Source organism: Benincasa hispida, chromosome 10, assembly GCF_027475165.1.
Source record: "Benincasa hispida cultivar pf3 chromosome 10, pf3_genome.v1.1, whole genome shotgun sequence".
Taxonomy (NCBI): Eukaryota; Viridiplantae; Streptophyta; class Magnoliopsida; order Cucurbitales; family Cucurbitaceae; genus Benincasa; species Benincasa hispida.
In genome coordinates this window covers 61,902,689-61,974,777 of record NC_143487.1, presented here as the reverse complement: position 1 = coordinate 61,974,777, position 72,089 = coordinate 61,902,689, and the positions used below count along the sequence as shown (strand labels likewise).

Sequence of the window (72,089 nt, the reverse complement as noted above, 5' to 3'; positions counted from 1 at the left end):
GTCCACCTTATAGATGTTACAAATGTTGTAAAGTGTTAAAAACGAAGTGGTCTTGATTCGTTCATGTGGAGACATGAGGAGTGGAGCCATCCTATGCAAAAAATTTGTATAAGATTGGACCAAGAAATATGTCATTTTTACTTTATAATAATATTTACTATTTAAGACTGACTATTTCAAAGCGATGACCTACACAATTTAACCTTAAATATGAGCTAACTATGAACTCCTATTTATTCAGGATTATCCTTAGAGTTGCATATATCTACAGTGAGGGGAGTGTAACTACTGGGCTTTAATGGAGTGACCTGGTACTTAACGAATGATGGTTAATTAAGTTAAGGATTTTAGTCAGTTAATCTCGGATCGTTGGAACCCATGATCTATAGGACCATTAGGTCTTCTACTAGCTCACAAATAGAATAAATCTTAGAATAGCATGATGAGTAAATTTGAAACGTTCAAATTCACATTAAGGGAATTAGTAATTATATGCAATATAATTACACATTTAATTATCAAATTAAATGAATTTGGAGAATCAAATAATATTTAAATTGATTTAAATATTAATTACATGAATAAGCTTTCATGGTTGTGGAATTGGTGTTTAATTAATTTGATACTTAATGTTAGATTAATAAAACTAATAAAATTGTTTAATGAAATATTAATTTTAATTAAAAAATTAATTCATTGAATTAATTTTTGTAAAATTAATAAAACTGAAGTTTAATAAAAAAAAAATGTAAATCTGAAGTTTGGTTTTAATTTTGAAAAGAATTTCAAATTAAAACAAGACAATGGATTTTGAAAAAATCCAGTAAAAGTGGGTTTTTCGCACTTCATGAACACCTAGCTTCCACTCCAAATCCACCTAAATTGGTGAAGTATGTGGTGCTTCATTTGATGAAAGCTCACAGCATGCTGAAGGCGAATAAAACTCAGAAGATTGAGCTGAGAAATAGGCACGCAAAAGCTGAGATTTCTGAATTTCAGAGATTGAAGAAGTTCTTCAAGTTTCTACAAAAAGTTCTTTTTTAAGGAACCAGTGAAGGTCCTTGAGCGAAAGTATGGGATCGGACCAAATACTCAAAATTTACAGAACATAAATTTTACAACAAAAACAAATAGATTATGCATTTAAAAGATTATTACAGCATGTAAAAAACAGAGATTACAAAAAAGTAAAATGGTTTAAGAAACCTTACCCTTGAAGAAACAATTCTTCACGAAATTCCTTCTTTGAATCTTATCACAATTAGTCTTGAACCCTCTAACTGTCTACTAGGACACCAACATGAATGATTCCTCTATATTCTCTGGATGAGAATCCAAGAGTTTTGTAGGCTCTGACTATTTTGGAAGAAAGGGTTTTGAGAGTGTTGAGAAGAAGGGATGAAAATCCAATTTTCTCACAACTTTTCTCTCACTCTTTGTCACTTGTGAAAAAATTACAATAGGGAAGATCAAGAACAACTTGTTTTCTACCCTACTAGCACATTATAAAGAGAAAAGAGAGGAAGGGAGTTACAACCCCCTCCCAGAAGAATTTTTAAAATAAATTAAATTAAATTTATTTATTTTCATAAATCAATTTAATATATATATATATTTATATCGTAACTACCTTATCATATATATATATAGTAAGCTATATGTTATGTCAAATATAACACATAATATATAGATTCTATATTGTATCAACTACAATATAACCTATAGTTTCTATTCTCTCAATAATGGCATTTAATATAAATCTCATTTATATTAAATTTAATTATATGAATCTATATAATTAATATTTAAATCATATTCAAATATTTATTTTCTCTCATATAAACTTTATATTACAATGTATCATATACATTATAGTAATTATATCATATATAATTAGATTAAATTAACTATATCACATATAATTAATTCCCTCAATTAATCTAAACAATTCAAATTAATACAAAAATTGATTCTCATTAATTCCATTTGAACTAGGAGGGGACCTCATGGACCTGTTAGCTTGAAGCTCCAATTGTACGTGAATAATTAATTAAACTCCTTTAATTAAATTATTCTCCATCCGTTAACTGTCGAGCACTCCACTAATGACAGACAACTACATTCTTTGCAGTATAGGTATATTTCTGTGTCAATTGGATATAACCAATCAACATTACGATGATCCTTCATAAATTGCTCGTAAGTACAAATGAACCAAAATTACTATTTTTTCCCTATAGTTACATCTAACTCCTTAAGTACCACCGATCCCTCTAATGAACAATAAATCATAGTCCAACTATGATCAAACCTTTCTCGGGCCAGGAGAGGGTGTGGTGCCACATTGTTCAAATCCCGGAATCATCCCTTAAGAGAGTAATTTATCTACATGCCTTAACATTGGGGAATGAGTGGATTCCTTCTTGTGTAGCTATGTTCCCAGCTCCCCAATAAGATGAATCTCCAAAATGGTAGGCTTATTGAGTCTGTGATCTGGTCACTCTCACCCATACAAATCAAAGGATCGCATTCATAGGTAGGAGTTCACAACTCACTCAAGATTCAGGTGATATTATCTATGGTTATCCTGGTGAAATGAAGTCTCTATTATGAACAGCGTTATATAATGAGACTAAACATTTCATAGTCTGGTCTTATACAAACTCCTTTGTATAGAATATGCCCGCTCACATGTCTCCAAAGGAATAATCAGGAACAGATCATTTGTAGAACTCTACAATAATTGTAACATCTACAAAGTAGGCCATACTTATAGTATGACCAGGATAAAGTATCTAGCCTTATCCATCTACTATAAACCATTTAGGTTATCACTTAAGCATGATCTACCAGTATGTCTCTACATACATGTTTAAGCTATAAAGATAACCTTGGATGTTAATTTATTGGTTTGTGGTTAATGCAACTAATTTTGAAATAAAACATCACATATTTTATTACATAAATAAAATGTTTGTACATTACAATTACAAACAATAGGACCCTATGAGACTTAAGCTCGAAGAAGAAACCACCTCTTGCGATGCTCCGAAATTTGTAAAGTCCTTTTGAAAGTTAAGCTTGCAATCCCTAAGTCTTAGAAATATTTTAGGAAGAGACTTGAATAAGACTTAAGGAAATTCTGGCATATAGAATTTGAACGAAGTACTCTTGAGAAATCTAGGAAAAGAACTTTGCGGTTGACTTGATAAAGAAATCTTTAGCTTATGCTTGAGGACAAGCATTGTTTAAATTTGGGGGTGTGATAACAAGCAGAAATGCACGTTATCATAGTGCTAAGTTCTTAAACAATGTTGGATTGCGTTGATGAAATATGATAAATTGTGTCCATTAAGCATAAAATCTACAATATTGCGGTCGCATGTGTCCAACGCATTAGAACAGTTGATCTTTATATTTTTGTGCAGAATATGCATTAACGCAATGCAAAGATTGCGATCATAGAAATTCATTGGTCGAGCGCAACTTCACCGCAAGGCTTTGCATTGATCATGCTCGCGCACATTCACTTGAGAAGGAATGCCGCAACTTGGTCCGCGCAACAAGATGGGTGCATCCTGGTGAAAGGATAATTAAGATCGATGGGACAGAAAGCTGATGACAGTCGGATCCAAATTAAGTTAACAGCCGATAACGGTCACAAAATACATTCAACTTTATCGGTGACAATTATTCGGCACATCAGTCAGGAATTAAAGTTGTCCCATCTGAACAACCAGGAGAGAGAAGCCACCTTTCACCATGGAAGCTCTATAAATACCAAGTGCATTCTTCAGAGAAGAGGTTAAGCAGTCGGTTAATTCACCACTTTACAAGTTCACACCTCTGTCCACAGTTTTCTTTCATTTTAAGGCGGACGCGAGGAATAAAGTGTGCCGGTAGATCGTTCCGATAAGCTTGGGAAAACACTGGAAGCTCCAAGACGAGAGAGGGTCAACGCCTGTGGAAGTGGGAACATCTTTAGTTCAGAATAGAGATTCAGTGTAAAAAGCTTCGGTCAGCAAGGAATTGCTACCAGGCTCTATACCTTTACTTTCCACTGTCATTTTGTATTCAACTTATTTATAATAATGAAATTTCTTTCTCTATATTTGTTCATTCTCTGTTGTTCACGCATGAGTAGCTAAATTAGTTGAATGGGTTAAGAAGCAATTAGCTAGCATAACGAGGGAATCTTCATTCTTGCGATTGTCTTGTCTATAAATACTTCATTCGTCTATTAGAGATACTCGGAAGGGTAGTCTAAGGACATGATCTAGACTTGGAAAGGTCAAGTCAGAATCTAGGTTTAGAAGAACCAGATTAGAACGCATAAACGAGAGATAGGCACTTAGGAATGAGCACTATTTGTTATCAACACATCGCATGCATCTTAGCGATAAGATATGATTGTATGCGGTCACCTTGCTTTCATTATTTTGCATCAAACTTATAGGACAAGAGTAGAGACTTAGGGATAAGCTCTATGGACATTTTGCATTTAACACATGCGTCCTAGACTTAGGAGCATCGCATTTACATTGGGAAATGACTTGCTGTGCATAGTTGTAACATGATCGCATAGTCTGACGCATTCCCGAGTAACGCTAGCTAAAGATCTTCTCAACCAATTCATCACATACTCATTGCATCAATCAACACAACTATCTTTCTTAAATCTGCGGCCTTTATTTACTTCTTTTTCATCAACGCAACAACACACCCAACACTTTATTTATTTAACTGGTTACCGCAAAGTCTTCATAAAAATCACCAATGCAACTATTTTCACAAGTCCTTGTGTTCGACCCTGGACTTACCAGAAAACTTAGAGAAATTTACACTTGAATTCTACTGGGGAAACTTGAGTGCACAACTCAATTCCATTAATGCATATCATCCATATTTTCATTTAATAAAATAATGCATCAACTACTGACTGCAGTTAAGAATTGGCTAGCGACCTAATTCCAAATGAAATATTTGGGAGAGGCTCAGTTTGTTCTGGGTATACAGATCTTTCGGGATCGTAAGAACAAAGTGCTAACGCTATCTCAGGCATCGTACATTGACAAAATGTTGCTAAGTACACGATGCGGACTCCAAAAGGGGCTTACTACTGTTCAGGCATGGAGTTACTTTGTCTAAGGACATGTGTCCTAAGACGCCTCAAGAAGTTGAGGAGATGAGACAGGTCCCACATGCATCTTCCATTGGCAGTTTAATGTATGCGAGGCTTTGTATTAGGCCAGACATCTACTATATTGTGGGAATAGTCAGTAAGTATCAGTTTAACCCAGGCCAGGGTCACTAGACCACTAGGAATTTGATCCTTACTGGATACACGGGTTCTGACTTTCAGACTGATAAGAACTCTCAAAATTCCACTTCAGGGTCAGATTTTACTCTTAACAGAACTGCAGTAGTGTGGTGAAGCACTAAGCAGAGGTGCATCACCAACTCCACGATGAAGGCCATGTACGTAGCAGCTTATGCTTATGAAGTTGCTAAGGAGACCATTTGGCTCAGTAAGTTCCCAACAGAGATAGAAGTAGTTCCAGACATGTAAACCCATCACCCTCTATTGTGACAATAGTGGTGTTGTGGCGAACTCCAAAAAGCCCAGGAGTCACAGGCTTGGCAAACATATATAGCGGAAGTATCATCTGATCCGCGAGATAGTGCATCGAGGGGATGTAATAGTCACGAAGAACACTTTGGAGCACAACGTTGCTAACCCGTTTACAAAGGCTCTCACAGCTACAGTGTTTGAAGGTCACCTTCAGAGCATGGGTCTACAAGACCGTCCGTGGCTGGACTAGGGCAAGTAAGAGATTTTATTGTGCTGGTCTTTAGTGCCCTAGTTTATTGTTTTATACTAGTTTTTGTATACCCCACTCACTTTAGGACAAGTGGGAGATTGTTGGGGATGATACCCTAAACTCTCATGTCTTGTAGTTTATAAACACAGTTTTTTGAACGAACACTTGTGATGTATAATATATACTTTCTTCACTACTTATCTTTGAACATTGGATGTTTTATTTGCTTTACCACAAACCAATAAACTAATATCTCTGGTTGTCATTATGTAACTTAAGCATGTATGTGTTGACATACAAGTGGATCATGTCTTAAGTGATAACCAAAATGGTCCATGGTATATGGATATAGGAGGGTAACCTTATCCTGGTAATGCTACGGATGCGGCCGGCTTTATAGAATAGTTACAACTGTTGTAACATGCTACGATGGTCTGATCCTGATAATTCATGTGGGGACATACGAGCGGGAGCATTCTATACAAAGAGTTTATATAAGACTTGACCATGAAGTGTTAACGTCTCATTATATAACGCCGTTCATGATAGAGACTTCACTTCACTAGGATGACTATAGGTAACATGACCTCAATCCTGAGTGAGTTGGGAACTCTTGCTTTTGAGGGTGGTCCTTTGATTTGCATGGATGTGAGTGGCCTAATCGCCGACTCAAAACTACCACTTTGGGGATTCGTCTGATTTAGAAGCTGGGAACTCAACTACACAAGATGGAATTCACTTCCTCCCTGAAGTAGGGATAAGTAGATAGATTACTCCTTTAAGGGTTGATCCCGAGCTTGAACGATGTGGCGTCACACACCTTCTCATGGCCCGAGAGGTGTCCATGCATATTAGAACTATATTGTATTGTTCACTAGAGAGATCAGTGTTACTTAAGGAGTTGGATGAAACTCCAGGGGCAAAACGGTAAATTGGCCCATCGTACTTACGATCATCTGTGAAGGGTTGTAGTACTGTTGATTGGTTATATCCGATGGACACAGAAATATATCTATGGTAGGAAGAGTTCAGTTGTTGGTCTTTAGTGGAATGCCTGGAAGTTAACGGATGGTGGATCTCGTCGCTCAGAGTTTAGTCAGCTATTCATGTACCGTTGGATTTTCGAGCCATAAATCCATAAGGTCCCCTTGGTAGCTCAATGGATTCAAGTTGAGAATCAGCTTTTGGGTCAGTTTGAAATTTCAACTTGACAAGAGAGAGTTCAATAATATATGATATGATTGAACTGGTTAATTATATATGATATGATTGACTTTATGTATGAGATACATTATTTTGGAGGAAAAATGATATAAATATGACTTATTATCTAGTGGAGGAGAAAACACTATGGTTTATATGTGATATTAAACTATAGGTTAATGAATATAATATGATTATATTTATAAATTTTAATTGGACAATTATGGGATAATTGGGTCGTCGTTTTCTCCGTAATCGTGTGATAGTATAAGAATTCCTTCAGTATCGTCAGGAACTTGTTGGTTTTCTTCTTCTAGTATTTCTTCTCTACGCCTCCTTCGGATTCTCCTCTCCTCTTGGTTAACATTCGTAATAAAAACGAAATCTGGACTCCTACAGGAGCGGGTCATAAACCAAAAGCAACCAGTAACACACACTTTCTTTTTCTTCTTTTTATTTGGAATTCAAAATTTTTCCTAGGCTGATTGCCAAGTCTCCCCGGCAACGGTGCCAATTTGTTCGAACGTCTGTTGCAGACCCCGAACAAGGGAAGTTTTTATTTCACCTACTCGACGCTTATACCACAAACATGTTGGGATTGGTGTCCTAATTCTCCTGGAGTCTCGTTGTTTGTAATGATACACATTGTTGATGAATAAAATAAATGTTATTTCATTCTGGCATTTACTCATATCCAATAAACAAAGCTCTATGGTTATCTTATGTAAACTTAAGCATGTATATGTGATATACAAGTAGATTGTGCCTTAAGTGATAACCTAAATACGTCTGTAGTATAATGATTAAGATGGGATACCTGATCCTGGTGACACTTCGGATACGGCCCGCTTTGTAGAGGTTTGCAAGTATTGTAAACTACTAAAGATGGTAGATCCTGATCATTCATGTGGAGACGTGCGAGCAGGGGTGTCTTATACAAAGAGTTTGTATAAGACCGAACTACGAGATGACTAGACTCTGTATATAACGTCGTTGATACTAGAGAATTACATCTCACCAAAATGACCATAAGTGACATGACCTCAATCCTGAGTGTTTTGGGAACTCCTGCCTTTGAGGGCGGTCCTTCGATTAGTAAAGGTGAGGGTGGCCAGATTGCCAACTCAACATGCCTACCTTTTTGGGCACTTGTCTGATCTGGGAGCGGGAAACTCAATCCACAAGATGGAATTCACTTCTTTTCTGAAGCAGGGATAAGTAGAGAGATTGCTCCCTTAAGGGCTGATTTCAGAGCTTGAACATAGTGGCCACAGCTTTTCTTTGTAAGAAATAACTTAGTCATAGTAAAACTATGACTTATGTTCATTAGAGAGATCAGTGGTACTTAAGGAGTTAAATGTACCTACAGGGGCATACGGGTTATTGGTCGAGCTGTACTTATGAGCGATCTATGAAGGGTTATCACACTGCTGATTAGTTAAGATGAACACATAATATATATGTGGTAAGGAGAGTTCAGTTGTCGGTCTTTAATGGAGTGCCTGGACGTTAATGGATGGTGGATCCCATGACTAAAGAGTTTAATCATTATTCACGTACCGTTGAAGTTTCGAGCTACATGTCCATAAGGTCCCCTTGGTAGCTATATGGATTCAGTTGAAGATCAGTTCTTGGTGTTGATTTGAAATGTTCAAATTGACAAGAGGTAATTCGATTATATATGATATGATCGGTATGATGTATGAGATACATCTAGTGGAGGATTAATGTAATTGAGATTTACATTAAGTGTCATGGAATAGAAAAAGAGCTATGGTTTATATATTTCATGAGATGAAATATTAAAACTATAGGTTATAAATATAGTATTATAAGTTGGTTATCATTTATATTTATAATAATATTAATTATTGGTCATTAATTCTTTTTCTCTAATAACCAATTGAGTGGGAGGTTATTGGTGGTTTCATGGTAACCATGAGATAAAAGGAAAATTGTTTTCCTAATTTTAGTAATGCTAAAATTTTGATAATTTGAGATTTTCTCACTCGGAAACTAATCTCACAGAAGTTGTCAAGTAAATAGGATTTACTAAGTGACAACTTGGAGCAAGCTAAATGATCATGTAGTGTTTGTAGGAAACAGACACGCAGCGATGAGCTAAATGATCGTTTAGCTATTGGTAGACGATCGATTAGCTTTTGCTAAACGATTAGGCATCGACCTATACGATAGATTCAGCCTTCTCCTACTTGCTCAATTGTTTACACGATTGTTGTATCCTTTGTCTTCTACCTTAAACCACATTCACATAAAGCCCACCCTTTAGATTCTCACACTGAGAATACCAAGGTCGCCTTCTTGGTGGTGTCATACTCAACTCGACGTCGAGGTTCTATGGAGGTTGTTCGTGTTGTTCGGGTGTTCGTGACCAAGGAAATCACTGAGTTTAAGTGCACGGTGTTTGTGCTATGTAGCGGTCGTGTTGGACGAGCGTTCGAGTGTTGCTGTATTCGAGGGTTCTTGATCAAGGAGCTTGGCGATGAGTCCACAAATGTGTGTAGCATTTCTCCTTGATTATTTGTATTATCATGCTATAATTTCTGTAATGATTGTATAATTATATGTTACTATTTATGACTGTAATTGTAAAGTTCATATATGATTGTAATTTGGAATGATCTTTCTGCTGCTCATGGAAATCCTCGTGCACGATTTCCTTCAATTGGTATTAGAGTCAGGTTGTTTTGTTATTCCAAATTACAAGTTTATTTTGAACATTGTCTTGGTGGGTCTCTGCATCTGTGTTTAATTGTTGAGTGCATTTTTGGATAGAGTTGATGCATATTTCGAGTTTAATTGCCTTTAGTTAAAGTTTTCTTCAATTGAAAAGTGTTAATTTGTAAAGTCCCCTGTGTATTTGGGCATAATTAACTTGCAGTCGAGTCTGTAATTCAAAGAGTTTGAGTTAGTCAAGTCATTTGTGATGAAGTTTCGAAGCATGGAGATGCAGTTCTTAACGAAGAAGAAGACCAAGCATTGGTTGTATCGTGTAGCCTAAGGTAAACGATCGTTAGGATTTATCTAAGCGATCGTATGGATTTTTATATACGATCGTTTAGCTAATACTAAGGGATGGGGTAAATCGTTTACTCTATCATGTAACGTTGGTTGCCCGATCGCGTAGGCACTAGAGGTAGACGATCGTAGTGGGAGCATGTGATGCTCATCATTTAGTAAAAGTCGTATGCTAGACGTTCGTGTAGTTAGCAAGCCTCATCGCTTAGTTACTACCTACACGATCGCGTGTATACGTACGGAGGTGCAAGCTAAGCGAACGTTTAGGCGATGGTGCTTTGTTGCATTGTAGTCGTTTAGCGATCGCGTACCTCAGGCTTCATCACTTAGTAAAACGTACACAATGGTGTAGTATTTTCTAAACGATCATTTAGCTTTGGGAGCGTTGGTAAGCGATAGAGCAAAGCATTTGTTTTATCGTGTAGATGATCACGTGGAGTTTAGTACACGATGGTTGGAGACACGTTGCTTCGCCTGAGCGGTTCAAGACCTGGTTCGCCTATTTGAACCGGAGACTCCTTAGTTTTGTAATACTTAGCTTTATTTTTTTGTTTTTTAGGCAATTTTACTTGGTCATCAACATTGGTTTTTTATACATGTGATGTATGGTGCTTATATGCCAAAGCATTTAACATATAGTTTAAAAATCACCTTAGGTTGTACAATTATTCATGCATCATGTATTATAAATGTTATAATCGAGCATGAAGAAATTACTTGAAAGCATGCACATGCATCATGAAATATAAGAGTTATATTTTGCATGCAGTGAGCATTATCATTCATCATCCTTTTATTATAAATGTTATAGTCTAAGGGTGAATGGAAACATGTTGTGCTTGTTACATTGTTGTTTTGTATAAATGTTACATAAAATAAGTAGCAATGAATGAACAGTGCATTGAGGATGACACTTAGGCTGTTTATAAGCGCTATGAATGCCTTGCATGTGTTAGCTTAGCATTGTGGTTATGGTTCTATTTATAAGTGTTATAAAGGAAATTAGACCTAAAATCAATAAGAAAGAGTTGCATGAGGACTTAGGGTGAACTCACGTTTTTTTAAAGGGTTTTAAAATTGGATTGAGATAGACCTAAGTTCAAGTGTTCTAAAGAGTTAAGTAACCTAGATTAGTCTTTTAAAATCGGTTTCATAGGATTAAATTGGTTGGAATAAAAGATTAAATTTGTTTTAAATCTATCTATAAGGGACCTTTTGTCTAAGGCAGCTTCTGGCTAGGCTGGGGTTCTTAAGTTAACGGAAACGTGACACCCCTACCTGGGAACCTACTTGGAAAGGTGAATTAAATAGATTTTCAACAAGTATGAGACGATTTGGTCAAGGACTCCATTAAAGAGTTTAATGGATGATGATCAAAAGTTGTTTAACTATCCAAGGTAAATGTTACTCTTGGACAAACCTAAAAGTCACTTAGTTAGAATCCTTAGCCATGTTTTTTCTAAGTAAGCTAAACCCTAGGTTATAAAATACTCAGTGGGAGGAAGGGATATGTCTATGATTCCACTCACGTTAATCCCTGAATGTTCACACCGTGAGATTCATGCTTGGCCTCGTGGTGCCCTGGGAGCATCCCCCTTCGGATGGTGTTTGCATGAGTCAATATCAACGTGAACGGAGAGAGTGTTTACAGTAAGTGGGGGAAGAGTGTGTGTCAACACGTTCTATGGTCTCTGTCATTGGTTCACACCGTGAGATCATTCTGTACTCCCTCGTGGCTCCCTGGGAGCGTCCCCCTTCAGATGGGTTTTGTGTAGTTGGTCATGATCACGGTGAACTCCAGAAATGGATAGGGTTGCTTTAGGTTTTACTCCAATCTGATTTTTTTCCCTTCGGATTGGCTTTTTGGGGTGGACCTCTAGGGCTTAAAATGGTGGGTCACTTACAAGAGATTGTTAAATAAGTTAATAATCTCTTGGCCAAATCAATTATGGTTAGTCGTTATAGGAGCAAGAGTTGTTCTAGTATTAATGACTGGTTGAGAACTTCTTAATTCAGAGGAGGGATAATTGACCTCCCTTCGACGACTTCTGTCCTAAACCTTTGAAGCATCATTGCGAAACTAGATGTCACACGGGGTTCATATTAGTTTTGCTAAAACCTTATTGGATGTTGTTTTTTTCTACAATGGGTATTTCTTCAAACCTAACGTAGGTCAATGTGTTTTCATTTTCAGCAACTCATTAGTATTTCCATCTAGTGTTTTTAATATGACCGACTAATTATAGTGGAAAGAATCGTGTGAAACGTATTTTGTGGCAAACGACCTTGTATTTGTCATGGTTGAGGAGTGTCCTCAAGTCCCGACCCTTGATGTACCGCGAAATGTTCGCAATGCATATGAGGTGTGGATGAAGGCTAATTCATTAGCCAGACTTCACATTTTGGCTAGCATACTTGACGTTTTGGCTAAAAGGGTTGAGAACATGGTCATTGCACGCGAGATCATAGACTCACTGCAAGATTCGTTTGAACTGGTGGATCTCATACAGAGAGTTCCATGAGCGGGCTTAGATCGCTCCGATTTCACAGTGGCCAAAACATAAACAATATACATTCCATACTAACAGTTATGCATATAAACTCATCAATGACATGCTCAAAATACAATAAAACATAGGGAAAAGAGGTTCATACTAAAGGAAGACTGTTTTCGTATATGTGAATCCAAAGCAACGGAAAAACTTCCCATCGATCTACCAGCACCCGGCGAGTCTGTCGACTATTACTGCATAATCCAACGTACACAAACAAGTTCGCGGGGACAACACCACCACAAGAGAAACTCGGGTATCCTCGGCGTCAAAAACCCAAAGAGTGGGCTCTGGTGAGTTTGGTAGAAGACGGAGGAGAAGACGTCGTGTAAAGGATAAGCACGCAAGAGAAGAACTCCACTATCGTATAGCGAAGATGCTTATCGTATAGTAGAGCTACATGATTTTTTTAGGAAAAATTGAACGATCGTTTAGGAAAGAGGTATACAATCGTTTGGAGAACGCGTGAACTAGACGATCGTTTAGATGAATGAGCTTCTATCGTATAGGCTCTCGTGATTGCTCTTTCATGGATTCTTTTTGGACACGGGGCGATTAAAATGCACAACTGAATTATATCATCAAATGAAAACGATTTCAAAACTTTAACCCACCTGTTACTATAACCTTCGTGGCCCCATCTTCCCACGTCTGAACGTGGATTAATTGGTTAATTATTAAATAATTATTTAATTAATTTAATTAATAAATATAATCATATTATATTTATATCCTATAGTTTGATATCATATATCTACTATAGTATTTTTCCTCTACTTGATATAAATCATATTTATATCTAAATTCCTCCAAAATAATGTATCTCATACATTTAGCCAATTATATCATATATAATTAACTAGTCCAATGATATCATATATAATTGAACTTCCTCTTGTCAATTTCAACATTTCAAATTAATTCAAACACTGGTTCTCGACTTTATCCAAGCTACCTAAGTGACCTAATGGACCTATGGCTCGAAGCTCCAACGGTACGTGAATAGCTGACTAAACTCTTTAGCTACGAGATTCACCATCCGTTAACTATCAGTGATTTCACTAAAGACCAACAGCTGAACTCTTCATACCACATATTTCCGTGTCCATTGGATATAACCAATCATGAGTACAATGATCCTTCAAAGATGCTCATAAGTACAGCTGGGTCAATTTACCATTTTGCCTCTGTAGTTACGTCTCCCTCCTTAAGTACCACTGATTCCTCTAATGAACAATACAACATAGTCCAACTATGTGTGAACACCTCTCGGGCCAAAAGAAGGTGTGTGGCGCCACATTGTTCAAGCTCTGGAATCAGCCCTTAAGGGAGGCATCTATCTACTTACCCCTACCTCGAGGAAGGAGTGAATTCCATCTTGTGTAGTTAAGTTCCCAGCTCCCAAATCAGACGAATCCTTAAAATGATAGGTTTGAATCGGTGACTTGGCCACTCACACCTATACAAATCAAAGGACCGCCCTCAATGTCAGGCATTCCCAACTCACTCAGGATTGAGGTCATGTTACTTATGGTCATTCTAGTGAAGTGAAGTCTCTATCATGAATGGTGTTATATAACAAGACATTAACACTTCGTGATCAGGTCTTATACAAACTCTTTGTATAGGACGCCCCCGCTCGCATGTCCCCAACACGAATGATTAGGATTAGATCATCTGTGGCAAGTCACAACACTTGTGACTATTCCATAAAGCGGGCCGCGTCCGTAACATTACTAGGATAAGGTTTCCCTATTACATCCATATACTACATACCATTTTGATTATTACTCAAAACATGATCCACTTATATGTCACCACATACATGCTTGAATACATACAGATAACCAGAGATTTTATGTCTATTCGTTTGTGGTAAAGGAAATAAAAGAAATAACCGAGCAAAACAACAAGATGTGAAGTAAATATCATATATTAACAATCACAGGTGTTCGTATATACTGTTTAAAAACTACAAGACACGAGACTTCAGGGCATCAACCCTAACATGAACGTCAGTTCTTACTTTTCGAGCATAAAGGGATGGATGATAAAACTAGTAGTGTCACTTGTTCTGACACTAATCCCAGTACTCTCCCAAAGAGGAAACAAGACATTATATCTGATCTATTGGTCTTGGAGACGTGTTTGGTAGAGAATGATGATTCTGCCTAGATCCTTGATTCGGGTGCTACCAATCATGTCAGTTTCTCTTATCAAGGATTTAATTCCTGACAAACGTTTTCATTGGGAAAGATGACTCTACGAGTCGGTACTGGTGAGGTTGTTTCAGTTGTTGCTGTGGGCAGGCTGAAATTATTTGTTGACAAGAAACGTTACCTATTATTGGATAATGTTCTTGTAGTTCCTCATATTAAGAGGAACATAATCTCGGTTTCTTGTCTCATTGAACAAAGTTATACCATCTCCTTTTCTGAGAGTAAAGTATTTATTTTCAAAAATGGAATGGAGATTGGTTATGGTTCAATGGAAAGTAACTTATATGTTCTAAGGTCGTTAGTCATAAAAGCCTTGTTTAACACTGAAATGTTCAATATGGCAGCAACAGCTAAAAGACCAAAGGTTTCTCCTAAGGAAAATGCCCATCTTTGGCATCTAAGGTTAGGTTACATTAACCTCAATAGGATTGAGAATTATGTAAAAAGTGGACTTCTAAAGAGTTTAGAAGAAAACTCCTTCCCGATATATGAATCATGCCTCAAAGGCAAGATGACCAAATGACCTTTTACTGGAAAAGGTTACAGAGCCAAGGAAACCTTAGAGCTTGTACATTCAGACCTCTATGGTCCGATGAATGTTAGAGCTCGGATAGGTATGAATATTTCAACTCTTTCATAGATGATTATTCAAGATTCAGGTATCTCTACCTAATGTAACGTAATTCTGAAGCCTTGGACAAGTTCAAGGAGTATAAGGTTGAAGTTGAAAACTTGTTAGGTAAGAAGATAAAAACACTACAATCTGATAGTGGTGGAGAGTATATGGACCTCCAATTTCAGAACTATATGATAGAACATGGGATTGTGTCCCAACTCTCGGCCTCTAGTACATCTCAGCAGAATGGTGTATCAGAAAGGAGAAACAGAACTTTGTTGGACATGGTTCGGTCTATGATGAGTTATGCTCACCTTCCAGAATCGTTTTGAGGTTTTATAGTGGAGACTGCATGTTATATCCTAAACAACATTCCCTCAAAGAGTGTTTCTAAAACACCTTTTAAGTTATGAAGATGTCATAAAGGTAGTTTACGCCACTTTAGGATTTAGGGTTGTCCGGCACATGTGCTAGTGACTAACCCAAAGAAGTTGGAACCGCGTTCAAAGGTTTGCCTCTTTGTAGACTACCCTAAGGAAATAAGAGGTGGTTACTTCTATGATCCGAGTGACAACAAAGTATTTGTTTCTACAAATGCTATCTTCTTGGAAGAAGACCACATGAGGGATCATAAGTTATGAAGTAAGCTCATTTTGCGTGAGATCTCTAATGAGACTGAGACTGCTGAGGGTTCAACAAGAGTAGATCAATAAGAGCTCGACGTAGTGGGAGGGTTATGAACCCATCGGATCGTTACATGGGTTTGACTGAAGCTGAAAACATCATTATGAATGATAGGGTCGAGGATCCATTGTCTTTTAAGAAAGCAATGGAGGATGTTGACAAAGATGAATGGGTTAAAGCCATGAACCAGGAAATGGAGGCTATGTACTTCAATAACATCCACGAGCTTGTTGATCCACCTGATGGGGTAAGACCTATTGGGTGGAAGTGGATCTATAAGCGAAAGAGAGGTGTAGATGGAAAGGTGCAAACCTTTGAGGCTAGACTCGTAGCAAAGGGTTATACCCAGGTCGAAGGAGTTGACTATGAGGAAACTTTCTCACCTGTTTTCATGCTTAAATCTATTCGAATTCTCCTGTCCATAGCCACATTTTATGATTATGAAATATGGCAAATGGACGTCAAGACTGCCTTTCTTAATGGTAATCTTGAGAAGACAATCTATATGACTCAACCAGAGGGATTCATAGTTCCAGATCAAGAGCAAAGAGTTTACAAGCTTAATAGGTCTATTTCTGGGCTGAAACAATCATCTAGATTTTGGAACATCAGATTTGACACTGTTGTCAAGTCGTTTGGATTTGATCAGAACGTTGATGAGCCTTGTGTATACAAGAAGATCATCAACAACTCATTAGCTTTCCTGGTACTGTATGTGGATGATATCCTACTCATTAGGAATGATGTAAGGTATCTGTCTGGCATTAAGAAATGGCTAGTTGTCTAGTTCCAAATGAAATATTTGGATGAGTCACGGTATGTTCTAGGGATCTAGATCACTCGGGGTCATAAGAACAAACGATTAGCGTTGTCTCAAGCATCGTACATTAATCAAATGTTGATCAGGTATAGGATACAGGATTCCAAGAGGGGTTTATTACCCTTCAGGCATGGAATCATTTTGTCTAAGGAACAATGTTCTAAGACACATCAAGAGCTTGAAGAGATGAGATGGATTCCCTATGCTTCAGCTGTAGAAAGCTTAATGTATGCAATGTTGTATACCAGACGTGACATTTACTATACAATAGGGATTGTCAGTCGGTATCAGTCCAATCCAGGATTTGATCACTGGACGACGGTCAAGACGATCCTAAAGTTTCTTCAGAGAATGAGGGACTGCATGCTCATGTATAGAGATAAGGATTTGATCCTTACAGGATACACAGACTCTGACTTTCAGACCAATAAAGATTCTCACAAATCAACATCGAGATCTGTGTTCACTATAAATTGAGGAGATGTAGTGTGGCGAAGCATCAAGCAAGGATGTATTGTAAACTCTACTATGGAAGACGAATACGTAGCTGCTTGTGAAACAGCTAAGAAGGCTGTTTCACTGAGGAAATTCCTTTCAGATTTGGAAGTTGTTCTAAATATGGATTTGCCTATTACTCTTTATTGTGATAACAGCGGGGTTGGGCAAATTTGAAGGAGCCTCGAAGTCATCATTGGGGTAAGCACATAGAATGGAAATATCACCTGATCAGGGAGATTGTGCATCAAGGTGATGTGATAGTCATGAAGATCGCAGTGGAGCACAACATTGCTGATCCCTTTACAAAGGCCCTCACGTCTAAAGTGTTTGAGGGTCACTTGCAGAGTCTGGGTCTGCGGGACATGCGACATCTTGTCTAGAGCAAGTGGGAGAGAATACTGGGGTATGCCCTAGTTTATTGTATATTGTACATGTTTTTTATTGTATTGTACATTAGTCTCCTGAGGCATTATGACAGGTGGGAGATTGTTGGGATTGGTGTCCTAATTCTCCCGGAATCTCGTTGTTTGTAATGATACACATTGTTTGATGAATAAAATAAATGTTATTTCATTATGGCATTTACTCATATCCAATAAACAAAGCTCCATGGTTGTCTCACATAAACTTAAGCATGTATATGTGATATACAAGTAGATCATACTTTAATTGAAACCTAAATAGGTCTGTAGTATAAGAATTAAGGTGGGATACCTGATCCTGGTACACTATGGATACGGTCTGCTTTGTAGAGGTTTGCAAGTGTTGTAAACTACTACAGATGGTAGATCCTGACCATTCATGTGGAGACGTGCGAGCGGGGGTGTCCTATACAAAGAGTTTGTATACGACTAGACCACGATATGACTAGATTCTGTATATAATGTCGTTAATACTAGAGACTTACATCTCACCTAAATGACCATAGGTGACACAACCTCAATTCTGAGTGTTTTGGGAACTTCTACCTTTGAGGGCGGTCCTTCGATTAGTATGGGTGAGAGTGGCCAAATTTCCAACTCAACATGACTACCTTTTTAGGGACTTGTCTGATCTAGGAGTTGGGAACTCAATCCATGAGATGGAATTCACTCCTTTCCCGAAGCAGGGATAAGTAGAGAGTTTGCTCCCTTAAGGGTTGATTCTAGGGCTTGAACATAGTGGCCACTTTTCTTTGGAAGAGAGGACTCAATCATAGTAGGACTATGACTTATGTTCATTAGAGGGATTAGTGGTACTTAAAGAGTTAGATGTAACTACAGGGCATAACGGTTATCGGCCGAGCTATACTTACAAGCGATCTGTGAAGGGTTGTCGCACTGCTAATTGGTTAAGATGGACACAGAATATATCTGTAGTAAGGAGAGTTTAGCTGTCAATCTTTAGTGGAGTGCCTAACAGTTAACGAATGGTGGATCCCGTGACTAAAGAGTTTACTCAGTTATTCATATACCGTTGGAGCTTCGAGCTACAGGTCCATAAGGTCCCCTAGTAGCTTAATGGATTCAGTTGAGGATCAGTTCTTGGTGTTGATTTGAAATTTTCAAATTGACAAGAGGTAATTCGATTATATATGATATGATCGATATGATGTATGAGATACAAGTGGAGGAATAATGTAAATGAGATTTATATTAAGCGCCATTGAATAGAAAAAAAAAAGTTATGGTTTATATATTTCATGAGATGAAATATTAAAACTATAGGTTATAAATATAGCATGATAAGTTGGTTGTCATTTATATTTATAATAATATTAATTATTGGATAATTAATTCTTTTTCTCTAATAACCAATTGAGTGTGAGGTTATTGGTGGTTTTATGGTAACCGTGAGATAAAAAGAAAAATGTTTTCCTAATTTTAGTAATGTTAAAATTTTAAGAATTTGAGATTTTTCTCTCTCGGAAACTAATCTCACGGAAGTTGTCAAGTAAATAGGATTTACTAAGCTACAACTTAGAGCAAGCTAAACGATCATGTAGTGTTTGTAGGCGACAGACATGCAACTAAGCGATGAGCTAAACGATCGTTTAGCTTTTGCTAGACGATCGCTTAGCTTTTACTAAGCGATTGGGCATCAACCTATATGATAGGTTCAGCCTTCTCCTACTTGCTCAATCGTTTACACGATTGTTGTATCCTTCGTCTTCTGCCTCAAACCAAGTTCACATAGAGTCCATCCTCTTGATTCTCACACCGAGAATACCAAGGTATTCTTCTTGGTGATGTCATACTCAACTCGACACCATCGAGGTTTTATGGAGGCTATTTGTCCTGTTGGTGTTCGTGATCGAGGCGATTGCTGAGTTCGAGTGCGCGGTGTTCGTGCTGTGTAGCGATCATGTTGGACAAGCATTCGAGTGTTGCTGTGTTCAAGCGTTCGTGATCAAGGAGCTTGGCGATGAGTCTACAAACATGTGTAGCATTTTTTCTTGATTATTTATATATCATGTTGTAATTTGTATAATGATTGTATAACCGTATATTTAAATTTATGACTGTAATTATAAAGTTTATATATGATTGTAATTTGGAATGATCTTTCCGCTACTTATGGAAATCCTCGTGCACGATTTTCTTCAAAACACCGTAAATCGATAAGATCGAGGTTGAATCCACAAAGAGACTATTGATTAGATAGAATAATCTAAGAATTCCAGGTAAAAAGAGGTTTGTTGGATTTGTAAATCAATTAACAAACAATAAAAGAAAACTAGAATGAGTGTGAAAAAGTGATTAAATTCAATCAATCGAAAAACCTTGGGATTAGTATGCATTCTTTTTATTTCTATTATCAAGCACTAGTTAATGGTACTAATTTCGTGAACCCCTTAACCGATTAGAGAATTTAATAGCTCAATTAGCCAAATTTGATTAAAAAAAAAATAAAACTAACACTAATTCAATTTAAGACTCTTCCTTCTTAGCGACATATATGTAAAAATTGAATTGCTTTACGAAAAGGTTCAATTTCTGAGACATACTACAAGCTGGAGAAGCCATATATTATTGTATGATTAATTGGGAAGATTATATTAGGGCATACACGAGTTTGGCCAGAAAAAAGGCTACGCCCTAAATATGCAATCCTAATATGCGCAACTTAATCAATCAATATATGTATAGGCTATGATGATTTTGCAATTAAGAGTTTCGATAAATTAATTTGTCAAATCAATTTTGTAGAAATTCTATTAAGAATCAATTAAATCTTCCCAAAGGGTTCACAACAATTAAATACATCAACTAGTGGACCTTCAAGAATCAAAGTATACTACTAATCCCTAGATAATTTACCTAGCCTCACATCGGCACAACGGAATTACAATGAATAATGGAGAAACGAGACTGACTATATGAAAAATTGCACAACAATTTGACTAAAATTGCTCCCAAAAAACGGACTAACTCTTAAATTTTCTTCATACCTTCAGCTGGAACCCAAATGCCATATTTATAAGTTTGCTACAGCTTCGCAACGTTGAATAGGAGCATTGCAACGCTGTGGCAGCAACATGCAAAGTGTTGAGGAAACGGCACGATGCTGGCCTGATGCTCAGTTGTGTGCACGAAGGGGGAAGTTTTTCACAGTCCGTAGTGTCGCAACGCTAAAGAGAAGCATTGTAACGCTACCTATTATGCCTTATAGCATTGAACAAAGGCGTTGGGCTGATGTTGCGACGGTGGTGTTGTCAATCTTTGGAGCGTTACAATGCTTGGAGTGGTGTTGTGATGCTGCCCTGCACCCGAGCCTACTGCCTTCAAACATCGAGTGAGCGTTGGACTTAGGCTATTGATGAGCGTTGCGACACTGAATCAGGGCAATTTAGTCTTTTGTCATCTCAGCTTTGTTTAGGTGCGCTCGACTCCCGACCTTCTATCCTTTTTGCTTAATTCATTAAGTTTACAACGTAATTGCTCCATAAGATCAATTTTCCTACAAAATAAGACAAATAGACACAAGAATCACCCAAAAATAGTAAAGTTAAGGTTATAAACTTAGCTCTTTTGAGAGCTAAATCCAACATTGACCAAACCCTTCTTGGGCCAAGAGAGAGTGTGACGCCACATTGTTCAAGCCTTATAATTAAACCTTAAGGGAACAATTTATCTACTTACCCAAACGTTAGGGAAAGAGTGAATTCTGTCTTATGTAGTTGTATTCTCAACTCCCCAATCAGACGAATCCCCAAAATGGTAGGCTTATTGAGTCGGCGATCTGGTCACCCATACAAATCAAATGACCATTTTCATAGATAGGAGTTCACAACTCATTCAAAATTCAAGTCATCTCACATATGGTCATCTTGGTGAAATGTAAGTCTCTATTATGAACGGTGTTATATAATAAGACTAGTCATTTTGTGGTTCGGTCTTATACAAACTCTTTTAGTATAGAACACCCCCGCTCACATGTCTTTACGTGAATGATCAGGATCAGATCATTTGTAGTACTTTACAACAATTGTAACATCTACAAAGTGGGTCGTATTCGTAATGTCACCAAAATAAGGTACCCAACCTTATCCATCTACTACAGACCATTTAAGCTATCACTTAAACATGACCTTGGATGTTAGTTTATTAGTTTTGTGGGTTAATGCTACTAAATGTCGAATAAAACATCTAATATTTTATTAAATAAATAAAATATTTGTACATTACATCTAAAAACTATAAAACTCATGAGATTCAGCGCATGAACCCCAACATGATGATCTTAGCAGCCCAGACTATAAGAAGGTTCACATTCATGGTATCTGCTTCTTCATTTCTCTTGCCACTATTAATGGCTTATCTTGGGCGTGAAGAATCTCCTCCTTTGGGTGATTCCCATCCTCCCACTGAGAAGCTCGTTGTTGGGCTTACAAGTGGCACTCGATCTAAGTGGCCTGAGTCTTGTCAGTTAGCTGTGTTTAGTGTGAAATATGCTATTCTGTTTCGCATAGGCATTGCAAATTGGTGTCCTTCAATGCATGGTTCTAGCCTCTCTCCTTCTTTAGCAAATATTTTGTATCAAATAGGTACTATGTGTACTTTCAATTTTTGAGTATTTGTGTATAACCAGCTTCTTAAGCATGTTGCCTCTTTTGCAATTAAGTTGCCAAACAGTCTTCCGAAGCTTTTCTCTTAAATTCCCTTGCCTCAGTGCCCAATTATCCTTGGCCCGAATGATGCTCCCGACCTCGCTTCTAAGCTTCTTAATCTCAACTACAAGATTTTTTAGGAAACTCATGTTCTTTATCAGTGATAGATTTGTTGGGGAGATCTTTTCCTTTTATTCATGTCGCTGGTGTTGGTCTTTTTCCCTTGTATGGTGTGTATTTATTGGTTAGTTTTGGTGTTTCTAGGGCAAGCCGTCTTTTGCCTTGATCAGAGTTTTTTTTTTTCTTTTCGAAAAAATATTTTAAATGAAGATTCTTCGTGAAGAAGAATGGTGATTCTTTGTGAAGCTTGATTTGTTCAAGCAGTTTGTTAGTAGAGTTGTTCAAAACACTAGTGAGTGGTTATTCATCTGGCAGGTGAAAAGAAGGTGAGGTCATTGTTGCAGTAAGAGATTTAGGCTCCCCCTAAATCTGTAGACTCATTTAAAGCAGAAGTCGTGTTAAGGGGAGCCTAACTTACTCATTAGTAATTCAGTTATGTATAAAACGATTTAATATAATTTTAGTTGAAGTGTATGTTGTAAAACTAAATTACATACTAGTGGATTTCTTTTCAACTAGGTGGAGTTATACCGACGTAGTTGTAGTTATACCGAACTGGGTGTTTAACAATTTTCTGTGTTCTTTCTCTCTTATCTCTCTTCCTATTGTTTTTACCTTTGTCTGTGACATCTTTCCTAGCTTGTGACATCATTGTGATTTACCATTTATTTCATCTACTTTTAACAAATGGTCTAAAAAATTGGGCCAACTTTTGAAAATTGTTTGATAATCATTTGAATTTTTCTTTTTGAGCCTATATCGTCTATATTTCTTACAGTGATTTTGCATCTTTCTTAAATAAAATTATTGAATTCTTAGTCAAATTCTAAAAAGAAAAACAACTTTTTTAAAGCTACTTTGTTTATTTCTCAAAATTTGGCTTAGTTTTTTAAACCATTGGTGAAAAGTAGATAACAAAAGAAGAAATTTAGACGTGAAACTAGTGTTCATAGACTTAATGTAAAAAATAAAAATAGTTATCAAACGAGGCCTAAGGGTTCATATCAATGTTTTAAATATTAGTTATTACTTTACATAGGTGATCAAAGAAGAAAAATGATTGGGAAAGGAAAAAAAGATTAGAACCAACAAAAAAAAAAAAAAAAGATGATGTTGACGTGATATTAAATGAAGAAAGAGAATGATAGTGTGGAGGTTTAAAAAAGAATAATGATTTATGTGGACGGAGAAGACATAATTATTGAATGAATTAAAACCACAAAAGCCATTGGACTTAGAAACAAGACAAAGGAGAACTTCGAATCTTGAAAATAAAATATTTTTAATAGACCACTTATAATTTCGAAATTATATTTAGATATAGAAAATGAGTCAAACCTATTTATAAATATAATAAAATGTCTTGATAAAAATCTAATTAATTAAATGTCTATAAATATAGTTAGATTACAATGATATTTGCTATATCTAAAAATATTTATAACAGATTTATTATTTAAAATAATTACTTTATAATTTTTTGAATAACCACTTAAACTTTGATTCAATTTATTTTAGGCCAAACAAGAATTGGAACGATTTACAATCTGAATAGTTCTCAATAGGTTGTTATTTTACGAAATTATTCTTTTTTTAACTAACTATTATGAAATTTTATTAAATTTATGATTATGTTTAATTATAAAGAAATTGTAATGATTTCAATCATTTATTATGAAATTTCTCTTCTTTTTTTTTTGTTGGAAAGTATTATTGAGAAATATTTGACATGTTTTATTTTTATTTAAGGGAATATTTGACGTGCGAGTTCGAAATCGAAATTTGGGAATCAAAATGTCTTCGAATTTATTCGAGGGAGCTTTGAAATCATTTGGAGCGTAGATTTCTATTGCCTGTGTTTAGTTTATCTTGAGAAGATCACTAGTGAATGAAAAAAAAAATGGTGAAATAAAATACCAAACAAATTTAGGGAGCCACACATGGCTAAACTTAGCATTTCTAGAATGTTTCTTTTTTCTTTTTTCTTTTTTCTATTTTTTCATCTACCCCTTTTATAGAGGATTTTGGTTTTTCTCTTCCCTTTTTCTAGTTTTCTACATAAATACTTATGTTTCTTCTAATGTTTCAATTTTAAACTTTTCAATTATTTTTCTGCTTAGGTTTTTTTCAATAACATTTGATATATAAAATCAGTGGACTTAATTTTGCTTTGTGAATATATGAGAATGAGCATTCTCCATCTTCCCCTTCCTCTTTATCCTCCCATCTCTCATCTTACCTCCACACAAAGTAATCTTCCTTCTTCTCCTAACTTCTATGTTCTTTGCCAAATGGATAAGACATCCATGGTCCTCATTAGAAAAGTTTCTCATAATTCTATTGTTCGACGATCTGCAAATTACCGACCTCCTATTTGGAAGCATGAGTTTATTCAAAGAGTGAATTCATGGTAATTCTTCCCATAAATTTTTTCTTGTTATTCTACACATTTTTAGTCACACTATAACCATATGCTTCATAATAACTATAAAAATTCAATTTCCTTCTTTTGTGTCATTTGCTTCATAGTTCATAGTATCTATCTATCATTCGAAAGTTCAGGAACCACTACCATTGTATTGAAAACGTACATATGTTTAAAGCCTATTTGAGTTGATCAATTTTCAAGTTTGTTCTTTTTTCTTTTTTCTTTTTTAAAGGTTAAATTATAAAAAATGCTCATGAACTTTATATTTTGTGCCAAAAATGTCTTTGAAATTTCAAAAATATCTTTAAACTTTCAAAAAAGAGTTCAAAAATACCCTTGTTAGTTTTAGACGAAAACCGTTAAAGTTTTGTTTAAAAAATACTCTTGAACTTTAAAAACGTTTCAAAAATACCCTTAACTTCATAAGAGTACAGAAATACCTCTAACATTAGTATTTGAACAAAAACTGTTAATTTATCGTGACAAAAATGACTTTAAAAATTAAAAGAAAAAAATTTAAAAATGCTCCCACTGATCAATTTGTTTGAAGTTTTCTTAAGTTCGAAAAGAACCAACTTTCAAATAAGTTATATAGATATCCTTGTTGTTTTCATATAGAGTATTTTCATATTTCTCTTAATTTTCTAATTTTTAGCTTACATCAGTTTTCTCAATAACCAAAATTTAAGTTAAAACATAAAATACCATAAAATTTCACACAATTTCACAAAATTAAAATCTCCTCTAAAATATACCAAAATAATAAATAGTCAAATAAAAAAAGTCTTTGACTATTTATCGTACATATAGGTACTCTCATATTTATCTTAATTTTCTATTTCTTAGCTTGCACCAATTTTCTCAAGAACCAAAACATACCAAACACTGCGACGCTAAAGACCCCATCATAAAGTGTCTTGGAGAGCAAATTGCAAAAAGTGCCTCTTCATGCGTACATATCAAATCGAGAGTGTTGTAGGTCGCAAGGCAGCGACGCAACGCTTGCTTAGTAGACTATCTCTGTGAATGGTGCGGGGCACAAATGTTGTAGCACTTGCGCAATGTCATGCCTCCCCTTGCTCAATTTTACCGTTTTACCTCCCATTGCTTGTTAATTGCTCCATTTAAATCCAAATTGCATCTGAAATGTCCCAACAGCTTCTTTTGCTTGATAATTTATCTATGAACTAAAATAAATATTAAATTTCTAAGAACCAATAGATTTAGGCTGATACATTTTTCATTTGACTGTTTATTGTTTTGATATTTTCAAGTGAAGATTTTGATTTTGGAATTTTGTGAAATTTTGTGGTATTTTATATATTAACTTAAAAAAAATATTTGGGTTGTTGAAAAAATTGGTGTAAGCTCAGAATTGAAAAATTAGGAGAAATATGAGAGTAACTATATTAAAAAGATGAGGATATCTATATAATTTAATTTAAAATTGATTCTTTTCGAACTTAAGAAAACTTCAAACATATTGATCTGTAAGAACATTTTTTATTTATTTTTTAATTATTAAAGATATTTTTATCACAAGGAATTAACCGTTTTTGTTCAAATACTAATGGTGGAGATTGTTCAAATACTAATGGTGGAGATATTTTTTAACTCCTATTAAGTTAAGGGTATTTTTGAAACATTTTGAAAATTTAGGGGCATTTTTTAAATAAAACTTTAATGGTTTCCATCTAAAACTAATGGCAAGTGTATTTTTTAACTCATTTTGAAAGTTTAAGAATATTTTTGAAACTTTTGAAATATCATGAACATTTTTTACACAAAATGTAAAGTTTAGAAGATTTTTTATAATTTTTTTTTAAATTAACTTTTGAACTTTTGATATTATGTCTGTCCGAATATGTAATATGCCTTTAAGCTTTCAAAAAATATTTTAATTTAGTCCTAAATATTTATATGGTCTATCCATATCTTAAAAATTAAAAGCAACCACATTATTTTATGATTTGTTTTGTACATAGAATCTTAGGGGACATTTCAAGAATTGAATTGATTATTATGGTCAATAGTTATTATATTTCGTGGATTATAATAATTTATATTTTGGATGCAGATTATTTTAGTATGAGTTAATGAGGACGAGAGAGAATAGATAGCAAAATAATAAACACAGTAATAAAAGAGGGATTTGAAATACCAATATTGTAATTAATTGTGAGTTATAATAGTTGGAAACATAAATCTACTATTATAATTGGAAGTCAATGGTATTATAATTAGAAGTCCAAATACTGAGTTGGCTATAATGACTCATTATATCCAATTGAATTAAGTTAGAGTCCAAATTGCTCCATGGTTTATTCTCAACTTACCTGTAATTTATATATGACGTGACTTATGGACATGTGATGCTTCATATATAAATTTTGAATTTAGAGGCTACAAAAGTATTTTAAAGTTTTTTTCTTTAAAAAAAAACTTACCCTAAAATTATAATTTTGAGCGTATTTTAGTGGGAATATTGAATCATCGACTTCTGAAATGAGGATAGATGTTTTGACAACATGATATTAAAAGTACTAAATTAGATTTGATGAGCCAATAAAACAAGTTGATAAAATATACTTGTTTTAATTTCAGGAGGAGAGGTGTTTCAATAAAAGGAATATGCTAATAAGAAGATTGAAAATGATGCTCAACAAAGAATTATTGATTGGTGATAGTTTGAAAGGATTGGAGGTTGTTGATGAATTGAAAAGGTTGGGATTGTCATATCACTTTCAAATGGAAATAAATCAAATATTAGAGAGTATGAATGAAAAATTCCAAAATGGAGGAGAGGGTTTAGAATGGAAAAACAAAAGCTTATATGCTACATCTCTTCATTTTAGAATTTCAAGGCAACACGGCTATCACATCCCTCTAGGTAGACTTTTGTTTTGCTCCATATAATTTAGTAAATCATTTGAGAGAAAACATGTATAATTTTTTTTTAAAAAAAAATAAGAAACTAAAATTAAAATAGTTATCAAACAAATTATTAAATCTACCTTTGCTTTTTAGCCTTTAAAAATAAAAAATAAAGCCACTTATTAAATAATAATTTGAATTTTTTTTTTCATTTACTTGAAAATTAGCATTATTTTCCAATTTTTAATGTGTATTTTTTAATATTTGAATTATGTAACAAAAACACAAGCAAAAAAGAAATCTAATTAGTTAAGACCTTTTTTAGTCAACTATAAAATTTTTAAATAAAATTACATTTTTATTCAATTTAAGTTTCACGCACCCTTTTCTCAAACAAAAAAAAAATATATATATATATTTCTTTAATATTTTTTTAAAAAAAATTGGCGAATGTCAGATTTTAATTAGGTGCAACAAGGACGGCACAAGAGATGAGTGTAACCCAACTGCATTAAAGTTTTTTCCTTTAAAAAGGGTTCATGTTCTTTCTAAAATTTTAAAATGTATTTTTTTCCTTTTGAGCTCTAAGAAATAGGTAAATAATAATGGATTTGAAAGATGGATGGCGTCATTTTTATTTATTTATTTATTTTCATGTCTACATTAACAAAATTAAATGATTAAGTCATTTTCATTGATTACATGTAGAGGTATTCAACAGGTTTAGGGATGAACTAGAAAATTTGGATAGTATTTGTGAAGAGAAAGCTAAAGGAATGTTATCATTTTACGAAGCTTCCTTCTTGGCAATGGAAGATGAAAGCTTTATGGATGAAGCCAGACAATTTGCCGTCCGACATCTTTCAAAATACCTTAAATCCAACAATAATGATGAAATAATTTGTACTATGATAAGCCATGCTCTTGAACTCCCACTTCATTGGAGAATGCCAAGATTGGAGGCTAGATGGTTTATCGATGTGTGCCAAAAAAAACCCGAAGCAAATTCGATGTTGTTGGAATTAGCTAAACTAGACTTCAACGTTATCCAATCCATACATCTTGATGACCTAAAAGATGTATCTAGGTAATTAATAAGAGTCTATATGGAAGATGTTCTAAGCGTTAAAATAACTCAGAAATTAATTATTTTCGAGTAGTTTAAAAAGTCATTTCAAATCGATATTAAGTTTCGTACCTATAATATTCTTCCATTTATTCATTCTCATATCTCTTTATTAACATATTGTAGTGGCTGTTTTGTTGTGTATGAAGGTGGTGGAAGAGCACAGGGCTTGGAGAAAAACTTGAGTTTGCAAGGGATAGATTGATGGCTAATTTCTTTTGGTCTGTGGGAATGGGATGTGAACCTCATCTTGGATATCTTAGAACAATGTCCACAAAAATTGCTTCATTAATAACAATTATTGATGATGTTTATGATGTCTATGGAACTTTGGACGAACTCGAACTCTTTACCGACGTCGTTGAGAGGTAATTTATCTTTTTCGTTCATTTCTGTGTACAAGAACTCTTTTAGCTTAGTGAAGCAAACAAACAAACAATAAAAACTTGTTGTTTTGTTGATATATTTTGGTTAAGGAATTATTTTGGTTAAGGAATTAAGTTCGAATATATTTCCTTTTATTATGTGAATTTGTTGTTACAATTTTGGATATAGTTTGTTATAGAAAATTAAAATATTTTTTAGAAAATATCTTTCTTCCAACGCATATTAACGTGAACAAAAAAATTAAATATTTCTTTTCACTCTACGTCGATGCCTCGTGCGTGGACAAAAATGAGCTTCCGCCATTTCTACTTTCTGCCGACATATCATGTTTGGGCAACAATTGCACTACTACTCACGTTTTTCCGTTGCATCGGCAAAAAGTTATTTCTATCCATATACCATGCATATAGAAATCACATTTCTATCCACGTTTTTCTATTCGTCGACAGAAAGTTTTTGTACCGACGTATGGTGCATGAGTAGATATCACACTTCTGCCTACAGTTGTAGTTGCGTCGGCAGAAACAACTTTTTGTCAATATAGCTTGCGTGGCCAAAAGTGAATTTCTACCAACGCTTTTTATTTTGTGTTGGCAGAAGTTCTAGCAATCAACTTCTGCCAACGCTTTTTAAAAAATACGGCGACACTTTTCTGCGTCGGTAGAGAGTAAAATTCTTACAGTGAGTCGATCCCACTACCCATAAAGTTGTTCCTTCTTCTATGAAAACACACCCTCCGGTGCCGCCAATCTAGTCAATTCATCTAGATGAAGATGCAACTAGAGGTGACATCGAGGACGCAATAGTATGTGTAGAGGAAGAGAATGTGGGTAGTGTGATAGGCTCATTGAGCTTGATGGGTTCGCAGCTATGGAGAAACCCATTTTCTTATCGAACAAATTATTTAATTGGAATCTTTTATTATGTTTTGTTTTCTCCTTCTAATAAAATAATCTTGCATGTTATGTTGTACTTACAGATGGGATATTGCTGCAATTGATTCATTACCAAATTACATGAAAATATGCTTTATTGCTCTCCACAACACCATCAACGATATGACTTTCCATGCAGCCAAAGATCATGGAGTTAATGTCATTCAATATTTTAAAAAAATGGTAACTTTCATTCTTATCGGAAACTTCTGTTTTTCATTACACAAAATCATTCTTAGCAACTCAGCATTAAATATTGTAGTGGATAGATTTATGCAAAAAAGCATTCTTGGTAGAGGCAAAGTGGTATTACACCAATTATAAACCAACATTCCAAGAGTATTTGGACAATGCATGGATCTCAGTATCAGGATCTCTTCTTCTCCTTCATGCTTATGTCTTTGCCACAAACTCAATTACAATAGAAGCTTTGGAATGCTTGCAAGATTATCCTCATATTATTCAACATTCATCCGTCATCTTTTGTCTTGCCAACGACTTAGCTTCATCATCGGTATTTCTTCTAAAATAATATCCTTAATCCTACTTGTATATGCTATTAAATATTTCTTAATATTGATAACGAAATTTTTCTAAATAGGAGGAAGCAAAGAGAGGAGAAGTCACTAAATCTATTCAATGCTACATGAATGACACAGGTGCTTCAGAACAAGAAGCACGACGATATATAAAGGATTTTATTATGGAATCATGGAAGAAAATGAATGAAGAAGTTCAAACTTTGAATTCTTCACCATTATTCTCAAAGGGTTTCATTGAAATAGCCTTAAATCTAGCTAGAGTTTCTCACACAGTCTATCAACATAGAGATGGTCACACTGTTGAAGATTATGAGACCATGGATCGTGTATTATCTTTATTTATCGAGCCTGCTTAGATTCAGACATACAAACTTCAAATATTGTATTTTTTGTTGGATTAATGTGCAGAGAGTCAAATGGTAGTTAGAAACTAGTTTTAATTAAGGAGAAAGGAAAAGCTCCTCTTTAGACATATGGAAAAAGGGCCTATTGTAAAGTAATGGACTTCCATTTAAATATATAAACAAAAAAATTAAGGTATGTCTAGATTTATGCACAAAGATTCGTAGACTTGGTATAAATTTTTATGTATATATAAAAATTACTTCTTCTAAGTGTATTGAGATGACTTAAATATGTTACCTCCCCATCTAAAAGGAACAGAGAAGGCATGGAATAGGAATATGTTCTCACTTCTAAAAGGAGTTGGAAAATAATCGGATCCTATAGTTTTTTGTTTCAGTTCAATCATCTTCTCGAAGATAATAAAACTGATTTTTCTTCTGTCCATAGATATAGCTAATAAACCATTAGTGAATCACATAAATATATTTGTTGTTTTCTTCAAGATGTATGGTTTGAACATATGTCCATAGATATAGCTAATACACCATTAGTGAATCACATAAATATATTTGTTGTTTTCTTCAAGATGTATGGTTTGAACATAAAGATCGATTAAATTCACTAGAGACACTTTTATTACCTATGGCAGATCTAGATGCAATCTTTATTAAACCAACAAGGATTGTGGGGTATTATTGTTTGAAAAACTAAAGATAATTTCTAGGTAGGTGACCACCGAACCCTTGACCTTTTAGTCATTTATTAAGACTTTTTTTTACCACTAGACCAACCTATGATGATTAACTTAATTAAGGTGTAAAAATATTTGTCTATAAATTTAGGCACTTGATCCAGCTTTTCTGCATCAAGTAGGTCGTCTACTTGAGATTACTTAAACTAGAGTTCCTATAATCGAATTTACAAGTTAGTGATTCATTCCTTTAAACTAGATTGTTTAGTGAGCGTAATTGAAAAGCCAAAATAAACGAGGACACGTCTGTTGAGTGCCTGAGTATCTATGAAAATACCACCTTAAGAATCACTTGTATTTATATTCCATTCCTCCAAACAGGTCCAAAGTAAAATTAATGGAAAACACAGTTATCAAGTCAAATGATAAACAAGAAACTCAGAGTCAAGACGAAACAATCCTCCAATGATGGTGGTGGCAATAATCTGCAAACTGGGATACCTTTTTATCTTTTCTATCATTCAATACATCCCCACTATTTCCATTATCACTTCTCAATTTAGAGACACCAGAGTATTGCTGAGAAAAGATGAATGTGAATCATAGATTCATAACAAAAGGGACAAAAAAAAAATGGAGGATCATCCGAGCTAGTTTTGAAGTTACTGCATTTTATTTATTTGCCAAAAAGTTGAGTCTGGAAAGCAGTGGCAGAAGTGTGTGAATATACTACAGGGGAAACCAAAAAGATTGTTGATGTATCGTATCCTGCTCTAATGGCTACTGTAATGACAAGGGCATAATGGAAAGTAAAATCCACCATTGCAATGCCAGATAGATGAAAACGTAGAACACTCATTGTATAAAATGCTATCAAATTATGTAATCTGACCATTCGGATATGAAAGAAGTATGGTCCATGGACTCTCCAGGAATATCCTCAAGCTGTGATGGCTTCTCCTTTCCCCCCACCAGTCTTGCGGGATTGCCCACAGCAGTCGTTCGTGGTGGCACATCAATTAGCACCACCGATCCTGCCCCGATTTTAGCTCCTTCTCCAATCTTCACATTGCCGAGAATGGTGGCTCCAGCGCCAATTAAAACTCCATCCCCAATCTTTGGATGCCTGTCTCCGCACATCTTTCCTGTTCCTCCAAGAGTGACATGATGAAGAATTGAGACATTGTTGCCTATCACTGCCGTCTCACCCACCACTACACCAGTAGCATGATCGAACAGAATGCCTTTCCCAATTCTTGCTGCGGGGTGAATGTCGACGGCAAAGACATCAGCAATGCGAGATTGAAGTGCCAGTGCTAGTGGCCTACGTGATTGATTCCACAGCTTGTGAGCCACACGATGGGCCTAAACGAGAAATGACTTACAGTATTAGTAAAACCAAATAGACCATATAGTTCATAAAATATTCAAAACAAGAGACACAATTACACAAAAATGTCCTTGGACTACACAAAGCATTTAAACATAAAAGATGCTTTTACATTTAGAGCCACACGATGAGTCTAAATGAGAAATGACTACTGTATTAGTAAAACCAAATATTCCATATAGTTCATAAAATATTCAAAACAAGAGAAATATTCCATATAGTTCATAAAATATTCAAAACAAGAGACACAAATCTACATTTGGTAACTTTTCCTAAGACATGTATGTATCCAATAAAGAATCAGCATGTGAAAAGTCCTTATTCTTTGTTCTATATATCATTACCTTTTGTATTTCTGCTTGTGCTTTAGATGCAAAAAAAAAAAAAAAAAAAAAAAAATGTCCCCAGTCAACTCATAAAATCACAATCTTTGAAGCAGTAAATAGAACAATGAACAGACTGATCAAATCTAAGAACACATCAATTTTCAACTCATCAAAATGAACCCCAAGAAAAACGCCATTTCACCAAATTCAGAAGAAAATTGCAATTTACAATCTCTCACCTGGCAGGCTAAGAATCCTTTGTAATTGAGGAGGCAATGTGAGAATGAAACACAAGCTGGGTCGCGTTCACGAGCCGCTCGCAAATCAGCGACAGCGGCTGATCGTAGACAGTAATCAGTGGAGAAAGCGTTGAGGAAAAGATCATAAAGGAGAGTAGAAAGAAGTGTGGAGGAGCAAAGTTTGTTCCCCAAATGAAACGAAAGTGATCTCTCGAGCGATGAATGCGACAAAATCGTCGAGTAAAGATAGCTAGCCAATGCAGGCTCTGACTCGGCGTCTCGCCGTGCCTCTGCTTTAATCTGCCCCCATAGCCATGTCTCATCGTTGTTCATAGTAGACTCCACCACCGTCGTTGGAGACTGAGACGAAAACCGAAGCTCACTGACTGGCATGGCTGGAAAAATGGAAGTAAAGTAACTAAACTACAAACGACGGCAATATAACCAATAGTGAGAGGAAATGAAATGGAAATCTAGAATGCTATGGTCTTAAACCAAGAATTAACATTGTCAAAAAAAGAAAAATAAAAAAGGGTACAATGACTAAACTACAAACTATGACAATATAACCGATAACAAGGGAAAATGAAATGACAATCTAGAACTCTGTGGCCCTGAACCTGAACTTGACATTGTCAAAAAAATGGAAGTACAATGATTAAACTATAAACAATTGTCATCGATAACAAAGAGAAATAAGTGAAAATCTAGAATTCCATGCGCCCACCAATATGACAAGAGTGGTTTCCATTTGGCTCCAAAAACGGCTAAATTTGGTTACAGGTCGAATGCTATTTTCCATGCAGAAATTATAGAAACTGTACATTTGCGAGGGCCTTTAAACGAACAGCAATTTACAAAGATGCACTTTATGTTGTCAATTTTTATTTTTTCTTTCTAAACTTAACAATGCCTCTTTGAGTTCAACGTGTAAGAATCAAACTATCAACCTGATAATCAATAACTGTTGGAGTGCCTTGAATTTGTTATGTGGCGCTTCGAACAACCAAGTACGGGATCTCGTTGTCCGGTCAGCGAGCCGAGGTCTAAGGCGTGGGTTTGGGAGCAATGCCCCTGAAACCTATTCAAAATTTATAGTTAGCATATTTAATAATTTATGGTTATTTACGATTATGACCCTAGGGCTTAGAAAAGTGCAATATATAAACTCTCTAACCCTAGTGGCATTGTTTTGTATTCTGAAAACATTCTTTCTAATAATATTGTTCTCTTTTTGCCCCATAGACATAGCTAATATACTGTTAGTGAACCATGTATGTGTGTCGATCTTCCCTCACGTTTTCTTTTTTGTATTATTTACTTGTCAATTTCGTAACAAACTGGCATCAGGACCTATTCGTTAGGGTTTCGAAATTCCGCATTTGTTCGACAATTAAGAATGTCTGGCGTAAATGTAAAAATCAACAAAATCGCCAGGAGGAACAGTTTCAATTTATGGAAAATTAACATGCGATCCCAGCTAAAGCAATGGGGTTATGGGCACCGCTGACTGGTGAGTCAAAGAAGGCAACTGCGGATGACGAAGAATGGAAGACTCTAGAGGAGAAGGCTCATTTGACGATCATGTTATGTTTGGCTGATGACGTCATCATCGAGGTCGCTGATGAAGATACTGTCGCTAGTCTTTGGTTGAAGTTGGAAAGTCTTTACATGACGAAATCTTTAACCAAAAAGTTGTCTATGAAGAAATGTCTGTATCATCCACGTATGCAGGAAGCTACATCTCTTCGAGACCATCTTGATCAATTAAATAAAATCTTATTTGATCTGCGTAACGTAGAGATTAAGGTTGATAATAAGGATGCTACCTTAATTTTGTTGATATCTTTACCCCCATCGTATGGGACTTTCGTTGACTCATATATTGGAGGGAAGAAACTTTGACCTTGAATATACAAAGTCCACGTTGCTTACGAGAGAGAACCGTCAGAATGCAGTAAGTTCAGGTACAAAAAGTCAGGCATCTGGATTAGCTACTGTAGGGAGCAAGGGGCATAAAAATTCTGATAAGCAAAAGTCGAACCAAAAAAATAAATCTCCGAAGTCCAAGTGTTCTAAGTCAAAAGATGGTTGTCACTATTGTAAAGAAAATGAGCATTGGAAAACCAAATGTCCTAAACTAAAAAGGTGTCGGGAAAAGAAAGAAAAGAGTGACAAAAAAGAAGTCTCTTCCCTTGTTATACAAATTGAGATTAATTCTGAAGAAGTTGAGATCAATTCTGAAGGAGATCTAGCTTTAGTTATGAATGGGTTGAGATCAATTCTGAAGGAGATCTAGCTTTAGTTATTAATCCTGAAGAAGTTGAGATCAATTGACATTCTGATGATGAGTGGGTTTTTTATTCTAGGACATCTTATCATATGTGCTCAAATAAAGAGTGATTTCCAACGTATCAGCAAATAAATGGATGAAATGTTAGTATGGCTAACGGTGCTATGTACAAGATAGTTGGAATTGGCTCAATCAAGATACGAACACATAATAGTGTCTTCTACATTTTGGACGAGGTTAGACATGTTCCACTAATGACAAAGAGTTTGATATCCTTTAGTGTACTTGATAGTAAGGCTTATAGTTTTAAAGGTAAATTAGGAGCAATGTATGTCTACAAGGGTTCTGAGGTAGTTCTAAGAGACATAAAACGTGAAACATTATATTTTCTATCAGGTTCCACGATAACAGGTTATGTTGTTGTTGCATCGTCTGTCTTCACAAGGATGATATGACTAAGTTGTGGCATATGAGACTTGGTCATATGAGTGAAAAAGGGATGCAAATTATGTCAAAGAGGGATCTTGTATGTGGGCACAAGGAGCAGGATCTTGAATTCTGTGAACATTGTGTATTTGGGAAGCTTCATCACTGTAAGTTTCCAAGAGGTGTTCATCGTACAAAACAGACACTTGACTACATCCATTCAGATTGTTGAGGACCTCTGAGAGTGGAGTCTAATGAAGAAAGTTGGTACTTTATGTCTATAATTGATGATTACTCGAGAATGACTTGAGTATTTATGATGAAGCATAAAAGTAAAGCCTTCAAGAATTTCAAGCAGTTGAAGATTTTGATTGAAATTCAAACTAGGAAGAAAACCAAAACGTTGCGAATTGATAATGGTCTAGAATTCTATGGGTCTGAGTTCAATGAGTTCTGCAAAACTGAGGGAATTGTTTGTCATCACACTGTCAGGAATACTCCACAGCAAAATAAGATTGCAGAGTGTATGAATCAGACATTGTTCGAGAGAGCGAGGTGCATGCTCTCTAATGCAGGGTTGACTAGAAGGTTTTAGGCAGAAGCAGTAAATACAAAATGTTATCTGATCAACCGTGGACCTAACATAGACATTGATTGTAAAACACCTAATGAGGTGTGGTCTGGTAAGCTTGCAAATTATTCTTTATTAAGAGTTTTTGGTTGTACTATCTACTATCATGTTAATGATGGTAAATTAAAACCAAGAGCTAACAAGGATATATTTGTGGGTTTTGGGGATAGAGTTAAGGGATATAGAGTTTGGTCGCCTTCTGAGAGTAGAGTTATACTTAGTAGGAATGTGATTTTTTATGAGAATTCCATGCTTAACTCAAATGTGAAGTCTGTTGTAATGTCTACTGATGTGGGAAAGAGTAGTAGTGTTAATAAACAGGTGAAGATGAAATTCACTTCAACTGTGAATGAATTACAACACCAAGGTGGAGAAGATCAATACGTTACTATATAAACTGCCGTGCTGCCAAAAACTGGGGTGATTGAAATTTCAGAAAATGTTGTGCTTGATAATTCTAATTGACAAACAGATCGACCAAGTATAGCTCATGACAGAGCTAGAAGTGTTGGTGTTGGACCTCCTAAAAAGTATGGTATTGAAGATATGATTAATTTTGCACTATAGGTTGCTGAAGAGATGGATCCTTATGAGTCATCCACCTATAAAGAAGTTGTGTCATGTAGTGAGTCTGCTTAGTGGCTAACTGCTATAGGAAATGTGATGGAATCCCTTGATAAAAATCATATTTGGAAATTAGTTAAATGGCTTAAGGAGAGGAAGATTATCACTTGTAAATAGGTCTTCAAGAAAAAGGAAGGAATATAATCTTCAGAGGGTATTAAATATAAAGCTTGAGTCATTGCTTTAGGGTTCATACAAAGAGAAGGAGTTGATTATAATAAAATCTTCTCACCAATAGTCAGATATACTTCTATCAAAGTGCTACTAACTATGGAGTATGGTAGAATTTGAAACTTCAGCAACTAGATGTGAAGATAGCTTTCTTGCATGGAGAGTTGGAAGAAGAGATTTATAACCCAGCCAGATAGGTTCCAATGGCCAGGCAAAGAAGATTATGTTTGCAAGTTGAGGTCTTTGTATGAGCTAAAGCAGTCTCCAAGATAGTGGTACAAGCGATTTGGTAGTTATGTGGTTGGACTTGGTTATAACCAGAGTGCATATGATTGTTGTGTATATAACAAAAAAGTTGAAGATGGTTCGATGGTTTATCTACTTTTATATGTAGATAATATGCTCATAGCTGCAAAGTCAAAGCCTAACATTCAGAAGTTGAAGAACCTTCTCAATGCTGAGTTTGATATGAAGGATTTGGGTGTTGCTCAGAAAAAATTAGATACCGAGATCTATAGGGACAGATAAAAATAAGTTTATTCCTATCACAGAAAGGCTATATTCAAAAAATATTATCCAGGTTTGGTATGTCAATAGCTAAGCCATAGATACTCCCAATGCTACAAATGGTCGTTTGTCATCTATGCTTTCACCACAGTCTGAAGCTGAGAAGGAGTATATGTCTCAAGATCCTTATGCTAGTGAAGTGGGAAGTTTGATGCACACTATGGCCTACACTAGGCCTGATACCCATGTTGTTAGTGTTGTCAGCAGGTTCATGGGTCAAGTTATTGTATATTGTGATAGTTTGAGCAATATGCCTAGCCAAGGATCAAGTTCATCATGAGAGAACTAAGCATATTGATGTAAGATATCACTTTTTAAGAAGTGAGCAGAGAGTTAAAATGATGAAAATTGGTACTATTTATAACCCTACTGATATATTCACTAAATCGATTCCACAAGACAAGTTCCAACATTGTTTGGACTTGCTGAATGTTTTGAATTGTTAGTGGTCCCTTATGGGACACACTAAAGCATGAGGGAGACATCTAGCTACGTCTGGCAATGTTGTTTATGTTGCATCTGGTACATCTGTTATCTAGGAGAGAATTCAAGTCCAAGTGGAGATTTGTTGGAATGCCTTGAATTCGTTATATGGACCTTTGAACTACAAAATACGGGGGTGACCCTTGGTCATTTTTATCCAAGTCCTTGAACTCCGATTTCCCCGTGATAATTTTCATTCAAAAAGCATCCGATGATTGGCCTCCATACTCATTCTAGACTCATCACACCAACCCTTGGCCATTTATGCAAAGCATTGATAATCCTCTAAATCCAACATTGAGATGTCACCCCTTGATCATTATTCGAGACAAACTTATATTCACCCAACTTCCCTCTATAAATACACAGGTACTCTAACCTTTTTCGCATACAAACTCACCATAATGCATGAGACCTATAACATGCTTTTCTAAGCAATACTCTGCCAAAATACATAGAATGATAACATGCTCTCACCATAAATCATATGCATAGCAACAGATTATATTCATAAACATAGGGTCACATAATAGCACATCAACATGAATATTAACACGGCATTACAACATGATTAAATGCCAAAAACACATATAATTCAAGAATATAAAGCATTTACAACATAGATAATAGATATAACACAAGTAAACTACCGCATCAAGCTATCAATCAGCAAACAGACCCTTCAAATAGAATCCCACTTAAATAAAGTGCTCCTACAGCAATCCGGAAGGCCCCTAAGCAATAAGACCAAGGCTCTAAAGTCAAAACTCAGTCCAAAACCTTATTTAGAGTTCTAAGGAATGTTCAGAAGATATGTTCTTACCCCAAAAAAAAAAACTGAAGCATTAGTGGAACATTTTGAAACAAGTCCGAATTACAAATAGATAATTTTCAAGAATTATAGACTAATTTACAGCATTTAAAATGGCTTCAAAAAGGTCCAAATAGGTATTTCCCACCTAATTCTTACCGAAAACAACTTGGGTCTTTAATGAAAAGTGTTTTAGTAGTTCCAAAACTAATCAGAATCTACAAAATAGAGCTTTCAACGATTAGAGAGACAATTTAAAGAACCTTAAACTAGTCTCAAAAGGAAATTTAGAGTATCTCCCCGCATAAACTTATCCAAATGGACTTAAATCCTCGATAGAATGTGTCCGAATATGTTTAATCCTACATAGCCCTTAAGAAACGGATAACTCAAATCTAGGGCTAATATGAGTGGGTATAAGTGTCGAACCTGAGGAAAGAGAGAAAAACGCTGGTGTTTGGACCGCGTGGGTTGAAGAAACGAAGTCGCTGAAGTCGTGAAACGGCGTAGGACTCTCGAGGTGGGAATCGTCGAAGAGGCTACTTGGGTTTGGTTTTTGGGTACCGTTCGTCGAAGCTCGAATCGTCGTCGCGTGCAGGCATTTTTGGGTACCGTTTCACGAGAAGAGGTGATGGTTAGGTTTCATCCATTTGTTTTCCATTTCTTATCCTTTTCAAACCAAACTTAACATCAAAATTACCTTTTTAGTCTTTGAATTTTTTTTATCACTTTGGTCTTTTATGTTTCTAAAACAGACATTTTAAGTCCCTGTACTTTGTAAAATATATTTAAAAAGTCTCTCTACTTAACATTGTTATTAAACTTAATCACAAAAATGATTATATGGTTGACATGGCAAAATGAGAGGAAATTTTTATTTTTTAATCTCTCATTTTCTCTTTTTCAAACAACGAGCTCCATTTTCACAATTACATGCTAGCCTGATGCGATAATGATAAAGTCCATTAATTTATTTTAAATGGTTTAAATTTTTTTAATTAATCTTCAAATTTTATTTCTAATGAGATTAGATTTAAAATAATCTTTTTCTTTTTCTTTTATTAGGATTAAAATGAGAAAATAAAATATTAAATTTATAAAATATTTGCCTATACGGGACCTTTGTCTAAGGAACGTTTTGACTAAATTGAGATATTTAAGTTGATCGAAACAGAACACCTCTACCTGAAACCGGTCTGGAAGGTAAATTAGTCAAATATTTAATAAACATACAATAGATTATTAGAATTTTTTTAAGTGTTTAATAAATGATAATCATACATTGTTAAACTATATAATATAAGTGTTATATTGGACAAATTTAACAACACTTGGGTAAATCTTTTTAGCCAGATTTAGAACCTTCAATTGAAAGATACTTAGTGGGAGGAAAAAATGATATATATGATATGTCTAATTCTCCTACATTCTCAGATAATTTACACCATAAGATTCATGTTTGACTTCGTGACGTCCATAGGAGTATTTCCTTACAGAAGATGTTTGCATGGGTCAATATCAGGATGAATTAGATAAAGTATTTATAGTAAGTGGAAGAGTGACGTGTGTCAACACATCCCACGGTCACCATCATTAGTTGACAACGTGAGATTCATGTTTGACCTCCAGACTTCTTTGAAGCGTCCCCTATAGATGGTGTTTGCATGGGTTTATATCAGGGTTAACCCTTGAAAAAGATAGAATTATAATCTATGTTCTCAATATTTGTCAATTTCATAACAACACAAACAATTTTGTGTTTCTTCTCACTCATAGATAAGTCTATTAATGATAAACATTAGTTACAAGTATGTAGCTAATATTTTGTTATATATATTTGCAATGCATCATTTTGTAATCAATATATGATTCAAATAAATTTATTGTTTGTTATATTAATGAATAATAATAGGCGTTACAAGAAGAGACACTACACTTTCATTTATTTTGTCGCGATCTATGGTATGTCCATGATCTCCATATTGATACATACATTGAGATATCCGCACTAAATTCTTAGACATCTTGACAAAAGCTTGAGAGGATACCAATTTCTCATCATCATATTCATTTAACTTCTTCCATAACTCGTCTATCAAATATCTTATATATTCACGAGCATTTTTCTCAGATGTACCTTTCTCATTCATGTAACATTGAATTGATTTTGGAACATCACCAACATTTTGTTCATCCTGGACGATAAAATATCATAACAAAGTGTCAAACTTTATAATTAGTGTCAAAATGTAATAAAAAAATATCCATCCAAATTTAATTTACTTTATCTTTTTAGATCAAATAATGTCGTTGTTCACTTACCAATGGTGATAGTAGGTCATTTGCAAGTCGCATAATTGTTGATGGGCAACGAATTGTGTTAGCATATTGTGTCAATCTCTCCAATTCCTCCTCAGTTATTTGAGATGATACAAAAATATATGAATGAACTAACATAATTGGTCCTGCTACTGAAATCCATGCATTGTTCATATATTCTTCCAGTGTTGGTTTATAACCACCATGATACCAATTTGACTCTATTAGATAAGATTTGCACAAATCTACCCACTGCATCCATAGATATAATTGAAAAATGGTAAGTTAGAGAATAATGTAAGAAAATTTAATTCATTTGAAAATTTTCAAATTTTCATTACAAGTGTCCATACCACTTTCTTAAGGTATTGCATGACATCAACTCCATGGTTTCTTAGTGCTTCAAAAGCTATCTCATTTATTGAATTGTAGAGAGTAAAAAAACATTGTTTCATTTATTGAAGTTGGTCCATCGCTGCAATATCCCACCTAAAATTACCATTAAGAAGACAATTGGATATCAATTGTATTTCAAAGTGGACGGCTAATAAAACATTATATATCAATTGATTAACTAACGTTTGAGGAAAAAAAAAAAAAAGCTATAACGCTTTGATAATGAAGGGCACTTTTTAATATAGCAATCAAGTTTAAAATATTGGAAGATATAACTCAATGCAAAAGAATTAGTAAATATAACAAAATCAGTGATGGGCTATATCGCTAAATAGAAGTCTATCAACAATAAAGGTTATCATTAGTAGAAATTTTTTTGAACGATAAGGTGATATAGATTTTCTATATGTACCATTTTTAAAAAAATTGCTATACACTTAATTATTTGCCTTAAAAATGCTATCCACTGTAATTATCCTATAAAAAACCTTGTTTCACGGTTATCCCTTAGACTTGGGCCTTTATGAAGTTACTTTTCCAAAAAAAACAAAAAGCTACAATGAATTAATTATATTTTTTAACAATGAATCAATAATATCATTATTATTGTGAATGGTGAAAAACAAGTGCCTATAGGGGAGAGAAAATAGAGTTTTGTAATCTTTGAATATAACATTTTTCTTGAATCATTGATTACTAACCTTTCTATAGTGTTTGTAAAGAGTTTGAGCTCATCCAATGTGCCATAGACATCATAAACATCATCGATCATTGTAATCAATGCCACAATCTTTGTACCCATTCTTCTAAAGTATCCAAGTTCTGGTTCAAATCCAATGCCTATTGTCCAAAAGAAGTTTTCCATCAGCTGATCTCTTGCAAAGCTCAACTTTTGTCCAAGTTCTGTGTTTCTCCACCAACTTTATATATATAAAAAAAAGTCATTAGAATAATGAAATTAATAGAAATACTTTTTCTTTTCTTAAGTACAACAACGGTAAGAATGGAGATTGAACCTCAAATCGAAATACCATTGAATTGAGCTCAATGGTAGAAGGCCATGCAAGATATTGTTGAGATATGCTCACTTTGTATAAACTAATTGGAAAAAAAATAATTTTTATCACTCTTACCTTGATGCATATTTAAGATCTTCTTGATAGATAGATTGAACCATGTTGAAATCAAGCTTAGCAATCTCAAGAAGAATAGGGTTTAGAGTTCGTTTTCTCTCATATATATCAATAAACCATCTTGCCTCTAATCTTTGTGTCCTCCAATGTAAGGGAAGCTTCAAGGCATGCTTTACAATCTCCACTTCGAGGTCATCTTTGTTTGATTTGATGTATTCCTTTAGATGGTTGATTGCAAAGCATTTTGCTGCCTCTAAAATAGTTTCCCCTTTGGTTGATAAGAATGAAGCTTCATATAAAGATAACATTCCATTAGTATCTCCATAAAAGCATGTTTTGAAATCTCCCCTCTCATCTTTGAAGGCATTGAAAACCTCTGTCCATAATTTGGAAAAAATAATATTGTTAAAATTATTCAAAGTAAAATATATGTTATTTGATGAAAACCTACTTGTATTGTATAATATAGGTTCTAATACGAACCTTCCGAAATATCAAATTGATATTGTCTTAGGAGTCTAAATTCAAGAGATATTGCATAGAGGCTATTTTTCTTCTTGCCTTCTTTGTAAAACTTGTTGCTTATTCTTTCTAATATATCTTTAATTTCACTCTCAAAGTGATATGATATTCCAAGTCTTTGTAAGACATCAATGAGTTCGAGTTGCTCCAAAGAGTCTCTTCCTTCTCTTAGTAATTTCTTAACTTGTCCTTTGAGTTGATTGAACCGTCTTTGATATGCTTCTCCCTGAACATTGACATGAAGAGATGATATAAATTTTATCTATTAGTATATGATTTATTTTAAATGAAGTACTTTGAAACCCAAAAAATACTTTAATATCAAAATTATATTTGACAATGATTTTATTATAGAGTTTAAAAGAGAGTTTTAACTAATTCAAATGACTTTAAAACTTCAGTAATATCTGATCACATTACAAAGAATTATTGATTCCGGCCTCACTTGTTCTTCTCTTGTGTTTTGATTGTGCCTTAATATCAAACTGTGAGGTTTACTTCATTCTATTACAATTTAATATTTTTCAACAAGATAAACAAAAAAAAAAAAAAAGTTTTGAAAATCTTATGGCCACTCCTAATAAATTTTTAAAAGTTGAATCTAAATTTTATTATATTTGCAAATTCTTTTACGTTATGTTATATCTACTAATACTTTAGGCTTGATTGTTATATTTGCAGCTGCTTCCTAGTAAAATCTATCAATGATAAACTATATTACTGATAGACCCTTACTAGCGATGTGATCTATCACTGTAAGATTTCGAAAGCAAAAACTAAATTTTGTTATATCTACAAATTTTTTTACATTATGTTATATCTACAAATATTTTAAATTTGATGGTACCTTTACTATTATTATAGTCCTCCATACTAAGGATATATTGAAATGAAAATGACAAAAAATTTATATATATATTTATGTTTACATACCCAGAAATCATTATGTAATGATTGAATAAATTCATCTTTCCAGATAGAAGGTTGGTAATTTGCACACTGTCTCTCAATGACAACGCCACTTTGTATTGAAGCTTTTGTGCACATCCCACGTTCAACCACAACACATTTTAACTGAAATTTTCTCAAAAGAAAAAATGATTATGCAACCAATTTTAAATATGGAAATAAATAATAACGCAAAATATGTACTCCCAATTTCTTAAATAAAATGTATCTACTCTCAATGATATACTTAAAATTATTTTTAATGAGCAAAATACATTAATTTTATATTTTAAATAAATTTTAAATTAGAATTATTAAGCTAGTGATACACTCGTAATATACTTGATATGCATTTTGAATGGATATTGATATATTACGGATACATTACTTATATATATATATACTTGAATTACATTTTGAATGAGTATTGGTATACTATTGACTCACCAATATTATATTAGAAATGCATTTAGACTAAATACTCATAAAAAAAATAAAATAAAAAAAAAAAAAAAACTTCGAAATATAATATGAAAAGGTTAAAAAAAAACATTATCAAACTACACATCCAAATAGCAAATATGTTTATCTTAAAAAAAAAAAAAAAAAGAAAAAAAGATAGAGCAAATATGAAAAATGAAAAATTAGAAATTGTAACAAACGAGTTTAGTTATATAACTATCCTGAAATCTAATTTAAGACAAACATAACTCGTCTGATTTTTCGAATATTCCATCATACTTGTTATTGAAGTAAAAAGAAGATCCAACTTAGATAATTGTTCCCATAATCATAGGAATCTAGTAAATATAAATATATATATATAAAATAAACATTTTACATTTATGCATACTCTACACCTGACCACATGAAATACATAGATACGATTGGGCCAACACCATAGTAGGGGTTGAAAAGACACCAACTCTATATTAGGTTTTTAAAAGGAGAGAAACTAATACTTACGGGACGTTCGGGATAAGAAGTTGGTTATTATAATTGGGTTATAATAGTTTGTGCGTGGAGTGTAGATTATTTTAGTGTAGGTTATAATAGCATGTGTTTGAGATGTAAACTATTTTAGTTTGAAAATGACATAGTAAACCTTGTAGTAAAGAATAAAAAAATAATGAATGTAAAATTAGTAAAAACGGTAGCAAATACTAATATTGTAGCAAATGAGAGTTTTGAAATAGTGTTGATGATAATTAATTGGAGACTACAAAATAATATTTACTATAACAAGAGATGGTTATTATAGACCTTCCTAATTATATGTCGATAAATGGAGCAGATCCAATGTTCTATTTGGCAAGGGAGTGAAAAATAGAATTAATGGGTAATTTGGAAAAGTTACAAATTTACTAGGAAAGAGGAGAGAGACCATTTTCAACTCTATGGCTACTTTTTATGAGTGTTTTAAAAAAAAAAACAAGGCAACCCATGTTTTAATTTTTTTTTAAAAAAAAAATCATTATAACAAATTGATTTTTGTTTTAAGAATTTGACTAAGAATTCAACTCTTTTACTTAAAATATGATAAGAAACGGAGAGAAAATACATTTAATTAAAAAAAAAAAACTAAAATTAAAATTATTACCAAATAGGGTCCTAATAGTTATCAAACAAAACTTTAGTTCTCGTAATTCAATTCAAGCGATTTGAGGCACAGTTAACGTATATTGACATATATCATCGAACAAAAGATTGAAAGGGCATTTAATACTTTCACTCATACATATAGTTGAACTAAAAAGAAAAATAATATGAAGCTAAATAGTAGTTCGAAAAACACTTAAATTAAAAACTAAAAATAATTACAAAATTGTACAAATAAGGCATAGAGAATAATAAACTCATAAAAATATTACCATTAAAGAAGAAGGTTGATAGTTTGCAGATCTTGGAGGAGCTCCATGGGCCAAAGGAGGAAGAAGAGAGAAGGTAGAAGGAAGAGTGAGATGGAGAATTGCCATTGAAGATTTGGAAACTTAGTCTGTTTTTCTCTTTCCTTTCTTGTCTCTAGGGTTGTCTTTACTTAATGTCCTTTCATTTTGTCAAGTGTTTGGCTCTCATATAGATAAGTTTATGAAATATTTTAGCATGTTTTTTTCATTTCTTTTATTAGATTTCCCTTTCTCATTTTTGTACCAAAACCACCTCTTATCATACATTTCGTACTTCGCTGTAATTAAAATTTATTCTCCACCTGAATATTTAGGGAGCCGACAACTATCACCAACTTCTTAAGCTGATGTAAACAATTCAATTTTAGTAATAAACACTATTTAAGTTTACATATTTAACGAGAAATTTCATGTTTCCTTCTTTTTCTACTTTTCACATTTATCGAAGAACTCTCTCTCTATCATCCCAAACACAAACATAAAACTCCAAGCTTCTTTTTTTTTTTTTTTCATTTATTTATGTGGTTTAGGACTTTGGTGAATATTTAACCACCTTTATCATAAACAAAATATAGATTAGTTCAAATTTCTCTTTTAGTGAAATTATTTTAATATATTGATAATCTTTCTTAATTTCTATCTGAAGTTTTTTTTTTTTTAAAATAATATATGGAGTAAAAGATCGAACCTCTAATCCCTCAAGGTTGTCAGTATGTTTAGTGTTAGTTGAACTATGCTCATTTTGATATCTATTAGCAATATTTTGGTTCAATATTGTCAATAATTATTATTTCATCACTTCTTTATACACCATTAACAAATGAATGGTGGCAGGTCTAAATCAACATGTCTTTCTCATAAAAAAGAATAAAATTAATATTTCTTTTGAAAATATTTAGATACATTCCGACGACATTTATTCTTGTGCATTGCACTAAATTATCAAATCATAATTTATCATACGGTAAATTCTTTTTATTTCTTTTTTTAAAATATTATAATTATTTTTTATGTGAAGGATGAGAAGAATGCATCAATTATCCAATACTACTCATTTCTTTTTATTGAATTATTAATCTACCCAGATATTTGCAATGTTATGGATGCCAAGAGTTGGGTACCCACCACCACAATTTCCTTTTTTTCCCTTTTTTTTTTTTTGTTTCTTTAACTTTTTCTTATTCTTTACTTTCTTTTTTTTTTTGGTAAGATCCTCACAATTTCCTTTTTCATCGAGATTGTTACATAACGATAAATTCGATGTAAGAATGAATTGACAGATAATGATATTCTAATAATTAGAGTAAATTTTGTGTGAATTATTATTTCTAGCATTGAAATTCTGCTATATTTAAAAATATTTTTAGTATTTTTATATTTTAAAATAATTACTAAAAAATAACAAAAACTAAATATAATATTGTAAAAAATATTTTTAGGTTAGTTTAAAACCGTAGAATGTTTATCTATGCTTTTTGAACTTCTTGTTTTTAAAAAAATTCAAAAATATTCATGAACATTTAATGTTTATCAATTTCCATGAACATGAGATCCACCTAGACATTTGTATCACATTTTAAGCATTTCATTTACTTAGCCACTTTTTTCTTTTCAGCTAATATTAATTTATAGCCGACATAGTATCAATTTTTGGCCAAATTTGTATTTAAAGGATATTTCATATAACTCAACGTTTATTTTATTGGAGGCCTCATCAGGACAACGACTGGAGAATGTTTACCCTTCTAGTCTTTATATGTAAAATATATTAATTTAAATTTGAGGGAAAAAATTAAATTTAAATCCTAATCTTTAATGATTTATCATTTTTGTTTTCTAAAATATCTAATTTCATTATAGAGAAATTTTCGTAAATAGAAAAAATATCAAACTATCTATAGAAATAACAAAAGAAAATATTGACAGACTTCTATCAGTTTCTATTACTGATAGACACTATAGACTTCTATCAACCTTTATCAGCTTCTATCAAAAAATATTAAAATTTTGTTATTTTGTGTAAATACTTTCCCTTATTTTTCTATTTTTAAAAATCTCCCTTCATTATATTATATTTTAAGTTTTAATAGGTCGCCCTCATGTAAAAAGTCCAAAAAATGCCCCTCCATTAAATTGTATTTTAAGTTTTAATTGGTCGTACTCATGTAAAAAGTCAAAAAAAATCCATAAAGCCTACGGTAAAAACACTCAAAAAATTATTAAAGTTTATTCGTGATAGACTTCTACCACTGTTATCGACAGTTAAAAGTTTATTATGTGATAAAAGTCTATCATTGATGTTATGTCATAATTAGAAATCTAATTTAATTAAACTAAATTATTCTTGATATATAAAATGTGGCAAGTAAATTATAATACAAATTTTGATGTTTTAAAAATGTCAAATTTTATTTTTGCATGAAAAAAATAAAAAATTTCTATCAACTTTAATTTTTTTTCTTGACGTTTTTTCTTGTAAAATCTCCATCAACCTCAGTTACATGTTAAAAGTTACAAGTATCAAGAGATGTAGTTGTGAGCATTTTGAACCTAATTTAGATGGCAAACAGAATGCACAACGGAACGAACGGACGGCAAAAACACCCAAAGAACGAGCGGATCTGTTCGCGCTCGCGTTACTGACCGACGACCCAAACCAACCACTACCGGACGAAGCCTCCACGACGAAAACGAACTGCCACCTCGTCGGACGCAAACGTCTACCGACAAAAGCCTCGATTGGCGAACCCACGCCGGTTGCCTTGCCTGCACACTGCCAGAGAAACCCATGTGACCAAAGTAAATTGTAAAACCTGAACCCTAATTACTTTAAGTAAGAGTAGGTAATGTGATGTCTTACTAATGAACTATGATGAAATCATGTCTTAGGAATTATAGAAGAAAGAAGGAAGCCATGATGTGGTAGATGACCTAGGTAACAAAGTGAATGAAGAGTGAATTGATCGACTGAATTTCACTAAATATTGCCTAAGGATGGAGCTCACGTAATGGGCTTGGAGATGAGGAATCAAACACGTGTTGGTGAGGAATTTTGAATGTGGGTTAACTATACTAAGGAGAGAGGTTAATTAAAATGTAAAACAAAATTTGTTGGAATTCCCAAAATAGAGAAAGTAGGAAATTAAGAATTTCTTCTTTTAAAAGGAAAATGTTATACCCATAAAGTAAATTATTAAATACTACATTAGGATATAAAATTTAAAGGAAAAATTTGTTGAATTTCAGCCCTTAATCTTCATTAGTGGGCTAAGTGGCCAAAAGAGATTTCATGCAAGTAGTTTGATGATAGCATAGAAAGGAAGGCCAAATTCATTTGAACGGTTTGGACAGATTATTTGGGCTATTAGTGTAATTCTAGTGGTATTCAAAAGCTCTGTGTGTCTATTTTCTGTGGTTGTGCTGTTGGAGGGAAAACTTGCTAGAATAAGGCCGGAGGAGCAAAATAACAATGAAGGGTTCGCTTCTCGAGTGAATCTAGGCCATCAGTGAAGAATTAAAGCTCCAGGACGACTCACGAAGATTTTTAAGCTAAAAATTTGAGGTAATATTGTTAACTCAATTATAAACAACTTTGTAGAATGAAACTTTTTAAGATGAGGCTTGGAATTCGAGTTATATATTTTTGAATTTTGAACTGAAAATTGTTGAACAAGCAGGCAGTTGCTTGAATTGGGGCCAATGATGAAAGTTTGAATCTCCAGATCAAACGACGAAAAATTTTGAGCTGAAATTTTAAGGTAATATTGCTAACTTGATTCTTAAGCAAGTTTGTAAAAGAAAATTCCTTGAGATGAGTTCTGGAAAGTTAGTTATGAATTGTTGAAATTGAATCTGGAGTTTGATGCTCTAAAATTTTTCTAAGTGTGGGGAGTGTAGGCGATTAAAGGGTGCATTTTTTTGGCACTCAAACCTTCTAAATTGGCTAAGTGTCTCGACCCTATAAGTGAATGGTAAGAGGCACAATGTGATGGTTTGACATGTGAGCCTGATTTATTGGGTAGGCCTAAAAGGAAGGCTAATATAAACACTAAGTAGTATACTTATACGTATAGGTCTAACGCCCAATGGAGAAGCCTATCAAGCCTCAAGGAAGCAAACTTGAAGGACCTGTAGTGACTATAAATGATTTATAAATGGTTTATAAATATTTTAATAATCCATGCTTTATTGGCAGTTACTTTTATGCTAGTTATTTTACAAGAAGTTCCAAGCAATGCATTTCCCTAAAGTTTATAAACACATGCTAATTACAAAGTTTATGAAATATTCTTTGGTACAATGGTTGAACCATGGTAGTTCTCAAAAGAAGATTCTATGACATGTTTAAGTTACAAGTATTTGTATTATGTTTTAAAGCATATGTGCTTTTAAGGTTGTTGAGCATGCGTTAGCAAATGATATTCTTATGAAAACTATGTTTTATGAGATCAAGGTTTTCAGTAAGCTTGTTTTATGAAAATGTTTTCCTATAAGGTATTTTCAGCTCAATGCTGAAGTATAAGGAGAAAGTATCTGAGTTGTACTACCTGGTTTCAGTTGTGTTATGAATCTGATACTGAAGTACTTAAATAAGGTATCAAAATAATTTAGTCAGTTCAGTAATAAGCAGTGGTACCCTGCTTCAGTTATGATCCTTGACATCAGGATCCAGTTTGCTCTATGTACACGTATGACAGCTAATCAGTTTAGTAAAATTGAACCAAGAGGGTTCTATCCCAACATTGGCTGAAAGGTACTGAACAAAAGGGTTCTCACCCCAACCCAGGCTTATGTTTGAGAGATTGAGCAAAAGGGTTATCTCTCAACTAGGAACCAGTTCAGTTATTTTTTTTTTCAGATACAATGGTTTTAAAGGTTTTATGTACACGTTTGCTTGGCATGTTTTAGTTCCAGTAAGCTGTTTTCTAGCTTTCAGTTTAAGCATGAGATTTATGTTTTTATTAAGTCATTCATTGGGTGAGTAGCTCATTCTTTCAAATGTTTTTCTTTTCCCAAGTAGTGGTTATCTCCCCAGAGGTTAGCTATCATCCTGCTCTGCCATTCAAGGACTCTAGTTAAAAGTCCAAAGTCTAAAGAGCAGTTTTAGGGGTTTATCTTGTAAATGTCTGTACATATGTGTTGCTCATATTAGAAACTAGTAAAGTATGTTGGGACTCACTGAATTCTGTACCTGTTAATATAATGTAGATATGTTGTTGTTGATCCCTGGTATTCTAAGGTTATTTTTAAAGTTTCATTAGTTTGGTGAATGTTATAAATGTATTCCAAGGATCTAAGCAGGTTAAGGATGTAAGTTAGACAGTAAATGCCACAAAGGGGTTGGTAACTACTGTCGTCACATTCACTTCTTGATTAAGAAGGGTAATCTGGGAGGGGGTGTGACAAGTTGGTATCAGAGCATAAGATTTTGGGAAAAATAGAGAGTTCATGCATGAGTCTAGGTCCCTTAACATACGTTCCTAACATGTGTACTACATAATTAGGAAAGAATGCTGAGAAGAAGTGGCATGCAGAGCAGTCAGACAGTAGATGGGGACCCTGACCTTACCTTTAGAAGTTCTGAGATTCGAGGGAATCCAGATTCTAGTGAACAGAAAGGTAAAGACCCAGTAAATCAAGAAACGACTTCAGAAGGGGAGTCAAGGATTCCGCAGACAGGAATAGATCCTCAGTTAGGGGACAAAATATTTAACATGATTGCCAAGAGGTTGGTGGAAAGTGTCGAGTCCATTCTGGCAGATTTGGAAAGGAAGCACAGTACTGAGAAAGACCTAATAGATATTGATAAAGGATAGGGAGCAAAGGAAGAACGACAGCGAGCTTCAGTAAAGTCGAGAGGTGAGAGTTCTAGACCTCCATTTTCTTGTCAGACAGTTGGGAAGAGACAGAGAGTTAAAAGTCAGCATATTGTAGGAAGGAAGAAGCCAAGACCTATGGTTAGAATGGGTGATAGATCAAGGTTTTGGTATCCTATCGAGCTAGTAGCTAGTACAGGTAAGAAACCCTTATGTAAGAATTATGGCAAGCATCATCAAGGGACATGTTACAGGGGGAAAAAATGTATGTTTCCAGTGCGGACAGGCAGGACATTTCAAGAAGGAATGCCCCCAGCTAGGTCAAGAAGTTCAGACAGAACAGAGAATGACTTTACAGACGGTATGGCTCAGGAGTTGAGGAAATGATTCAAGAGAAGAAAAACGAGAAAGGGAGCAGGACGAACTCAACGACAGGGCATGTTTTACGAAGTGACCCACTAAGAGGCAGGGGAGTCTTCTGATGTTGTGAATGATAAAGTAACTTTATGTACCAGTATATTTATGAAATAGTTGCTTATGGTGCTATACCTTTATTTTTATCTAGCATGTTGCATTGCATGTAAGAAAGATTGTAGAGAGCATGTCCCTAAGTAGTTATTATTACGTTGTGGGAGAGGTTGTAATAGTATAAGAGTTTTATAGGTCTTAGGGTAGTTATTGATAATTATAGTTTATAAAGTGATTCCGTTAGATTTTCTGGAATTGATGTCACCCTAGAGCATGGATTTCTAGAATAAATATTACGACCGTATGGATTGTTTTAAGAGTAGATAATGTTCGAGAGATTAGGTAGGAAAGAGATAGTATGTGTAGGAAGCAAAAGAATACTTCCAGTAAGCTTAATATCAACAGTGAAGGCTAGGAAGCTGCTGAGTAAAAGATGTGAAGCCTATTTAGCCCATGTACGGTTTCGCAGGACGAAAAGCTGAAACCTGAGGATGTGTCAGTTGTACAAGAGTTTTGGATGTTTTCCCTAAAGAGTTATTAGATTTAAAATCTAACAGGGAAGTTAAGTTTACTGTCGATTTAATTCTAGGTACAACACCTATTTCCCAGGCATCATATAGGATGGTGCCAGAAGAACTGAAGGAGTTGAAAGTTTAGTTACAGGAACTAGTAGATAAAAGTTACATCAGACCCAATGTGTCACCTTGGGAAGTGCTGGTCTTTTTGTTAAGAAGAAAGACGATACTCTCAAGTTATGTATAGATTATAGGCAGTTGAACAAGTTGACGATCAGGAACAAGTACCCATTGCCTCGTATAGATGATCTCTTTGATCAGTTAAAGGGAACCACGATTTTCTCTAAGATAGATTTGAGATCAGGTTACCACCAATTGAAGGTAAAGAAGGCGGATGTTCCAAAAACTACATTTAGGACGAGGTATGGACATTACGATTTCCTAGTAATGCCGTTTGGACTAACGAATGCCCCTGCATTATTTATGGCCTTGATGAACAGGATATTTCATCCCTACTTAGATCGGTTCGTGATAATCTTCATCAATGACATATTGGTGTATTCAAGCAGTAGGGAAGATCACATGAACCATATGAGGATAGTTTTGCAGACGCTGTGAGAGAAGCAGTTGTATGCCACGTTCAGCAAATGTAATTTCTAGTTAGACCAAGTTGTATTTCTTGGTCACGTGGTTTCAGCAGTAGAAGTGAGTATAGATCCATAAAAGATTGAAGCTATAGTGAACTGGGAGAGACCCACCAATGCATCTGAAGTACATCTTTGATCGGAAGGAACTGAATCTGCGGTGAAGAAGATGGATTGAACTGATCAAAGACTGTAACTACTCAATCGAGTACCACCTTGGTAAGGCGAATGTTGTAGCTGATGCATTAAGCAAGAAGTCCTCGGGATCCAAAGCAGTCCTTGGATCGATATCAGGAATGTTACTCCAGGAGTTCAGGAGTTCTAGGGCCACTTTATCAGTAGGTCAGTCAGGAGGATTGATCGCTACATTTCAAGTAAGACCTACTTTAATGGAAGATCTTAAGCATGAATATTTGAAGGATCCTGATCTCCAAAAGCTTGCAAAAGAAGTGAGCAAGGGAGTAAGAACTGATTTTCAGTTAGGAATAGATAGAATGTTAGTAAAAGAAGGAAGAATGCGTGTGCCTAACGTGTTGAAGCTTAAACAAGCTATTCGAGAATAGGTGCACAGTTTTGCTTATGCCATGCATCCAAAAAGCACCAAGATGTACAGAACCTTGAAGAGATCGTATTGGTAGCCTGTAATAAAGAAAGGCATAGCTGAGTATGTAGATCGATGTTTGATTTGTCAACAAGTGAAACATGAAAGGCAGAGGCCAGCAGGATTGTTAAATCCACTTCCAGTACTTGAGTGGAAGTGGGAGCACGTGACGATAGACTTTCTTATTTGGACTGCCTAGAATGTCCTCAGGATATGATGACATTTGGGTGATAGTCGATAGACTGACCAAGACGGCCAAGTTTGTACAAGTAAAAGTTACCTTTACGTTGGATCGTCTAGCTAAGATTTATGTAGACAGAATAGTCAGTCAATATGAAGTCCCAGTGTCGATAATGTTAGATCGAGACCCAAGGTTTACTTCGAGTTCTGACCTAGCCTGCAGAATGCTATGGGTACTAAGTTACAATTTAGTACGATTTTTCATCCGCAAACGGATGGACAGTCAGAGAGGATGATTCAGACACTGAAGATATGTTAAGAGCATGTGTGTTGCAGTTCAAAGGTAGTTGGGATACGCAGTTGTTATTGATTGAATTCGCGTACAATAACAGTTCTCATTCAAGCACCGGAATGGCTCTATATGAAGCGTTGAACGGTTGGCCTTGTAGGACCCCTGTATGTTGGAATGAAGTTAGAGAACGGAAGTTATTGGGTCCAAAGTTAGTTCAGCAGACCTCTAAGAATGTAAAGCTTATTAGGGATAACCTAAAAGTCGCTTAATATAGACAGGAAAGTTATGCTAATAAATGAAGAAGAGAACTAGAAATCGAGGTCGGAGATCAGGCATTTCTTCGATTAGCTCCGTGGAAAGGAATTCTCAGGTTTGGAAGAAAAGGTAAGTTATGTCCTCGATACATAGGACCTTATGAGATTGTGGAACGAGTTGGCCCAACATCTTATAGATTGCAGCAACCTTTAGAACTAGCTCCTATACATGAAGTATTCCATGTATCGATGTTGAGGAAGAATGTGCCTGATCCTATGCATGTGTTAAGAGAACAACCAGTTCAGCTCAAAGATAATTTGTCATACGAAAAGGAACCCGGTTGAGATTCTAGAGAGAAAGGAACAGGTACACAGGAACAAGACAATACCTCTAGTGAAAGTGTTATAGAACTATAATGGCATTGAGAAGGCAACCTGGGAGCCCGAGTAGCAAGTAAAGCAGAGATATCCTCAACTTTTCAGTTGATGTTTAGGTAAATTTCGAGGACGAAATTTCTTTTGGGGGGAGAAATTTGTAAAACCCGAACCCTAATTACTTTAAGTAAGAGTAGGTAATGTGATGTCTTTTAATGAGCTATGATGGAATCATGTCTTAGGAATTATAGAAGAAAAAAGGAAGCCATGATGTGGTAGATGACCTAGGTGGCAAAGTGAATGAAGTGTGAATTGATCGTCTGAATTTCACTAAATGTTGCCTAAGGATGGAGCTCACATAATGGGCTTGGAGATGAAGAATCAAACACGAGTTGATGAGGAATTTTGAATGTGGGTTAACTATACTAAGGAGAGAGGTTAATTAAAATGTAAAACAAAATTTGTTGGAATTCCCAAAATAGAGAAAGTAGGAAATTAAGAATTTCTTCTTTTAAAAGGAAAATGTTATACCCATAAAGTAAATTATTAAATACTACATTAGGATATAAAATTTAAATGAAAATTTTTTAGAATTTCAGCCCTTAATCTTCATTAGTAGGCTAAGTAGCCCTAGGAGATTTCATGCAAGTAGTTTGGTGATAGCATAGGAAGGAAGGCAAAATTTATTTGAACGATTTGGACAGATTATTTGGGCTATTTATGAAATTTCAGTGGATTCGAAAGCTCTATGTATTTATTTTCTATGGCTACGCTGTTGGAGGGAAAACTCGCTGGAATAAGGCCAGAGGAGAAAAAAAACGATGAAGGGTTCGTTTCTCGGGTGAATCTAGGCCATCAGTGAAGAATTAAAGCTCCAGGACGACTCACGAAGATTTTTGAGCTAAAACTTTGAGGTAATATTGTTAATAAACAACTTTATAGAATGAAACTTTTTAAGATAAGGCCTGGATTTCGAGTTATATATTTTTGAAGTTTGAACTGGAAATTATTCAACAAGTATGCAGCTGCTTGAACTGGGGTCAAAGTTGAAGGTTTGAATTTCCAGATCAAACGATGGGGAATTTTGAGCTGAAATTTTATGATAATGTTGCTAACTTGATTCTAAGCAAGTTTGTAGAGGGAAATTCCTTAAGATAAGTTTTGGAAAGTTAGTTATGAATTATTGAAATTAAATTTGGAGTTTGATGCTCTAAAATTTTTCTAAGTGTGGGGAGTGTGGGCGATTAAAGGGCACATTCTTTTGGCACTTAAACCCTCGAAATTGGCTAAGTGTTTGACCTTATAAGTTAATGGTAGGAGGCACAATGTGATGGTTTGACATGTGAGCTTGATTTATTGAGTAGGCCTAAAAGGAAGGCTAATGTAAATACTAAGTAGTATGCTTATACGTGTAGGTTCAACGCCCATTGAAGAAGCCTATTAAGCCTTAAGGAAGCAAACTTGAAGGACCTGTGGGTGACTATAAATGATTTATGAATGATTTATAAATATTTTAATAATCCATGTTTTATTGACAGTTACTTTTATGCTAGTTATTTTACAAGAAGTTCTAAGCAATGCATTTCCCTAAAGTTTATAAACGCATGCTAGTTACAAAGTTTATGAAATATGCTTTGGTACAATGGTTGAACCATGGTAGTTCTCAAAAGAAGATTCTATGACATGTTTAAGTTACAATTATTTGTATTATGTTTTAAAGCATATGTACTCTTAATGTTATTGAGCATGTGTTAGCAAATGATATTCTTATGAAAACTATGTTTTATGAGATCAAGGTTTTCAGTAAGCTTGTTTTATGAAAATGTTTTCCTATAAGGTATTTTCAGCTCAATACTGAAGTACAAGGAGAAGGTATCTGAGCTGTATTACTTGGTTTCAGTTATGTTATGAATTTGATACTTAAGTACTTAGAGAAGGTATTAGAATAATTCATTCAGTTCAGTAATAAGCAGTGGTATCCTACTTCAGTTATGATCCTTGACGTCAGGATCCAGTTTGCTCTACGTGCATGTATGATAGTTAATCAGTTCAGTAGGATTGAACCACAAGGGTTCTTTCCCAGGATTGGCTGAAAGGTGCTGAGCAAAAAGGTTCTCACCCCAGCTCAGGCTTATGTTTAAGAGATTGAGCAAAAGGGTTCTCTCTCAACTAGGAACCAGTTCAGTTATTTTTTTTTCCAGATACAATGGTTTTAAATGTTTTATGTACACGTTTGCTTGGCATGTTTTGGTTCAAGTATTCTGTTTTCTAGCTTTTAGTTTAAGCATGAGATTTATGTTTTTATTAAGTCACTCACTGGGCGAGTAGTTCATTCTTTCAAATGTTTTTCTTTTCCCAGGTAGTGGTTATCTCCCTAGTGGTTAGCTGTCATCTTACTCTGCCACTCAAGGACTCCAGTTAAAAGTCCAAAGTCTAAAGAGAAGTTTTAGGGGTTTATCTTGTAAATGTTTGTACATATGTGTTGCTCATATTAGAGACTAGTAAAGTATGTTAAGATCCACTGAATTCTATACCTGTTAATATAATGTAGTTATGTTGTTAATCCCTGGTGTTCTGAGGTTATTTTTAAAGTTTCTTTATTTTGGTGAATGTTATATATGTATTCCAGGGATCTAAGCAGGTCAAGGATGTAAGTTAGACAGTAAGTGCCACAAAAGGGTTGATAACTATTATCGTCACATTCACTTCTGGATTAAGAAGGGTAATATGGGAGAGGGTGTGACATAAATCGTCGCCCCGATCCTCTCTCACTCTTCTCCAAAGGCATTTCATGATTTTCAGCCCTAAAGAATAGTAGATGGATTTATTTACAAAATTGTCATTTATCTATAATTACCAGAATGCCACTAAACCTAATTTTTCTTTTAATGAGACTCACTTCCAAAAATCATAAAGAGTCCAAAATTATTTGAACCAAAGTAGTAAAAGAAATTACACAATTTTTCTTTTTCAAAATAATAGGGAAAAAGAAAGAAAACAAGAAAGGGAAAGACGAAAATTCCTTGTCAATGAAAACTGTTAATACCCATTATTTAGGCGCCGTTTGGTGACCATTTTTTGTTTCAAAAATTAAGTCTATGGATACTACTTCTACCTTCAGATTTATTCCTTTGTTATCTACTTTTTACCGATGATTTAAAAATTAAGCCAAATTTTGAGAACTAAAAAAAAATAACTTTCAAAAAGTTGTTTTTGGTTTTGGAATTTGGCTAAGAATTCAACCATTGTACTTAACAAAGATGAAAATTATGATAAGAAATGTAGATGATATAGGCTTAATTTTTGAAAACAAAAACAAAAAACAAAATAATTACCATAGTTTCTTTCTAATCTCGTATTAATTACGGTATTTAAAAGTCTCACCCTTGAGTGTGAGCAATTACTAAATGGAATTCAATTCAATGTCTAAATTGATTCACTTTTAAAGATTATGATTTTAATAGATTTCATCATTAGTTTAGAATTATAATTTTTAAAATTTAATAGAAGGTTTGAGGATTCGAATTACAGAGTTCATGATCAATAACACATTCGTATGCCAGATGAGTTGTGCTCTTTTGGTTTAGACAGACAATGTATATATGGAAGTTGAATATAATTTATTCATCCTTGAAAAAGTTTAGGTGTAAACTAATTTTTATTTTTTAGATTAATTTTCTTTAGAAATGCTTATAAAGAATACTTGGGAATGTTCATGGACTGAGTTGGGTTGGATTGAAGGATTTTTTAGATTTATCCCAATTGTTTGGGTTGTAAATTTCTTCAACCTAAATAACCCTCATTAAAACAATGAATTCAACCCAACACAACCATGAAACATTTGGGTTAGATTGGTTCGGATTATTCGGGTCATTTATTTAAACTTTTGTTCTAAAAGAATGTAAAATGTTAATATGTAAAAGTTTTATTCAATTATTTTCATTTATTAATTTAAGATTAGCAACTCAATTTCAATTTATATAATATAAAATCTCTTTCCAAAGTGTTAGAAAAACCTATTTTTAAGAATTGTTGGAGAATAAATTATCCAACAAAAACTAATGAAATTAAATAAAACTACAATAAATATATGCATATCTAATTATATTTTAAGTAAAAAAATATACATTTTAAATTTTATAATAAGTTTAGGTTGGTTCGGATTGGTTTAAGTTCTTTTAGGTGAGTCCATAAACTAATTCAACCTATAAAATTTTCATTTCCAACCCAATCTAAACTATATAAGTTGGGTTAGGTTGATCCATTTTTTCAAGTCATTAGTTTTTTTTAACACCCATAAAGAATAGGGATTGGATAGAAAATGTATATATGGGAGCAAGTATTATTTTTCAATGTCTTACTATCTTCAAAACTCATTTATTTATTTTGAGTTAAATGGTCAATTTTTGCCCACCTTGATTTATTTTTTCTTTTTTTCTTTTTGACTTAAGCACGTTGTTTTTTCATACAAATGTCGCATTTTCTTATTGATTCAGATAATGTCCTAATTATAGAGCGCAGACACAGACATAGATATAAGATATAGATACGAAAGGATATGACGATACATCAATTTTTAAAAAAACTAGGATAATGATACATTGAAAATACGTTTTTTTCCTTAAAAAAATCTAGGATATAGATAAATTTATCATACAAGTTAATGACGATAGTACAAAATACATTACAAACAATATAATACAATACAAAAAGCAACATCTAAGATAATGTTGAAGTAAAATAGTGAATAAAATACAATAGAGAAGTGATTCATATTGATTAGGGAAGAAGAAGAAGATTAGAGGGAGAAGTATGAAGATAAATGAGTAACTTCTTCATTGAATTGTTGACGATATTCAAGTGGGCTATATTGTTGTGGACCTTGTGGGGACTCAAATGTGAAGATGAAGATTAGATGAATTTAGGATGTTTTTTATTTTTCTTTTTATTTTAGTTTTGGTCTCGAGTAGTGAGCTTTTTAAATAGGTTGCCTAGTTTTAGATTGGAAAAAATTAGATGAGTTGCTTATCTTTTTACATTAAAAAAAGGTAAGCATAAAAATAAATACGTCAAATCGCGTGTCAGATACTTATTTGAGAAATATCTAAAAATATTGGTATTTGATACGTGTCTGATACAGATTCTTTACCTCACATGAAATATCTGTGCTTCATAGAAAATATCATTTTTTTTTATTTATGTACATTATTGTTGTGATGTGATATTATTTATTTTATATATATCTTAGAGTTGTTTTCAAATATAGGAAATCAACAAACTTATTTAAAATTACAGTTTACTACTGATAGATACTAATAGACATCTATCAGTGTCTTATCAGTATCTATCATTGACACTGATTATCACTGACATTGATAGATGTCTATCAGTTTCTATTATTGTCTTTCATTGATAGAATGACATTTTGCTATATTTAAAAATATTTTCAACAATTTTTCTATTTAAAACAACCAATGCATTTATAGTTAATATTTTATATTATCTTTATTGTTTGATATAAAAAATTATTATTAATGTTTAGAATTCTAATTAATGTAAATTTGTTTAATTTTTTTAATTCATTATAAGATAAAAAATATTCATTTATTTTTATTTTGATTAAATAATTAAAAAATTGAGTAACATATTAAATAATAATACATTAAATTCACACGTTAATATGCTATAAGAATGGATAAAATAAATAAATATATTTAATTTTTAGACATTAATTATTTGCATATCTAAATACAAACGTTAATATCTAAATATAGATATTATTTAGGATAGATATTATGTTGTATATTTAATATCTATGCACATATAATCTAATGTGTGTTTTTTTTTTTAAAAGAATAATAATGATAATATATGTGATCCAGCGTAAAAGTGAAAGTTAAGGATGATAGAGTACTATAGAATGGTGGCCTCCTGTTGCATGTCAGCTTCTATAATTAGATTCCATTTTTCTTTCACTTTTAATCTTTAAATTCCTTTATATTATTTTGGGTTAATTGGAGAGAAGGGTGGTTTTAGAGGTTAATTAGGGAGTGGTTTTCAAACTATTTAGTAAAAAGGTCGAAATTTTGTCTTTACAACCGATGTATTATAGTATTTTTTAATAATATATTGACGGGTCCAATTGAATACGTCTCTTTTAGTTGATTAAATAATAAAAAAAAAGTTAATTGTGCAATATCAAATCGATCTGGTCTACGGGACGTCAGACCTCGTTGACCATGGTGAATTTTTTTTTGTCTTTTTTCATTTTAATCCCCCCTTAAATTTTGCCCCTTTTCCCTTAATTCCTTCATCTTCTTCACTCATTTTCTCCTACCGTCCGACATTCATTTTTTTTTCATCTCCTTCCTATTTTTTCCATCAAACCATCATTTTTTTATCATCTTCTCCATATTTCTTTCCAAAATCGAACAACCATCTCAATTTTTACCATCTTCCTCATCTTATTCATAATACCATTATCTTTCATATTACTACTCTATTTCGGTGCAACATTTTTCTCTTAGTAAGTTAATATATTTTTGTTATTTAATGGAAAATTAAACTTTTCATGATTTTATACTGATTTTTTTAATATTATCATTTTCTTTATAGTGGATATTATTGTTGAGATAAGTTCTACATACGATCTTTCAAATGTTATGTATTTAATTATTTATCTTTATCTGAAATAATGTATATTGAATATTGAATGTTTCAATATTATTATTATTATTATTATTATTATTATTATTATTATTATTATTATAGTGTATTTATCATTGGACTTTTTTAGAATTATAGAATCAAATTTATTATGTATGTTTTATTAGATTTACTTTATGTTATATGCATTATTATATTAGAATAAGTTGTAGATCTATTAAAAAATTTAACTAATAAATTGTACTATTCATCCTACTATTTAAAATTGAATATCAAATTTGTTATGAGTTTTTTTTTTTTTTTTTGGTAGATTTACGAGTTTTTTTTGTTATGAATTATAGAGTTTTATTTGGTTAGATTTTCATGCATATTATGAGTTTTTGTTGTTAGATTTTTGTTAAATTTATTATGATTTTTTTTTTTGTTGGACTATCAAACGAGGATGCATGTCTATATAGATGCAAAAATGTATATTTAAAAGTTTAGGATGATGGAAAAATAAGGATGCATGTCTATGTAAGAGAATATTTATATTGATTTTTTTTTAGAATTATTGAATGTTTGAATATCAAATTTGTTATGAGTTTTTTCTGGTTAGATTTACAAGTTTTTTTTTTAATGAATTATTGATTTTTTTTTGTTAGATTTCCATGCATATTATGGGTTTTTTTTTGGTTAGATTCTTATTAAATTTATTATGAGTTTTTTTGTTAGAATATCAAATGAGGATGCATGTCTATATAAGAAAATATTTATATTTAAAATTTTAGGATGATAGAAAAATGAGAATGCATGTCTACATAAGAAAATATTTATATTGATTTTTTTAGAATATAGATGGAATAAGTTGTAAAAGGTCCATATAAAAAACCAAAAATAATAAGATTGGACAAATAAATATATACTTACATAGTCTTTCATAAATGTCAAATTGCATTGGCCAAACTACAATGGACATTATGGGTTTCTATGTTATATGCATGAAAATATTGTTAATGGGCCAAATGGTGTAGAATATGGTAAACAACCATCTCTTCATATAAACATGCATCGTCAAGTTGACTTCAATACATTCATCAATGGATTATCTGATGCAGTATCCATAGATAGAGATGATGGGTTAGAGGTAATATTTAAATATGGTAGTTATGAAGCGGGATCTACTTTCTATATTCCTATCTCATTAAGAAGTGAAGCTGATTTATGGTTCATGATGAGCAACGCTCCATACCCTCCAAATAATACAGATGAATTATATATATCCCAAACCAACGTTCCAAGTCCAATCTCAACGAGATAAATTGAAACTACTATTGAGTTAGAAAGTCAAAATGTGGAGGAGGAACATTGGGCTCCGACTATTGCCACAAACGACGAAGAAGTTGAAATAGATGATGATAGCGATCTAGATCAACAACCTAGAGAATTTTATGGTCTTCATAAAGTCCCTGAAATCTTCACTGAGATAAACCTCAATGACATGAATATCGTATCCAATTCGGCAACAGAGGGAAACAATAATATGAGGTTTGATTCCTTGCTTAAGGGGATGTTATTCAATTCAAAATTAGATTTAAAAAATGCAGTGAATAGCTATTCAATCATTTGGCATAAAAATTTTGAAGTCACTGAGTCGAAGAAACCAGTATGGGCTATTAGGTGTAAAAGATATGCAACGGTTGCATGTGGAGACTTCGTCCTATCTGCCGTAAAAGACATAGTAAATTTGAAATTACCTAGTATAATGACCTTCATTCCTGTGTGTGCAAGATTGAGCAAAGATCACAATCAATTGGACTCAAATCTAATTGAGTCTAAGGTAAGCAACGTAGTTAAAAAAAATATGTTTGTTGATGTTTAAACATTACAAGATATTATCTTGAAAAACATATTGTTATTCCGTTAGTTATTGGAAAGCGTGGGACGAAAGAAAGAAAGCAATTTATAAGATACATGGAGATTGGATTGAATTGCATGTTCGTCAAGATGTCCGTGATCAGTACGTGACATACCGACATCGTGACGAGGGTATATATTTTACAAAGGAGGGCCAATCATCAAGTATAAAAGGCCATAGTGATCGTGGACACTATTGTGACTCAACAAGATTGATTTCGACGTAATAGAGGATCTTCTTCTGGTCATGAATAAAGAACATTGTACTTGTAATCAAATTCAAGTAAGAAAATGTAATTTTAGTCTACACCTTCAACACCTTCAACATCCTAAAGAACCTTGGAAATTATTGATGCAATGGTTGAAAGTTACTATCCATGTTTTTACATAAGTTTCTAACAATTTTAAACAAAAAAATGGTGAAGGTATCTTTGAGATACATACCTATATATATATAAACAAATATATATATATATATATATTTTTGTTTGTTTGTTTAAAGGTAGGAGTTTTAAAAGGTTTTAAGATTATTTTTGGAACAAAGTACAAATTTCATAAATATTAATAATCATTTTTAAAAAAATAAATATATATGAAAAAAAATATTTGGAACAAAGTACAAACTTTATAAATATTGAACATTGTTTTTTTTAATATATAAAACACAATACCAATGATTTGGAATTAAACAAATTGAGCATTATTAAAACTAATATCGAGTAGATCAAATTAATCAAATAAACCTCAATTTTAATGAAAGTAAGATTATTGTGTATATCAAATAAAATGAGTAATATTATTTCACTATAAAAAACGAGACTAATGAGATGGTTAATTTTATAAAGAATTAAACTTTTTATTGTACATTTTATGTTATAAGAATTAATTAGAAATATTATTGTTAATTTTAGGGATGAATTGAAAATTGTTGGGCGTATACTCAAAAGACGCAATCGAATAGATTTTTTTTTTTTTAAAAAAATATGGATGCATGCGTCTCTTCAAGCAACACTCAATTAGATTTTTTTTTAAAAAAAATTAATGATGCATCTCTTAGAGACGCATTCAGTTTGAACTAGTCAACAAATCATTAAAAAATTGCAGAATGCGTTTGTTCAACAGACGCATTCCAATAAAGATTTGATTTCACTTCCTTTTTTCTAAATAGTTTGAAAATCATACATTTTCCCTAATTAACTTCTAAAACCATCTCATTTTACCAATTAACCAAAAGTACTAATACTTTCTATTTAATACTAATCACAACGGTACTTTAAACTTTTTTTTAAAAAAATTAAGGATATTATTAAAAATTTTAAAATTCAGGAATATTTTGAAACAAAGTATAAAGTTTAAGAGTAATTTCTATAATTTAACATATTATTTTTAATTTTAGGGTCAAATTTAATTTTAGTCATGTGTGTTTTACTGGTTTATTAAAGAGAAATTTTAATATAAAATATGTTTCACAGACGAACTTGTTTGGATTTCCAAGCAAAAAAGTGTTTTTGAATCATTTTTACTTGAACAATTTTTAGAAAATCATTTATAATTAAAACACTTGTGTGTTTGATTAGATTTTTTCAAAAAAAACTTTTTATGCATAACATTCTTTGGTTTACTCTACACTAAAAATGCTTCAATTAATGATAAGGCTATAATGTATATCAATGACGAAATGAGGAGAGAATTTTTACTTTGCCTTTCTGCTCTTACATATTTTTATAATTCCTATTCTGTCCTTTAATATATTTAAAATCTTTGAGAGTGTTTGGCTCACCAACATGAGTTGAGCTGAGTTGGTATATTTTACCAACTCATCCCAACTCTCCCTTCTTCCAATGTATTGAATGGCTCCAATCATCAACCACTGTCAGCGATTACCACTTCCACACTCCAACTAACTCCAAGCTCCGACAACCACTTTCGATGACAACTCTGACGATCAATTCTGGTCTTTGGCAACCACCTCCCATGACAACTCCTGATGGCAATTCGACAAGTTCCCAAACGTCATTGTCTTTCATGGATTTTATTTCTTCTTCCATAGTATTTATCTACTTTTGAGAGTTGGAATTTTGTAGAGCTTGTTGGAAGTTGATTGGATCATCTTCCATTATGCCCACATCATCCTGATGTTTTTGAAGAAACACAATATAATCATCTGGAATTGCACTTCTTCTCACTCTAGTAGATTTCCTTAGTGACACTTCTTGAGGTTGTTGAGTTTGAATCTCAGGTTCAACAACGGGGACTTCAATGTTGTCCTGATCTATAATTGGTTTTATAGTGATGTCAGGAATTGGAGCCTGAACATCATCTATAACCACATTAGGAAAAGAAACTAATTCCTCTTCAAAGACAACTTTCCTTAAGTTACCTTCCCCCCAAACTCAACATCCTCAAGGAATATAGCATTATTTCCTGTCTCAAACAATGGTTTAGAAGTGAGATCATAAAACTTAAAATCCCGAGAGCGCTCAGAATACCCAACAAAATAGCAGCTAATAGTTCTTAAGTCCAATTTTCTGTCATTAGATCTGTAAGGCCTAGCCTCAGTCAGACAACCCCATATGTGAAGATGCCTAATACTAGGCTTCTTTCGTGTCCACGGTTCGTAAGGGGTTTTAACTATTGCTTTACTAGGTACCCTATTGAGGATACATGTTGCAGTTTTTAGTGCCTTACCCTAGATAGATTCTGATAAAGAAGAATGACTAATCATACTTCTTACCATATTCTTAAGTATTCTATTTCGTCTTTCTACCACACCATTTTTTCCCCGCATAGTGTATTATGGGATGATTCCTCATTTCTCTAGGTATTTGGCAAAGGGCCTTGGACGTTATTCACCTAATCCTCATCATATTTATCGTAGTATTTACCACCACAATCAGATTTGACATCTATAATTTTCTTTTCAAGTTGAAGTTTAATTTCAGCTTTGAAAGATTTGAAAACGTCCATAGATTGTTACTGATGTTTTGAATAGTTGTCTATGAACGTAATAAAATATTATTGTCCATTCCAAGAAACTGTAGAGAATGGACCACAAATGCCTGTATGTATTAGTTCTAAGACGTCTGAGCATCTTTTGGCACCTAAATTTATCTTGATATCAAATGCCTTTAATTTACCTATGAGATTGGACATTTTCATAATATACTCCCTTATGTTCCCATTGCCCTTATACCTCATAGAAGTTAAAGAAGTAAAAACACTACTTGCTTCCCATTTTTCATTTTTAGCAAAATATCTCTCAATTTGAGCTAGGAAGTTATTAGCATTTTCACTTTCCGTGATAGAGCCCCAAAAAGACTTCGGAATGGAGTGCCTAATGATCATCAGACACATGTGATTTGACCGTTCTTCTATATGAGTCATATTCGGTTGTTCCTCAGTAGAAGTAGGTTTATTGGTCCTTAATGCAAGGTCCAAATCAATACACCCGAGAAGTATCTCTAGGCTTTCCTTCCAAATCTTGAAGTTCGATCCATTCAACTTAGGGATTGAACTCAGATTTCCAGATATTTGACTAAGACCAACTGAAACAATAAACAACAAAACATATGCTCACAATTAAAATATAATAAAATAATTTTACATATGTGGTGGGTCCCTTTAATAAGATACCTAACACAACATTAATGTCCAGCTTTTGGGCAAAAACACCAACTGCAAATGGTACTCTCAACGTAGTAATCAAAGTACTGACAATAAACTCTGTAAAAAAAATAGTATTTCTTTGGACTGACTATTTTTTACATGAGCAATCCTTATAACTACCACATACTCATGAACAGATGCATAAAACTAACAATCCAACATGAAATTCATGCTCTGATACCACTTGTTAGCATAGTTACTTTATATCTATATTGAATAAATAAACCTTAGGATCATTCATGCCAAATTGTCAAGAATATATACGTACCAGATTCCATTGACGAATTGATAATGACTCCAAACTGACTCTGAATTGATAATGGCTCTAAATGGCTATTGTCTTCCTCAACCAAAATTTTGAATGCCCTAAGTGAGATCTTTCTTTAGATGGGATTCAAGAAAGATTGATTGCTTATTGTTTTGGTATATTGGGGACCATAGTCTAAGATCTCTTTATATACTAGTTCAACTAGGGTTTCCATTAAATCTTAATTAACTAGGAATGAGCTTCTACCCATTAAGTCCATACTCAATTAGAAACTTAGGGCCTTAATTAATTAGATCAAATCGCATGTGTCTGATGATCATTAGGCACTCCATTCTGGAGTCTTTTTGGGGCTCTATCACGGAAAGTGAAAATGCTGATAAGTTCCTAACTCAAATTGAGAAATATTTTGTTAAAAATGAAAAAAAAGGGAAGTAAGTAGTGTTTTTACTTCTTTAACATCCATGAGGTATAAGGGCAATGAGAACATAAAGGAATATATTATGGAAATGTCCAATCTCGTAGGTAAATTAAAGGCATTTGATATCGAGATAAATTTATGTGCCAATAGATGCACATACGTCTTAAAACTAATATATACAGACATTTGTAGTCCATTCCTTACAGCTTCTTGGAATGGATAACAATATTATATTACGTTCATAGACAACTATTCAAAATATGGGTAACAATCTTTGGACGTTTTCAAATCTTTCAAAGCTGAAGTTGAACTTTAACTTGGAAAGAAAATTAAGGCTGTCAAATCTGATTGTGGTGGTCAATACTACAATAAATATGATGGATCAGGTGAACAACGTCCAAGATCTTTTGCTCAGGGAAATGTAAATCGTCCTATAATACACTATGCGGGGTAAACCCAACATGAATGGTGTGGTAGAAAGGTGAAACAGAAGACTTAAGAATATGGTAAGAAGTATGATTAGTCATTCTTCTTTATTAGAATCTCTCTAGGGTGAGGCATTAAAGACTGCAGCATATATCCTCAATAGGGTACCTAGTAAAGTAATAGTTAAAACCCCTTACAAACTGTGGACATGAAAGAAGCTTAGTATTAGGCATTTTCACATATGGGGTTGTCTAACTGAGGCTAGGCCTTGCAGATCTAATGACAGAAAATTGGACTCAATAACTATTAGTTGCTATTTTGTTTAATGGGGGAGGGGGGGTGGAAGGTAACATAAGGAAAGTTGTCTTTGAAGAGGAATTAGTTTCTTTTCCTAATGTGGTTATAGATGACGTTCAGGCTCCAATTTCTAACATCACTATTGAACCAATTATAGATCAAGACAACATTGAAGTCCCCATTGTTGAACTCGAGATTCAAACTCAACAACCTCAAAAAGTGCCACTAAGGAAATCTACTAGAGAGAGAATAAGTGCAATTCCAGATGATTATATTGTGTTTCTTCAAGAACATCAGGATGATGTGGGCATAATGGAAGATAACCCAATCAACTTCCAACAAGCTCTACAAAGTTCTAACTCTCAAAAGTGGATAAATTCTGTGGAAGAGGAAATAAAATCCATGAAAGACAATAACGGTTGGGAACTTGTCGAATTGCCATCAGGAGTGAAACTCCTAGGTTGTAAATGTATATTTAAAATCAAAAGGGATTCACATGGCAATATCGAAAGATATAAGGCTCGTCTTGTTGCAAATGGTTTTACTTAAAAGAAAGACATTGATTACAAAGAGACCTTCTATCCGATTTCATCAAAAGACTCTTTTAGTGTAATCATCGCACTGATAGCTCATTTTGATTTAGAGCTACACCAGATGGATGTAAAAACTGCATTTCTCAATGGGAACATTGATGAGATGATTTATATGGTATAACTAGAAAACTTTGTATCTAGTAATTCAAAGTCTATAGTGTACAAATTTAAGAAATCTATCTACGGTCTCAAGCAAGCCTCCCGTCAATGGTATAAAAAATTCCATAAAGTCATAACCTCCTTTGGCTTTGAGGTGAATATAGTGGAAGATTGTATATATCACAAGTTCAGTGGGAGTAAATCAATCTTTCTGGTGTTATATGTTTATAACATACTCATAGAAAGTAATGGTGTAGGTTTATTGCTTCTTTTGTATTAGGAATTGAAATACTGCGAGATCGTTCTCAAGGTATTTTGAGATTGTCACAAAAGAACTACATCGAAAAGATTTTGAGTAGATTTGGCATGAAAGATTGTGCACCAGGAGATACCCCGGTCGCTAAAGGTGTTAAATTTCATTTCGGTCAATGCCCCAAGACCACACTCGAGACTAAGGAGATGCTGAAGGTTCCCTATGCATCGGCTATTGGAAGTCTAATGTATGCTCAAGTATGTATGCGTTCAGATATTGCATTCATAGTTGGAATGTTAGGCAGATATTTGAGCAACCCGGGGATGGATCACTGGAAAGTAGCCAAACGGGTTTTGAGGTATTTACAAAGAACAAAAGATTATTTGCTCACTTATCAGAGATCAAAAGTTTTGGAGATCATTGGGTATTCTGATTTCAATTATGTAGGATGCCAAGACATTTTGCGATCTACTTCAGGCTATATCTTCATGTTGGATGGAGGAGCTTTATCTTGAAAAAGTGTTAAACAAACACTTACGGCGTCTTATACCATGGTTGTGGAGTTTATAGCATGTTATGAGGTATCCAATCATGGAATATGGTTGCAACATTTTGTCACTAAGTTGCGTATAGTGGTTGGTATAGAAAGACCACTAAAATTATTTTGTGACAATAAGTTGGCAGTAATGTATTCCAACAACAACAGAAGCAATACAAAGTCAAAGCATGTAAACTTAAAGTTTCTGTTGTTAAAGAAAGAGTTCAGAATGGTTAAATTTTGATAGAACGTATAGGAATAAACTCTATGGTGGTAGGTCCATTGACAAAAAGGTTTACCACCTAAAGTTTTTTATGAGCATGTTGCTCGCATAGGTGTCAGTCACTATTCTGATTCCATGGTTTAGTAGAAGTTTGCTATTAAGGATGTTCTTTGACCTTAATTTGTTTATTTTCTATATAGAATAAAGTTGATAGTTTAAGTTTTATTATCTGAACTTGTTTATCATGCATGCAGTTTAGCATAAAGTTTTATGAATGGTCTCACTAAGGAATTTGGACTGGTTGGAAACAGGCATGATCTAGATCACTTTGCAGGTAGTTTCCATGCTATCCATCCATACTTGATCTATGTCATTGAATGTATTGGAATTGGTGATGAAGGAAGGCTTAGTTATGAGGGTAGTGA

General features: G+C 33.6%; 3 protein-coding genes and 1 pseudogene across 18 annotated transcripts; 1 reads left to right on the top strand and 3 right to left on the bottom strand.

Annotated features, from left to right (window-relative positions):
• The first annotated feature begins 24,801 nt into the window (after positions 1 to 24,801).
• On the top strand, positions 24,802 to 31,568 carry LOC120087917 (myrcene synthase, chloroplastic-like). The gene is made up of 7 exons (XM_039044929.2): positions 24,802 to 25,072; positions 27,695 to 27,980; positions 28,673 to 29,051; positions 29,240 to 29,458; positions 30,457 to 30,595; positions 30,675 to 30,926; positions 31,014 to 31,568. The coding sequence occupies exons 1-7, from the start codon at positions 25,070 to 25,072 to the stop codon at positions 31,308 to 31,310; spliced, it is 1,575 nt and encodes a 524-aa protein (XP_038900857.2). The 5' UTR covers positions 24,802 to 25,069; the 3' UTR covers positions 31,311 to 31,568.
• A 1,073-nt stretch (positions 31,569 to 32,641) lies between these two features.
• SERAT1;1 (serine acetyltransferase 1;1) lies at positions 32,642 to 40,643 on the bottom strand. 15 transcript variants are annotated; one of them, XM_090305839.1, is made up of 6 exons: positions 40,381 to 40,599; positions 40,111 to 40,169; positions 39,791 to 39,874; positions 34,896 to 35,026; positions 33,946 to 34,340; positions 32,642 to 33,355 (listed from the first exon to the last, which is right to left on the bottom strand). In XM_090305839.1, exons 5-6 carry the CDS (start codon positions 34,336 to 34,338, stop codon positions 32,864 to 32,866), a joined length of 885 nt encoding a protein of 294 aa, XP_090161965.1. In that variant the 5' UTR covers positions 34,339 to 34,340; positions 34,896 to 35,026; positions 39,791 to 39,874; positions 40,111 to 40,169; positions 40,381 to 40,599; the 3' UTR covers positions 32,642 to 32,863. The 15 variants fall into 15 exon arrangements, with proteins under 15 accessions (XP_090161965.1, XP_038901095.1, XP_038901096.1 ...); XM_039045167.2 differs by lacking the exon at positions 40,111 to 40,169 and having other exon boundaries at positions 40,381 to 40,615; XM_039045168.2 differs by lacking the exon at positions 40,111 to 40,169 and having other exon boundaries at positions 34,896 to 35,019; positions 40,381 to 40,608.
• A 1,174-nt stretch (positions 40,644 to 41,817) lies between these two features.
• LOC120088104 (terpene synthase 10-like) lies at positions 41,818 to 47,330 on the bottom strand (annotated as a pseudogene). Its single transcript, XR_016523857.1, has 8 exons — positions 47,141 to 47,330; positions 45,255 to 45,395; positions 44,283 to 44,547; positions 43,800 to 44,175; positions 43,368 to 43,586; positions 42,624 to 42,759; positions 42,274 to 42,522; positions 41,818 to 42,146 (listed from the first exon to the last, which is right to left on the bottom strand). The product of XR_016523857.1 is annotated as a terpene synthase 10-like (transcript).
• Positions 47,331 to 67,898: 20,568 nt separating this feature from the next.
• On the bottom strand, positions 67,899 to 68,827 carry LOC150033537 (uncharacterized). The gene is made up of 4 exons (XM_090306445.1): positions 68,818 to 68,827; positions 68,517 to 68,558; positions 68,301 to 68,428; positions 67,899 to 68,201 (listed from the first exon to the last, which is right to left on the bottom strand). The coding sequence occupies exons 1-4, from the start codon at positions 68,825 to 68,827 to the stop codon at positions 67,899 to 67,901; spliced, it is 483 nt and encodes a 160-aa protein (XP_090162571.1).
• Between the last annotated feature and the right edge of the window lie 3,262 nt (positions 68,828 to 72,089).

Excerpts from the sequence above, each read along its gene's own strand:
- LOC150033537 (XM_090306445.1), bottom strand. Across the intron at positions 68,429-68,516 it reads GGACATTAATGTTGTGTTAG|TTGGTCTTAGTCAAATATCT; the intron begins GTATCTTATTAA and ends TTATTGTTTCAG. Across the intron at positions 68,202-68,300 it reads TGGACCTTGCATTAAGGACC|TCTTTTTGGGGCTCTATCAC; the intron begins AATAAACCTACT and ends TCCATTCCGAAG.
- LOC120087917 (XM_039044929.2), top strand. Across the intron at positions 29,052-29,239 it reads GACCTAAAAGATGTATCTAG|GTGGTGGAAGAGCACAGGGC; the intron begins GTAATTAATAAG and ends TTGTGTATGAAG. Across the intron at positions 30,596-30,674 it reads TTCAATATTTTAAAAAAATG|TGGATAGATTTATGCAAAAA; the intron begins GTAACTTTCATT and ends TAAATATTGTAG.